Here is a 72,089-nt window from a genome sequence, read left to right as displayed (position 1 = left end):
GTCTAATCATTTGGACATTTTTTTTTCGATAAATGCTAACAATATGGTAGAAATTGCAGCTACTCTTACGCACGCTTTCCTGGGAAGTATGTTCACCACTGTAAAGTAAGTTAAGTGCTAAGTGCCACAGATGGAAAAGTGCGGTTTAATGTATAAATGTATACCTGGGAAGAGATAAACTATGTCAGGTCACTTTTTTGGCCGAAACTGAGTTACCGTGTTTTTCTTTACTTACATTAGTACGAGGGACACAAGGAACGTATTGAGATGTGGACACTTGGAACGCAGTAAGTGAACAATTATTCCGTCCATAAACAATCGATGCAATTCAACAAAATATTGTATGGCAAACACTTTTTCGCTTCTCCTATGATATTACCACTTTATGATTTGTACTACCTTACTTCTCAACCCCAGCGCTCATTGAAAAATGGGCTATCTAGTATTCACTGTGGAAGTAGTTCAAATAATCGCCAGAAGCATGCGGTTTGGTCTATGTTCTACCAGTTCTGAAATAAAATATGAGATTTTTACTCAACATTTTCATTTTGGTATTTAGCAAGAATTTTATAGTCAGTCAACAGCTATGAAAATTGACTTTAAAATATTTACATTTAAGTAAACTCTTTGTAGTTTGATATTAGGTCTTTATGCAATACTAATAATTCTTGCAGCTCGCATTCCAGGTAGGGGCACCGTTAGCCTTTGTGGGGTCTACGTCGAGCGAGCTACGTGGATACAGTGTTTCGTCCAGACTTGTTTTGGGGGGGCACTGCTCCCCGGAGCTCTGAGAGTGCCTCCCCGGAGGAGACCAAAATAATACATCTACAATATAATAAATAGAATAATACCAGCAGTGCCCCCAAGAATACTAAGTGTGTGTGCCCCCCAGACCTTTTTTCCTGAAAGAACGACTGCACGGATATCATTGCCGATTCCATAATACAGTATATAAAAAAAATCTGTCCATTATAAGTGCCCATCAAAATATCTCTAAGTCTTTTCGGTTTCAGCCGTCTTTGTGTGCGTGTTTTTTTTTTAATCGCAATATTATAGGGAGCTGGTCTATACTAGCGAAATTTCGTGTAAATTTTTAAACAAATTTTTCTATTTTATTATTTTTTTTTTACTACCATGAGTATTATAATTCATTAAAGCATTGTCAAAATCGGCATTTAAATTTTCTCTATGACTTCTGAATACCAAGCGGTGGCTCAGTGGTAGAGCGTTCACTTCTGGTGCTTGGGGTCCCGGGTTCAAACCCTCCTCCCGCCAAGTGAACTTTGTGGTGGACAAACACCGTGTGCGTGGGTTTTCTCGGGGTTCTCCCGTTTTCTCCCACTTTCTTCATTCCACCATTTCATTCATTTCTCATCATCACCGTCTCCTCTAGCCTAGCCGGCATAAGCATGGGACGTAAAACTCCAAAAATTTCATTTCATTTCATTTCTGAATACCAAACTGTGTAAAGCTAAAAATTAACAATGGCTAATCATTTCTCTAAAATATATTTCCAGCAGTATTCTTCTACTCCAATTTGAATTTCTAATAAGCAGACGATAGTTGTTGTTTTTTCGAGATCAAACCACTTCAACATACACTCTTGTATATGTGTGTGTATGTGACACTACACGTATCTCCCACATGCATCGTCTCACGTCTTCCTCAATAGAGAAAAAATCCTTTGTCATCAAAGATAAAAATCAACACGTAAAAAGCTGTATCAGATTCTATTGTTTGTTTTGCCATGCTGAAATTCTCGAGTAAGGAAAGTTTACTTAAATGCCGCCCACCTTCAAATAGAGTACCGGAAAACTTTCTACTGTTGATCGATCAGGACCTTTATTTAGTAAACAATTGTATTCCAATCTATATCACTTATCTACACTTGTGATATTGCTGGTTCATCTTTGATATCTCAAATGTTTGATGAAACTTTTATTGGCTGTTAGTATCGTTGATAGAGGAAAAAAGTGTTCACAATATCGAAGATATTAATTTCGTGGAAACCGTGATAGTGTTGTATTGTCTTCCCTTTCCTAAAATCTTCAGGTGATTCCACTTCCAACTCGATTTTCAACGCACTTAAAAAGTTCGTTACTAAATTCTCTATGTCTATGTGTTTATTTGTTACTTATGAATTTTTCAATTTTGAGTCCTCCATACGATAGAGCATCAAAAGTTATGGATTTTTTCGCGCCGACATTACCGTTTCCGAGATATTGGCCCAAAAATTTCCGATTTCGGGAGATTTAAGGAACAATATCTCTGCAACCATAAGTCATAGAGAGATGATATTTTGAGCATTTTTCAATTTTGAGCCCTCCATTTTGAGCACGTGTCTTCGTAAAACATATCGTAGCACGTTTTAACAAAATTCTTAAATAAAACATGTGGAAAAAAATAGTACTCAAGGAAATTATAAATGAATAGATATATTACAAGAATTGTTTAATGAGTATAATAATAAAGTACATAGAAGAATTGGTATAAAGTCTGTAGAAATTAATAAAAAAAATAGTTTTTTAAATTCGTTCTGGCAATGCTCTTGGAGCATTCTCAACTGGTTGCTTTTTAAATATGTCACAGATCAGCGAAGATGAAGTGCAGTTCTTTTCTTCTGTTCCGTTTCCTACGTTTTCTTCTACCTGATTTATATTTGGTACTCAGGAGGCACGGTGGTACAGTGGTAGAGTGCTTACCTATGGTGTGTGGGGTCTCTGGTTCGATCCCTGACCAAGTAAGCTTGTGGTAGACATCACCGTGTCCGTGGCTTTTTACTTTATGGTTCCTGTTTACATGTAAAACTTCAGTTTGGATACTATACCAATCTTTATCAGCTTGGTATGAAAGAAACAAGAAAAATATGAAATTAATTACATTCTACATTTCTACATTTATTTTTACTTGCATATATTTAATATATCATTGCATATTGTACCAGGCCCCCAACCAGAGGGGGGGTAGGAGGGCTGGCCTCCCTAAACTTTTCGTAGCCCCTCCAAACCAAAATGTTATTATTAATACAAAAACACAATTTAGCTGTTGGTAAGAGAATGTTTAATGACTTGCCCTCCCCCAACATATACATGCCCCCCAAACCTCTGTGGCTGGTTGCGGGCCAGTATTGTATATACATTATAACTAGGAGTTTTATTATATCTCTTCCGTAACAGTTCGGAATATTTGGACGTGATAATGATATATTCAAGTGTCGATTTACGCAATAAGTTAAAATCTGTAAAATAGTTACTTCTGCTCCGAAATGTAGTATAATCTATTACGGCATATTTATTACCATGTGATGAGGGGGATTTTAGAATTAATGTAAGTTATACAAACTAGGTACCAGCAATACTCAACCCATCCTCTTCAAATTAATCGTATCGATGCCGATGTTTACAAAATGCTATGCACTCTGTAGGAATTAAGAATAAGAAAATTAAAGTTCTTATAAAGAAAAATATCTACTGAATTAATCGATTTTTCTCCATTGCCCATGAAAGATTATAGGAGGGAATTGTTACTGTAAAAAAAATCTGAAATTATCATTTTTTTTTACTTATAAACATACTTTTCTTTTTATTCGATCATCTTTTCAAATTAATATTATATTTTATCTGCATCAAACAACTCACAGGTTCATTTATTTGCTGCTTCCTTAGCATTTGGAATTCGACTTTTCCCCCCATTCTCAGTTTCGTCTCATCTTATTTATTGAAAACCCTTTATATATATATATATATATATATATATATATATATATATATATATATATATATATATATATCATTATGAGTTGCATTTCTCATCCATCCAGAATTTCTAATGCGTGAGAGAGAGAAATCGCGTCAGAAACGCTGAAAATGGAAAGGGAGTAAGACAGACAAATTTATTAAAGGTGGGTTTTTCGGTGGATTCAGGCTATTTGATCAAGAGTTTTTTTTTTTTTATCATATACTTTTCGCAATATTGGCGGCAGTCAAAAAGAAGCAAAGATGTGCATAAATAATGGATGAGCTTGAGTACAGCCGACGGAGGTCCTCGTCATTGATAAATTCTATCAGCGAGAATGAAGACAGTAGGGGGTTCTTTCAGTTAGTGAGGCCGGGGAGGCAGGAAAAAAAATCTGAAGAGGAAGTTGGAAAATGGTGTGCGGAATGAGGGAAGATTTTTATGCTCCCTAGATGGCGCTGTGATGTAATTTGTGAAGCGAGAGGAATTCTGATTGGAAAAAGAAAAAAAGAAACTTATGGTGAAAAATTGATCTTCAGTTTTCGTTATTTTTATAGCATGCTTTGGATATTTTTTTCTTTTATGAAGTTAATTAATTTGTTAAATTGATTTCATGGAGATAACTGTAACTTATGCCTATAAGTGTAGGATGAGTGAAGTTCTGTGTAATAAATTATGAGCGTTCTTCCATATTACCTTGTAAAGTATATTAGAGACTTGTAATGTTGACAAAAAGTGATTGGAGAGTCAGCCAACTTCTCTTTCCACAGCAAAACCTGTAAGAGTTGTATCTGTTGAAAATAGTTTGTGAGCTGCAACATCTCTAATGTGTCTGGTTGTATGTTAGCTGTTGTGTTATGTTAGGATTTAATATCTGCTTTGAGATCTTATACTTGATAATTTGTAATAGCTCTCCTAATATTCATATGGGGTCTATACTTGTTTAAATAAACACCATCACTGCTCTACACTAAACATACCTTTAGATAGCAACTCATAGCATTTTTATAACTATGGGTAACAGTGGCGTATTTAGGATTTTGTTTCGGGGGAAGCTATGAACATTCTCCTGAGTGTGTGTATATATACTGGGTCTATGAAGTATACACAGTTATTATATATACTATACATAAATTTATCTATTTCGGGGGGTCTTAAGCAGGATAGTCTCCCCCTTAAATATGCCACTGATGGGTAGATTTAGGCTAACTATAAGGAATACAATACATATTTCCTTCACACCTTCATTCCAACATCACACAGAACAGGACCACTAGGGTGGATCGTTTTGCCACTTTTTTTTTCGGAACGAAATGTAATACCTGGCAAAAGTGCCCCCTTCCCCCCCACACACATGGACATTTTTTTTTACCGGCTAGCCAAAGTGGCTAGCAACCTTTAAGGGGGTTACGCCCTCTGTGAGGTGAGTGAGAGAAAGGACTTTAGGTGCAGAGGACAATGGGTGGTCTATGTGCTTTATTGAACTTATTAATATCAAATGTTACCATAAATAACAAAACAACTAAATGAAAATAACTAAATGGGATGTAAGGAACTTTGATCCTTACCATTATGAAAGGAATGAAACATATATTCATATATAGTAAGTGTTAACTATAACAAATCAAATTAATGTAAAAGGTGAGATTAACACACATGGACATTACAGATGTAGGTTTTCTTTTCAATTCGGACAATTTCTTCTGTGAGAACTACTGTCTCAAAGTTTCAAAATTTTACTGAAAATTACAAAAAATACCAAAATTGTTCATTAATTTTTAGTTACGTTAAAGTTAACATATCTTTGGGTTTATACATGCCAGATGCTATGAAAACTGACATTCAAGTCTCAAAATGCTAGTTATATGCCCGTACGGTGGGATATGGGTGCCTCCTCTGGGGCCGGAGAAGGGGGCAAATTCAGTACAATTAAGCATTTCTACAGCTATTTTTGTCCTTGCCTTTTCCTTCGGGACCTGCTGGACCAGTACGAAGCTGAACGTGACAATTTTCTGGATAGCATCATCACTGGAGATGAGACATAGTGTCATAACTACGAGCCAGAATCCAAAAGACAGTCCATCGAATGCCGATTTTTACAAGAGCGGCATGCAAGCTCTGGTTCATCGTTGGCAAAAGTGCATAACGAATGGTGGGAACTATGTGGAAAAATGATAGTCTGTAGCTGAAATATTTCTCTGTTTAGCTGTGCTGTTGTTATTTATGTATCTCCATTAGTTTCCATGAAAAAAAGGAGGCATTACTTTCGGAACGACCCTCGTAAATTTCACTGAAACTATGATTTCTTAGAGATACAATGTAAGCGATTGTGCTTCGGCACATATAACATCAACTGTGTTTCAGGCAGCTTTAAAGGCTGGAATTATAGCTTCTTAACAATCTAGCGACATAACATCTCTTTTATTGTGGACAGGAGCCAATCTAACCAATCTCGGCCCATTATAGGTACAGCCATATCTTGCTGAATAATAACCAACGACAGATTATAGTTTTGATTCTGAAACGTAACCCTGATATCAATACATCCTATAGTAGAAATGTAGGATGTATCAGCATTTCTTAATGTAAACGGAAACTCTCTTACTGGTTTTAATGGTAACCATTTCTCTTTCTGCGTACTACTTATCGCAGAAACCACTGCTCCGGTGTCTAGAATAAATTTAATATCATGGTTTTCACATCGTAAGAGAATTGTTACCGGTTTAGATAAGACCATTATGCTGCGTAAAATTTTCTAGTTTGTTATAATAATATCCTACCGACTGCGCCAATATGCAAAAGCAAAAAGGTTTATTACAAATGTTTATACTCCACTTAACTGGCTTACATTTTCTCTGTACGCGACATATCACAGAACTTGGACTCCTCCTATAATTATTGCATATCTTTCTTTGTCCCTAGTCATTCTTAAACAACACAAATCATATTCGTAATTCCACAACTAAATCTCAAGTTTACTATACTGCAATTCTTAGTATCATTCGTATCCAAACTTAACTTGAAACTCACGACATAATCATCTATATTATTTACACATGAAACTTCCCTGACAACGTACCGGTCACTCACGTATTAGCTAACACTTTTCACCCAACAGGTGGCTTTGATGAATTTGAGATTCTTAGGTGTTATGGAACGAAAATTAACACTGTTTGGAATGGAGGTATTCTTCGAAAATTAGAGGAACTAACTGGAAAACCTATGCAATGGGCTATTTGTCTCTTGCATTTTAATGAACTGCTGTTCCGAGCTTTCTTTACGCATATTCACGGCGCTTATTGAAGTCCCTATTCTTACACAGGTCCCATACGTTCAAAACTATCTGACTATGAAAAGCTTCCAGTGGTGCCCTTCAAACCAATAAAATGTGACGTACCTCATCATAGTCCAGAAGAGTTCAAAAAATTCAGTAAAGACCTGAGATACTTGTTCCAGATATCTCAAGCCATTGACTCCGGAGCATGCCCGGGAGAGCTTGCTTCTATGATCCCTGGTAAACTAAACAAAGTTCGCTGGTTGACTATTGCAAATTGAATTTTAACATTGTATATTGCAACAAAGAAACCTACTTACAGTCTATGTGGTTATGCAATACCGTGTCAGAACACAGTCTTCCATTGCTGATGGTCCTTGTCACGTCTTTTGACACTATTCATAGGTCTAGATCAGTGGCGTAACTACAGGCTTGGGGGCCCTCCCGCAGACAGCGTGGAGGGGGCCCCTTTTCTACGTCTCACTTCCCTATTTGGCCCCTCCGCAATGCGGGGTCTGCGGGGCCCTTATTTGCGCCCCTGATCTAGATACTTACCAAGGGAATACCAAGCTGTAATCCGTTCACCCATTCGGACGAATGCATTATTTGCACTCCCATAAAATGTTCTTCTCGCCAAGATGACTAATGGTGGACTTGCTGTCCAACAAGATGCATTACATAAGATTCTTAGTGCTCGAGAACACGAAGCAGGGAATATTCATAGTTCCATTAGATATAACTATCCATGTAATGGAGGGTATACACGGGTGTATGATCAGCTTTCAGAAGATAAGGACAGAGCATGTGACATCTTGAGGAAAAACCACTGCAGGTAGAGAGTAATGTTTTCCATTATAGAAAGAAATATCAAAAAAACTCAATTCCCAGACCACGAAAACGCAAATAATTTTAAAAATTTTGACATCATTCGCGACAACAGCCTGACGACCAGCTGTTTAGTGACTTTTTTTGTTTTGAAATACAATACATAAAAAGTAGTTTTTTTTTTCAATTAAGTCAGTATACTATGAATCGAATGTAGCTTATACCCACGTATACTCACCTCTAAGTTTTGGAAACTATCGTATAACCACCTAAAATTTAGGAAGTACGTGGACATACGCTACATTCGATTGATAGTATACTGACTTAGTTAAAAAAAGCAACAACTACTTTTCATGTACTGTATTTCAAAACAAACATAATCACTAAACAGCTGGTCGTCAGGCTGCTGTCGCGAATGATGTCTAAATGTTTAAAATTGTTTGCGTTTTCGGGGTCTGGGAATTGAGTTTTTTGTTAATTCCTTCTATAATGGAACATAACTCTGAATCTGCAGTGGTTTTTCCTCAAGATGTCACATGCTCTGTCCTTATCTTCTGAAAGCTGACCTCTGGTATTATAATAAAATAAATCTAAGCTGTTTCTAAATGTTTTTCTTGGAAACTCTTAGAAACTCTTTTGTTTCTAAAGATAACAGAGTGATAGAGTTGAGTGGCGAGGAGGGTAAGGAGTAGAGCGTATGTCCAAGTATAACATTGAAGTTGTTCTGTCCTGACATAGCAATGACCCCAGTTTTCACGCCCTCTTCGATCCAAATTCAGTCTAGCTATTGGATACAATTTGAGCAAGCCAAAATGGGATGAAACCACATCCTTTCCAGTCATGGAAGGAGGTTCCGAAAAAATGAGTCTTTACTTTAGTTGAAGGGTTTGAGGAAATTAAATGAGTATATTTGCGCCAAGAATTCGTTGGCCCCACAAAAACAACAAACAGCGTGACCTATCCTCGATCTAGTTGAAATTTTCACCGTAGTTTCCAATACCATCAAATAAAACAGCGAACTTCGGATTAGTACTGCTCATTTGTAGCCGCCATTGACATAAAAGAAAGTGGCGATTGATTTTCATAAATACTCAGGAGCTAGTACTGGTAGTAGTTGTTCCGCAACGTAGTGGGCAAAACAACAACAAAAGGATAGGGTAAAAATAAACATTTTTCTTTGTTTCGTTTTCGTTCAGATAAAAAAAATATTTGAAGAAAATTTGTTAATAGGAGGAGGTAGAAAACAAAAGTCCGGACAGACCTAGCGTATAAGAATGTCAGCAATCTGAGCATTTTCGTATAGCCCTCACTTGTAGTAGGCAAACTTCACTTTCAGAACAGCCGCAGCAGAAAATCCCTCTGTAAAGGTATCGAGAAATAGGGAAGAAAAATCCAAACAACAAGTGAATTTGCCATCTTCAGAAAAAGACGTAAGTACAGTTATTCATTAATTTATTGATTTCCCATTATAAAGGTTATAATGGCAACTCCGATTTGATGACGAAGATGTCAGAGGGATAAGGTCCTTCGTTAAAAACATTGCAAAGGAGACTAATTGGGATCTGTAAGTTAGGCACTATTCCGATATTTGCGTGGTGCGAATGAAAAAAAAACTGTCAAGATAGCTGATCTGCAAAGAGGTTTTTACACCTTCATCGATTTATTATTATTATTATTATTATTATTATTATTATTATTATTATTATTATTATTATTATTATTATTATTATTATTATTATTATAGAAATGTACACGTCTGTGAACGGCTCCAAGTTTAAATTTAGCTGGAAACAGCTGTGCGAGTAATTCTATTTTAAAAAAATTGATAGCCGGCCATCCTCACTATTCTTTCCAAGCTTTCCTTAGACACATTAAGTGAATACTGGAATAGTACATTAGCTTGTAAGTTCGGGCAGCGTCCTCTTCAAATCCTTTTGTCTGACAGTGTGCTCAAGGTTTAATAATTTAATAAACAGTGATAGAACACCTTTCAATATCTGAGAAAATGTCTGATCAAGGAAATTGTAATCTACGTAGAAGAGCTGGACTTCTAGGTTTTCTTATTTGCTTCCTCGATTTTAATTTTAAACAAAAACTTAAAAATTCAAATTTGAATTTAAAAAGTGGAAAAGCTCCAATTTTTAGTTTACAACTTTATTTCTTTCAGGAGGAGAGCCTTTTTTTATCTTTATCTATTTTTCGTTTTTTTCAGGGTGTGTATTTATTTTTTTATTTTATTCCATTTATTTAACAATCACCAGATACAGCTAAGAGGCTATTTTATACTATATACCTAAGAACGATAATAACAATGGAAAGGATTTGGGAAGGTATTGGCCAGGACCTGTTAGTAGCTACTATCTAACGATTGAGCTACTTCGCTCGCTAAGATTGTCGTTTGTGATTTTTTTCTTTTTGAATTTCTGCAGGAAACTTAAACCTCGACCCGAAAGAAATTATTGGACTAAAGTTTTAGATGGGTATATCGATACTATCCGACTCTAACTTCAGAGCTGGCGTCAAGGCTTAATTCATAAATTGGCCTTGAATTGGAAGTACAACCATTTCTACAGCCTGATTTACTTAACGCAGAGAGTTAAATAAGGTCTTAAATTAACCTATGATACTGTAAGTAATCTTTTTCTTACTCTCTGGTTGATATTAAATGGTTCGATAACTATTCTGCAAAATGTAGCTCTCCACCCTGGTTTTTATTTTATGTTACTTCATATACATATCCTACTTGTTCGAACCTTAATGGCCCAAAGACTAATAAGTGTTAGAGGAAGGGTTGTGGTGAGTTTCAGAGGAAACCACACCTATATTATTAGGAAGTTCAAGAGTATGGAGAAAGTAGATACAGAATTTCACAAATTAAGTAAAGGTCTCATAGACGATTGTGGATTAAATGGAGCAAATTTTATTAACATTTTGCGTAATTTCCTGAAATCCTGAATGTAGCAATTTTCGAAAATACAAGTATGGTTTCGTCTGAATTTCACCATACCGTTTCTTCTAACGGTATTAGTCTTTGATCTATTAATGCTCAAAGTTGAATTTTCTGCACTTTCCCGCGCTCGTAACTCGAATAGAACACCGTTTTCTACTTAGGTGTCATATTTTTTTTTGGCTTGCGTGTGTGTGTGTGTGTAACAAAGGATGGACCGTATATCCACCTAAAATATTAGCATTACATCACTGGATATAACATTATTCCCAGGCTGAATTTTGAAGCAAAATATTACACTGAAATGATCTTTTGGAAACGCACTGATGTTTCAGTAACTGTACAATTCGAAGCATAGAAAAAGTTATTTTACAAAAAGTTTAAGTCCAACTTAGGAACAAACTCTTGTGCCATGCAAACTCTTATGCATTCCAGGATAAGCAAAATGGTCTGAAAGAATTCCAATATTACATACCATCAGCAAACAATTTTCTAGTAATAAAGTAGGCCTGCTCATCAGAACACAGTTTATTCATATTAATCCCTTACTGTAAATCGTTAATTATGGCACCCTAGCTGTTGATAAATATTTTCCGCCGGGGCACTGCAGACACTTTACTTTTAAATTCTGTCCACCATATCCTCAGCTCTGAAGGAAAAATGTATTCTTTCAAATGTTCGAACGGTAAAATATGTTCGTTCACCATCTTTATAAAAGCAACACCAATCAAAGTAAAATAGACTACCGGTATCATTGCACTCCTAGTTCACTCGCTGAATGTATTGATTTGGAGCTGTCAAAATCTACGACCAAATCTTCCAGGTGCTTGCAATCAGTACACGTGAACGAAATGTAGTAGTAGTGACTAAAACAAAAGTGGGAAGGGAAATTTTATAGTTATATTTTGTAATTGGAAATAGTAATAGAGCAAATAACTAATGTTCAATAAGTTTTATTTGTTCTTTCTAGGTGGTGAAGCAAATAGAAACTGTTATACTCAATAGAAACACTGGACAATAAAACTTATTTCCATGAATTGTTCACTGTTGAAATATACCGGTGTTTCAACGTGTGATTTATTAGTGAAAAGGAGTTATTGATCGGCTTTACAACATGGATTCACTGAAGCCTTTGGATCTTAGTACAAGAGGTGAAAGTGATCTCACAGAGTCGTCATGTCTGCAGGTTAGAGAGTTTTTACCATGGTCGAAAGTGAGCCCGCAATTTCCGCCGCTGGAACCGAAAGTTACCCCGTCATTTAATGTATTGTTCGCGGATCACGAAATAGAAGAACGTCCCCGTACACCTTCACCAACAGTCAAGCAATCATGTTTTAACTGTCCACCTTTCGTAGTCCGCAGGCAGCACAAATACATATCGTCTGATTTCCAGTATATTATACATTCTTTTATACAATCCAATAATGTCCGTTCTACAGTACCTTCACGTTGTAACTTCAAAAAATGCTTTCAACTTCCAATTCTGCCCCAGAGAATTACTCACTGTTGGTGAAGTTATACGGAGATATTCTTCTATTTTATGATCAGCGCAAAATACATTTAGAACCTGTCTTACTAACAATACAAAATTTAACCTTCTTCCTTTGTTTTTCATAAGTGAAAGGAGATAATGAAATGCAACTTACGACAATCATAGATAATGTTATTCTACAACAGAAAATATGAACCTGATGAATGTTCAGTGTTGCCGTCCATAGAAATTACTGTGTTGCAGAATAAAATTTCCCCTAAAATCTAAGTTAAGAGAGTTTTTAAATAATAGTTCTATTTAGTTTGCAATAAACAAAATAGTTTTAACGTACAATTATTAAAACTAAGTAGTAATTTATTTAAAATGCAGTTCACAGGAAACCAAAACAATATGATACGTACCAAATGCAGTTGAGAATTTTCCTCTAGTCGCTGCGTTAACTTAGATTTTAGGGGCGTTGTGATTCTGGTAACACCAGTTTCTATGGATGGCAACACTGAACATTCTTCAAGTTCATATTTTCTGTTGTAGAATAACATTATCTAAGATTGTGGTAAGTTGAATTTCATTATCTCCTTTCACTTATGAATAAACAAGCATAAGAAAAATCGTAAATTTTGTATTATTTTTAGTAAGGCAGACTCTTAAGTGACGTGCTAACGTTTGGTTCCAGCAGCGGAAATTGCGGGCTCACTTCCGACAATCATAAAAACTCTGTAACCTACACACATGACGACTCTGTGAGACCACTTTCACCTCTTGTACTAAGATCCAAAGGTTTCAGTGAATCCATGTTTTAAAACCAATCTATAAGTCCTTTTCACTAATGGATCATACGCTAAAAGCACCGGTATATTTCAACAGCGAACAATTCATGGAAATAAGTTTTATTCTCCAGTGTTTCTATTGATTATAACAGTTTCTCTTTGCTTTACCACCTAGAAAGAACAATAAAACTTATTGAAAATTAGTTATTTGCTGTATTATTATTTCCAATCACAAAATATAACTATAAAGTTACTCTTCCCACTTTCGTTTTAATCACTACTACTACATTTCGTTCTGGGCAAAATGCTCAAACAATCTTGGCTTTGGATTAATGCATTAGCTTTCGGCAAGGAAAGAACACAGTGCGTACCACAACTCTCTCTCCAATATAAGTTTGTTCTTGAACTATAAAGTTTATACCATTTTATACTTGTATATGAGTAACAAATCCGAAGTGCGAGCATAAAAGGGATTAGCATACGGGCTAATCCATATGAAGTGGTCCAAAAATGGTGAAAGTGGTTGCTCGACCATCTCCGAAAATTATAAAATGTGGAGTGTGATGAACCTTGTGTATGAGAAGGTCAATAACACGAGTCACGTTTTCAGAGGTAGAATTGTTCCTGAATGGCGGCCATTTTTGTTGTCGGCGGAGTGCAATTTTCTGCAGTTGCAAGCGTTTACGAAAACCACATTTGCTTAGGACTTACTAATCAGAGGAACATGAAACAAAAACTAATGTATACAGGAGAGACCAAGGTACACGGAGAATATATAATCCAAATGGAGATTCAGGGTTGCAAACTAATACATGAAATCACCAAAAAAAGTACGGAAAAGTGCACGTTTCAAGGGGCTGTATTTTAGAATGGCATAAAGGTAGTGTTGCAGAATTTATGGTGTGAATACTAGGGCATATGCAGATTCTTCAGAAATATTCATAGCTATGATACGACTGTTGCCACAGAGTTATGTGGGTTCGAAAGTTGGAGTATGTCATTTTTATGGCATTTTGGGGGCTTAATATCACAGGATGGCAAACTGCTAAAAATTGCTGCTGCAGCCAGAAAGCAGTTCTGTATGTTAATAAACTATTACAAAAAAATCATGACTGATATTACATGAAGAACAAAGTTAGGACAATGTTAAGAAAGCACGTGCGTGACAGTGCCAAGTCGGTGCATGTATCACCTTTTACTTTATGATCGGATGATATTCATTCTACTTTATCAGTTTGAGGAAACAGGCAGTAGGTGGCAGTGAAATCGTGGTCTAAATCGTTCACGTTGGAGTTACCCATATGTATTTTGTTACCCATCTGTTTTTTGTTATCTGTGCATTTGCCCTCCAAATGTCAGTCAGCCGCTTGGAGTATCCGTCTGTCGTTTTGCTACAGCCACAGTGGAAGGTTGTTGTGTTGTGCGCTGAAAATGACCTCTCAGTGTTCTGTGGGAAATGCAACTAATGGGGAATGCTATAAATCTACGAATGGTGTTTGTGCAAAGGAACTAAAGTATATTTCGGACTTGCAAACCGAAAGTCAGGAGCTGCTTCATCTGCGAATTGGCTGCGAACCTGTTACAGTGTGCAAGTATCATGAAATAAGATATTTAGAGCAATATAAGCATCTTTTCGGTCGTGTGTGTTGTGACACAATGAACATTCATAAGAAATCTATTAAAAATGGTCTTCAAAAAATTCTCGTTGAACACATGCTACAAGGAAAGAAGACTGTTGTTCAGTTAATACCAGGAAAAGCACTTTGTCCCAATTGTTACTCCGCAATGTTTGCATCCACTGCAAGTAACCTGGAAGATCAAAACAGAAACAGCGATGTTGAATTTGTTCCGTCAACATCCGCCTTAGAAACTTTAGATTCAGCATGTTGTACGTTACGATTATCGCCACCGTCAAAAATACGAAATGTCAGTGCCGAGAAAAGAAAACGTAGGCTTAACGCAAAATGGACCAAGTGTCACAAGCGCTAAGAAGACAATTAGAACTTGCCTTCGAGGAAACTATTGAAGATGAAGACGACAGCGTACAAGTGTCCTCGGATTATGAAATCCTGATACGTCAATTAAAAGAGAAATGTACCATTGCTACCAAGGAAGAAAAAGTAAAAATCTTAAGTTTGCTCCCAACAACATGGCCTCTTAAGAAGATTGTAACTGAATTTAATGTGTCAGAATGCCTTGTCAAAATTACTAGGAAACTGGTGAGTGAGCAGGGAATTTTACCAGATCTTGGGCACAAGCAGGGAGTATCAGTGTCACCAGAGACAACAGAAAAGGTTCTCCATTTTTATGAAGACGATGAATACAGCCGTTTGTATCCAGGCAAGAAAGATTGTAGACCAGTACGTGCAGGAAGTGTGAGAGTTCAAAAACAGAAACGACTGTTGTTATGTAATCTGAACGAGCTTTACCTGGCATTTAAACGGAACCATCCAGAATGCACAGATATTCATAGGGCTAAGTTTTGTCCCATGAGACCTAAATGGTGCATTCTTGGCGGTGCTGCGGGTACTCATAGTGTCTGTGTATGTATGTACCACCAAAATATAAAGTTAATGATTGATGGGGCAAAACTAAACGTTGAATACAAGGATATCCTCGAGTTACTCGTATGTGATATTAACAGCAATGCCTGCATGATGCAAACATGCTAACACTGTCCAGGAAAAGCTGCCCTTCTGTCGGTGTTTGATGAAGCCATGGAAAGTGAAGTTTTCCCTGACATTATTCAATACAATCAATGGGTTACAGTTGATAGGACTGAACTGATTACGGTAGTCAAACATGCGGACGAATTTTTGGTAACATTATGTGAGAAACTCGAGGATCTCAAAAAGCATCACAATATTTCCAAGGTTCAAGCACAATACCTAAAATACAAGAAAGACAATCTCAGTAATTCTGAGTGTATAGTTTTGACTGATTTTGCTGAAAACTATACATTCATCACCCAAGATGCCATACAGTCCTATCATTGGGTAAATCAGCAAGCCACGCTGCATCCTTTTGTCTACCACTACAAAAAAGTGGAGAACAGAAGCACTCTTGTCTCTGCGTAATAAGTGATCATTTAGCGCATAATACTGTGGCAGTTCACGTGTTTCAGCAACATTTTATCAGTCACATTCGATAACATTTACCACTCGTAGCAAAGATTACACACTTTTCTGATGGTGCGTCAGCCAGTACAAGAACAAGAAGAACTTTGTTAATCTGTGTCACCATCAAGCAGACTTTAGGCTCGAAGCCGAATGGCATTTCTTTCCTACGTCACACGGTAAAACTGCATGTGATGGCGTTGGTGGGGTGACGAAGAGAGAAGTTGCAAGGGCTAGTTTGCAGAGGCCAGTTATTGATCAGATCCTTATACCTTACGATATGTTTCAGTTTTGTTCAGAACACATCAAGGGGATCACGTATGTCTTTGTTTCCACTGAAGTCGTGTCTCAACATGAAGATGAACTAAAAGAGCGATTTGCGAGCTGTCAGTCCATTCCAGGCACAAGAAGCTTCCATCGTTTTAACCCCATTTCTGAACACATCAACAAGTGACGAATTTCAGGACTTTCCTGTTGTCAAATGTGTGTTCGTAACACAATGAGAACTAATTCTGTTTTTTGTACTGCTTTGTTGCTCGGTCAGTACTAATACACTGAATACCATCGTCATACACGTGCTTTCTTAACATTGTCCTAACTTTGTTCTCCATTTAATATTAGTCATGATTTTTTGTAATAGTTTATTAACATACAGAACTGCTTTGTGGCTGCAACAGCAATTTTTTTTAGCAGTTTCCCATCTTGAGATATTAAGCCCCAAAATGCCATAAAAATGACATACTCCAACTTTCGAACTCCCATAACTCTGTGGCAACAGTCGTATCATAGCTATGAATGTTTGTGAAGAATCTGTACATGCCGTAGTATTCACGCCACAAATTCTGCAACACTACCTTTATGCCATTCTAAAATACAGCCCCTTGAAACGTGCACTTTTCTGTACTTTTTTGGTGATTTCATGTATTAGTTTGCAACTTTGTATCTCCACTTGGGTGCACAATTATATATTTTCCGTGTACCTTGGTCTCTCCTGTACACATTAGTTTTTGTTTCATGCTCCTCTGATTAGTAAGTCCTAAGCAAATGTGGTTTTCGTAAACGCTTGCAACTGCAAAAAAATGGTACTCCGCCGACAACAAAAATGGCCGCCATTCAGGAACAATTCTACCTCCGAAAACGTGACTCGTGTTATTGACCTTTTCATACACAAGGTTCATCACACTCTACTTTTTATAATTTTCGGAGATGGTCGAGCAACCTGCTCTGGACCACTTCATATGGATTAGCCCATACGGTTTTCCACGTGAAGCATTACTACTTCGATTCCCGGTAGTGTGATGGCTCCCTGTCCAATATAACTTTTTTCTTAACATACACTTTATAAATACACGTTATAGACCTTATACAAATTATAGCTACATATAAGTAACAAAGTCTGCTAAGCAAAATGTTTAGAGCACAACATTTCTAGGTAAGAGTCTCCCGGTCAGTCTGCTGACTTCCTGTTCAATAAGATTGTTCTAAGACAGTAAAGTTTATAACATTTATAGTTACATAGAAGTAAAAAGTTTACACTGCAAGCGAAAGGTTTAGCGTACGGTTTTCCACGTAGGAGAACCTTGTTTCGATTCCTAGTGAGTCTGTTGACTCCATGTTCAATGTAAGTTTGTTCTTATACAGTAAAGTTTATATCATTTATAGTGACATAGAAGCGAAAAGTGCACCAAACGAAAAAGAATTAGCGTACGATTTTCCACATAGGAAAGCCCTGTTTCGAATGCTGGTGCAACCAACAATCTTTATTCTCTGTAGCCTCCGTATTACATTACACTATACGTTAGTTAATTTATAATTACGCCGGGGCTGCGGTGGCTCAGTGGTAATGTTCACCTCTGGTGCACTGGGTCCCGGGTTCAAACCCTGCTCTCGCCAAGTGAACTTTGTGGTAGACAGACACCGTATGCGTGGGTTTCCTCGGGGTTCTCCCATTACTTCTCACTTTCTTCATTCCACCATTTCATTCATTCCTCATCATCACAGTCTCCTTTAGCCTAGCCGGTATAACCGTGGGATGTAAAACTAAAAACTCTATTTCATTTTTTATAATTACATATAAGTACACCGAATAATATGGTTTTCAATGTCGGAAAATCCGCAGTTAATTCTCGGTAAAAAAAATCACTTCCTTCCACCTTATACTCCCGATAAAAGAATGTTTTACATGTATCTCGTTTACAATGTCACTTTCCATGTGTCGATTTTCTTGTTGCAGCACTATACTTGCACTTGATAACTTCTTGTTCGTAAATGTGTACAGGCCATGCAATTAATATGGTATTTAAATAACTCTAATAACCATTAGAGCAAGTTCGAAAAGTCCAGAATCTTCTTTCAACTTAGTTTCTCCTTCCAAGCACCAACATCCGATCACATACTGAGAACCCCACGATGCAAATGTCATGAATATATGTTAAACAAATATATATATTAATTTCCTTACTTATATGTGAGGTGTCTATATATTTCATTTCCTAAAGGTAACTTATATTATGTTTACCAAATCAGCATTTCTGAAGAGGAACAGCGGAAATCTTTCGTTATACGTCAAATTCTCTTCTCATAATAACGTCAGTACGCTTCGTAATTCATAGCTGCATATACTATCATGTTTTCTCTTATGTGTGTGTAATTTAACTATCATATTTATTTAATTGGAAAGTGTGTCATTGATATGTGCATCAATTATCCAAACTGTCATACTATAAAAGACCGTCCGTAAGTGTACACTCATGTCCAAAATTATTGTCACATGTCTATAAATATGTTGTTGTAGGAATATAATTTGATAACGAGTTCGGCGGTATTTCTTACAATGTTAGTATGTGTATAATTGGTGAAGACATTTATGTGGTAAATTTCATGTCCAAAGATCAGTAAACAAGAATAATGAAACGAAAATAAAACTTTCTTGTCCATTTAGCAACATTTCGTTTTATTCATTCTAATTTTTGTATTTATAATTCTTTTCCTATGAAATTTACCACAAATATCATTTCCCGATTATACACATAGTGTCAGTATTAAAAGTACCCTGCAAAATCATTATCAAATTATATTCTTACAAGAAAACAGTTATAGATATGCGACAATAATTTTGGACATGAGTGTACCTTAAATATATCAAAAAATGTAACAACATATATCATTAAGAACTGTCAAGTGTAGAGGATCTTCACATAATATATAATTAGGAACTATCAAATTTAGAGAATATTGACACCATGAATATTCATGATTGTGGAGAATGTTTCCCACCACTAATGTACTGTACCTAGTATTTTCAAGACTGTCACACAGGGTCTAACTGAAGGGCTAAACTACTTATCCTGTGAATTTCAGTCTCCAACTCTTATAGTTATGTTTGCTATTGTCTTATGATTAAAAACAGTGGCATCTTCTCCCCACCCACTCTATGCGACGAGAAATTTGCAAAGGTTGGGCTAACCAGTGATTGGCACTTGTTTCCTAAATTGAAAGAACATTTGTCCGGAGCGCGCTAATAATAATAATAATAATAATAATAATAATAATAATAATAATAATAATAATAATAATAATAATAATAATAATAATAATAATAATAACTTTATTGAGGGCGAGGTTCAGCCAAGGCTGCTCTACCACATGACCCATTTCATAATCAGGTGAAATATGAGGTTCAATGCTTCCTCAAAGACATGGCGGCGAGCTGGTATAACATACGAATAAAGAAATTACTAGTGCGCTTACATAAATGCAATGACCGAAATGGCGGTTATGTAAAAAAAAAAAAAAAAAAAAAATAGATCAATGTACAAGCTTTAAAATGATGTAAAAATTATTGAAAATAAATGTTTGTGTGCATTTGTAAAATAAAAAAGAAGACTTTACCTTTAGGATTAGCCTCATACATAGAGATTACGAAAACTTACCGAAATACTTTTTAAGTAATGAGTATAAAATGCAAATATGTTATGAATAGATCAATATATGTAATACTGTAATATTGATGATGTTAATTACGTATTTAAACTTTCGGGAACAGTGTGTTTATTTTTCATAATAATCTCATTGTTTCCTAGCTAAAACTACAAATTCAGTTTCCTCGTTAGAAAATAGTGCAAACTGTTATTATAACTCATGTAGACGATTACTTTAAGCATTATTCTACGTTAACAATAATGTCTGAGCTTCAAACCATATTTAACTCATCTTGGCTTAATAGTATTAGGGAGAGCAATATGGTTGCGAGTACTTGTCTCTCGTTACAATGCAATTCAAGCGACGACACAGTTAAGGGTGCTGAATAAACTCTTGCCAACTCATCTTGATCCCATTATCCTTCTCTACCCATTCCACAATCTCTTCCTCCTTTCGCTGGTTATTCTTCCCACTTTGACTGGCAGATTAGTCAGCGATGTCTAATGTCATCTTATTCCGTCACGAACAGAATGAAACCTCTGCACCTTTTCCCCATTCGCAATTCTCTGCCCTCATTTTTTCATGTTGCTATTTTTTTCCTTTCTCGTTTCTGTAACTGCGCTATTTCTCCCGGTTTTAAGCGTTGCGACCCATTAGAAGTGCAATGAAGCATTTACGGAAGTCCCCACACGTAGTGTGATAGTCTCAGCCAGCTCAAAAAAGGGGGGAGGACGAAAAGCTGTGCGTAATCCTTGCTGGGTACAATGAAGGGCTGTAATCCTTGCCACTAGATGTCTCCAAGTGGTGATCCGATGAGTTTCTCTCGATTGCGTATGCGATTCTTTATATATATATATATATATATATATATATATATATATATATATATATATATATATATATATATATATATATATATATATATATATAAGCAACCGCCACAAATGATCAGTGTTGCCAGCTGCAACGTATTACATCAGATATACAGAATATGACTATGTTATGATCAAAGAAAGCAACACAATCTCTTGTTCAATAATGATTAAATTGGGGAATATTTCAATAACAACCTTTTTTCTCTTTAGCATACGTCTATACTAATATCAGTATTTAACTAATGATAATTTTCATTTCGTCAATTTTCATGCATTAGATGCTATTGTAATGATTGCCGCCAGGAGGGTTGGGTTAGGGGTGAAAGCAATTTCTCACCCCAGGATTTTCGAAGTTGGAAGTATATGTAAAAATATATTCGTTTTGTTGGTTCATATACTATAGTATTTGGTATATTCATGGATAAAAGTGATGGGGAACGTGGGGAACAGCGTCCCTCCCTAGGCCCGTAGCCAGCCCAAAATTGTAAAGTGCCCCAATCCAACCATATTATAGTTCATTTGCAAACCTACCGTGAAAATTTCTGGGGCTCGTGTCCACCGTGGAAATGGTACTGGTTCCCACACTTCCAACATAACTATGGCTTCTCTCCACTTCCTAACAAAATACAATGGACAAAGATAGGCACGGCGGATGGCGTGACGTCACACGTCCCCCTACCTTTACAGATCCACTTTTACCCCTGGGTATATTGGTGTATTAAATATTAAACTACTATGATATACTTGCTATGGAGTGTACGTAAATGATTGACTGGCTCGGAAAACATAATAGAGAGCTATGTCACATTTTCTAACTTTCGAGTATATTGGGAAAGAAGATTCAACATTCCCATGCAATTCAATGGAATGGCACATACCAAACAAGATTCCCCTGCCATCTACAGGTACATTTCCGAAATTATACTACTTACATACTGTTCTATGGTTCAATCCCAACCCATTCCACCTTATAACTCAATTTCTCCAGAAGTCAGTGTTGGCAACAACGTTAACAATAATGTCACTAACCGTACTGCGAAAAGTCACTATAAACCTTTATTGTAATGGAAATAATGCTAGTTTGTTCGCTATACGACATTTCGAAGGTCACTAAATCCCTAGTTTACCAATAGTAAAGGAAACAAATCTTGTCTCTAAAATATATTATCAAATCACTAGGTTTAGCGACAAAATCCCTGAGTTGGCAACACTATCGGAAGTCGCGCTTTCACGTATGCTTCCTCGAGCCACTGAATTATTATTTTACATGCATCGAGGTGTGTGTGTGTGTATTCGCAACTGCACTTGTGTGTTAGTCTTTTGCTCATCCCCCTTGGAAAAAATCCTGCAGGAACCTCTGCAGGGAGTCCCTGATTGCATTCCTGAGGCTAATTTGAAAGGAAAAAAAAGCAGGTTTTCGGAAAGATTTTTTGAAACTACCTGTAGGTACTTTTATTTTTTTCTAAAAAACAGAAATATAAATTGCAAAAATAGCAAGTTTGGGCTTTTAGTTGTGAAGAGGATTGGTAGGCCAGCCCCTAAAAATAGCTCGTACTTAGTTGGCTACATTGCATTGCTAACAGTATTTATAATAAGATTTTTGGACAGCCTCTATGCACCGAAATTTCTGCACCGTATATATGTTACCGAAATTTCTTATTGATTACATAAATATATTTGAAGTAATGTGAATTTATTTTAAAATTTTAAAATTGTTTGGATATACGTTCGTTAAATCTTTAACATGTAATAGTTTCATTATTTATGCCCATTACCAGCTCCAACTTTAAAAAATTATATTGAACATTTATATAGTATGCTAGTAATTGGATTAATTTAAAAAAAAAGAAATAGAAAGTTAAATGAAAGTCCTTAAATGGACACTATTATTTCACAGAATTAATATAATAATACAGAATTCATAGCAGATCTCCATATATTTAATTCCAATTTCCATGATACGTCATTAGTTCAGTTATTAAATAATGACCATTTTGAGAAAATACATCAATTGAATGACGAAAACTAATAAAATGGCCTGATTTAATTCCAAGATTCGTCCCTCACCGCCATGCTTCAGTCTATTGTTCAAAGAGTTTGGTATTCCTTAGATTCTTAATATCTTATATTTACTCTATCTGTAGGGATGCGCACGAGACAAGATTTGAGGCTGTCTCGTCTCGAAAATGAGCTGTAAAAGTGATGTCTCGACTCGAAAAATGTATGCTTTTCTATTGGAAGTGCTGTGTCTCGACTCGAATTTTGTACACGAAAATTCCGTCTCGACTCGTCTCGTGCGCATCCCTATCTATCTGTTCGTGTCTCTAGTCCAGTAGTTCACAACCGATGTGTCGCGACATTGGTGTGTCACTTAGTCCCCTAAGGCGTGTTGTGAAATTTTAGAGTTTAAAAATAATGAAGAATTTAATAATAATAGTTAAAATACATTGAGACAGACTATACTGGTCAACACCTCCAGCGGTACCAATAATGTTCAGTGCTATATAGCCACTGTAAAAACTAATAGATTTCACTATTATAATAGATATTATTATTATTATTATTATTACTATTATTATTATTTATAATAAAAATATCAAACAACTCTATCACTTTGTCCTGGACGTTTAGTAGTGTGCCATTAGTCAAAAAAGGTTGAGAACCACTGGTCTAGTAAAAAAAAAATAGGTGACCCCGCGTAGCGTAGTTGCTAACGCTGTCGTCTTCGATTTCCGGTGAGGACACTTGATCGAAAAAGTATAAAAGCTTTTTTTCAGAATAGCCATCCTGACAGGTTTTTTCTCGGTTTTCCTCATTCACATGAGGCAAATGACGGAATGGTACCTAACATATAGATCCCAGGCCGCTTCCTTCCTTCACTCTCCTCGGATAGTGTGATCACCGAGGGACGCCATCCCTCATACGTGACGGGCTAATATGTCCATAGATGCCGAAAGCCCAGAAATCAAATTTTTAAATCCTAAAAGAAATCTTAAGAAATAGCCCTACTTGATTTATCACTAATTTTCACCAGCATGTAAAGGGATAAAAGTTTGGAACTAAGTTCATTGGGATTGAGGTGATCGATCCACTGGAATTGATAGATATCTAATACTTCCGGTTTTAATTTTGGTTACTATAGAGAAGAAACAGCAATATATAGCCAGAAGTAGTTTCCTGGAATCGATTAAGCGTCCTAAGAATGCATTTCGTCTCCATCCCTAACCCTCTACTTAAAAAAAAAAGAAGTAGTAGAAAACCACTAGAGATTCTAGTTTCAATATTGATCTATAGACAGCAAAAACGGTCAGAGATAGCGAGAAGCGAATTGTTTTTTTTTTTTTGGGGGGGGGGGATATATTTAGCGTTCTAAGGATCGATAGGCTACCAACTCTCTTAATCCTCTAGTCCAGCCTTTCTCAACATTTTCCACGCTGCCGCCCCCTTTAGAGTCCACAATATATGTGAAGGACCCCTTGCAATATATATGTTTAGTATTTATACTTCTTCCCCATGTTATGTATTTATATATAAATGGCTGTGAGTTTTTTGTTCTTCTTTGCAGTGGTATAATGATATTAGAGGCTGGACACCTTGACTAAGATGTTTCAAATATAGGAACCCAGATAGCACAGAAAAATTTTTAAAAAATGTTTAAAAATTTGCAAAGGCAAACTAAAAAGTTTGCAAAAAACTTGAATTTACAAATGAGAAAATTTGCCAAAAGTTGAATGCAAATAACGAGGTTGACGCTGGCTGAGTTTGCAGCAAAGTTGCCTCAGAAAATGAAAACATCTGCCAATACAAACGAAATGTTTGCGATTGCACAGCAAGAAAGTTTGCCAGGACTTTGCTGCAAATATTTTGCGCAAATTTTCTTTAACAAAATTTCCGAAAATGAGCTGATAAATTTGGTGAAAATATTAAAAAGTTTGCAGCAACATTGCAGAAAGTGTTTTCACGATCGCAAGATCATGTTTGCTGCAAATGTGTCAGGTAATGTTTGCTGCTAACTTTATGAAACATCAAAATTTTATAATGTGGATCCGTCTTTTCTTAGTGGCAAGCATTAAACATCTTTAGCTACTTGCCAAACATAAGAAACTTACGAACGATAAACGCACAGACAAAGGATATCGCAATTTATCTACTTACTCAACGATCATGTCTCTCACACACATTCACAAAATAACGTCAGGCTGCCTGGGTCAATAAAAACATCTGATAAGAGACCAGTGAGTTTATTCTGGAGTCCTCTGGTGCATTGGTTTTTCTCGATTCTCACTTCCCGCTTGTTTTGTCACAGTTGATGTAGGCAGTGAATTCTGGGTACGATGCGCGTGCACTCGGTAATATCATCACATATTTGCTTTCAGCAAATTTTTCGAAACAAGTTTTTTTTACAGAGTTGCAAACTGTTTACGACGGCAAACTTTCAACGCTATATTTTCAAAAAAAGATGCAAGTTAATTTGCGAAATCAGCGAAAATTTGCAGATCATATTGAAAGCTTTTAATAAATATTAAGAAATTTTGCCTTCGCAAACTTTCAGATTGTTTGCTCCACTAAACGAAGCAAAAATTTGCCGTAAGTATTCGTGCTATCTGGGAAATAAATCCAATACGTAAACAAAACTAAAGCACAATAGCCAAATTCTTGTAGGTCGAATATCACTTCTCACGCAAATTGATTTGTCATTACTAATTCGGGCCTTTAACTTGAAAAAATGGTGTTATTTCTCAACTCTGTGTGTGTATTTCTCAAATTGGCTTCCAGACCCCCTGAGATCATCTTCCGGACCCCAGGTTGGGAAAGGCTACTCTGGTCAATCGGATGTCACAAAAATCAAGCACTTTAGGTTTCAATGTTGATAAGTATAGAGTTAAAACTGTAATAGATAACGAGAAGCGGTACAAACCAAACTTCTTCACGTGGTGTACACGTGACATTCTTACTTGTAGCTATGATGAAATAGAAGTCCTAGAAAATAATTTTCCTCCATAAACGATTTTAACGAAAGAACTAAGATAAGACATTTTTAATATTAAATTATTTAATAAAAATTATTAATGCATAAAAGCCTTTATGATTTAATAATAAATGCATAAATTCTTTTATTTTTCACGGTTGTTTCATTTCTGTAGACATTTATATGGGTGGCGACAAAGCAATGTTGCAAGTAAAACTTGGTAGGAGGAGGAGGCTTAGATTAGACGATGTGAAGGAATACTCGTCCTTCTCCTTACCCTTTTGAGTTTGAGTTTGAGTTTTTGTAGGTAGGTAAGGCGAGAGAGAGAGAGAGAGAGAGAGAGAGAGAGAGAGAGAGAGGAAGGATGCAGTTTGAGTGGGGAAATGGTGCCACTTGCAAACGTGTCACGCTTTCCTCTCCACGGTCGTCGCTCGGGAAGCTCTGAAGAAAACTGCCAGCACCTTTCTCTAGACTCTTCAGCACTTCCAGAAATTTCCACTTGACGGCAAGAAGAGACGCTCCAAGTGGTGGTTGTAATTTCTAAAGTGAAGACGCGGCCCACTCCGTTCCCTTGTCACCTATGGACCCTTTTTCTCCTTCACACATTCACATGCTCTTACTTCTATATATATTTATACACACTTAGTCCATACAAGTATCCATATACGTGCAGTAGTAAACAACAAGTAGCAGTGTCGCATGTATACCGCGTGAAAGAGTTTGGTTTGTATGGCGTGATATTTTCTCAATTATTATTTGAACCGGAAGTGGTATTAAATTGGCATCACTTCTAATTTTAGTAGAGAGATTAGAGGGAATATATCCTTGGGACGGTTAGTTGATAGTGAAAAATTGCTAATTGATATCTGTTACCGGTTTTATTCTATATTAATCAACGATAAAACTGGAACTAATTGTGTTCTGTCACTTCCGGTTTGAATAGATAACATACTATATATTCTTAGAACTCTAAATCTCTTTTTCAATAAGATTTGGTTTTAAGTTTAGCGTCCCTTTCAGTAGCGAGGCTATATGAGACATGGAACTACAGCTGAACGTGGGATCCGAACAACATAAGCTCCTGTCGGGAATCGAACCAGAATCACCCAAGCTAAAAACGTGTACGATAACCCCTGAGCAATAAGGAAGATTTATTTTTAAAAATAACTCCATTTCGTTATCTTTTACCATTTTCGCTTCATATAGATCAATATCGAAACCATAAGTAGTAACTGGATTTATATCACTTCCGGTTTTCAGTGGGGAGTAAAGGATGGAGGGGGCACTTAATTGATTGTAGGCTACCTCTTCTCGATAACTTTATTTATTACCGCTTTTACAATATAACGATCAACTTTAAAATTGGAAATGGTTGATTTCTACCGTTTCCAATGGGTCTGAATACTACATCCACGTCCATTAACCAACCCAATTCATATCTCTTGACCCTCTATTTTTTTTTCTCCCGGACACACTTATGAGCGGTCAGGGTAAATATAAAAATGAGTTTCGGTAACTCCCAATATTTTCTTCTAATTTTCAGTCCATCAATTAGTCGTGCTCTTCTTCTTCCTACTCCTCGCTTCTCTTCCATCCTTCCTTCATGATGGTATTAAGAAGACAATTTCTTCGCAAGATGTGTCCAATCCAATTGGGGTTCCTATAAAGGATACTGGTTTGAAGTGTCCTCTAGCCGTTTTGAAACATCTTCGTTTGTTACTCTCCCCTTCCATTTCATCTTCTCCATTTTCCTCTAAAACCACATTCAAAAATCTGTAAATATTTCTTCTCTTACTTCGGTAATGTCCAAGTCTCTGAGCCATAAAGTCCAATACTCCATATATATATTACTTGTATATCTTCTACTTTTGTCTAATATTAAGCTTGTCAGTTAAGGGTGATCATTTCTTGTTGAATGATTTTTCTGGGGTGGGGGGGTATAGCAATTTTTTGTCCTGATATCTTTGATGCAGTGTCTCTCATCAAAATATTTCTCAGATATTTGAAATCATCGACCTCTTTAAATTCTACTTGTTCTACTCTGACATGTAAGGGATGGATTCTCGAGACATTCGAATGATTTTCGATTTCTCGATACTAATTTCCATTAAACATTCACTGTAAATATTGAATAATTGGGATGCTGGCTCCTCTCCCAATCTTCACACTATTAGGACTTCATTGAAGTGCAACTTTACTCGCTGACTTATAAACAGGTTGCGGATAAGTCGTCGGTCCCTATACAGTTGACCCTGATTTCTTTAAGTACTCTCATAAGTTTGATCCAATTGACTCGACCGAAAGCTTTTTGCCAGTCAATGAAGCACAAACATAACTTTTCCTTTACGTCGAAAATTTGTAATGATATAATTCTCATCAACTCAATAGCATCTCTGATCCCCATTCATTTCCGGAATCCAAACTGATCTTCCCCCAACACCTCTTCTATCTTACTTTCCAGCCGCCTGCTCAATATGTGTACAATCATCTTTCAAATGCGGGAAATAAGGCTAATGTTCCTAGATACTGTAATTCTGTGCTTGATATATATATATATATATATATATATATATATATATATATATATATATATATATATATATATATATATATATATATATATATAATGGAACCATGGTGGCATCAAGAAAATCCTTTTGGTATTCTCCATTAAGGCAATAACTGAAGTCAGTACTTTCATTGCATTATCTCCTAATTCTTTGAGCAAATCTGCTGGTGTGTCGTCGTCTTCAGAGACCTTCTTCCTCTACGTGTCTTTGATTGCTTGTACTAGTTCATTTGTCAATATACTGGATCCTTTTTCTTCATCATCTGCCTCTTCCTCTGCTTTGATCGCAATATCTTTGGGGCGGTTCTTCTGTTCATACAAATTCTTTTCACATTCTTCTCAGATTCTAAAGGTTATTTGATGGCCAGTGACTACATGAGCTTGTTGCTCTTGAATTCCAAACATGCGTATACTTTTGTTAGCTTTCTCTCGTAATCTTTGCGCTTTATAATAAGTCAGATCATACCTGCCGCGCCATATATATATAGGCCTATCGAACTTTGCTTAATCAGTTCTATACATTTACTATAAATATTATCCATCTCTTCAAATTCATTACGAGTATTAAACAAAATCACAGTCATTATCCTTAAATGAGCTGTCCAAAGCAGATATCACATCACGACCATGAAAATGAACGTTCTCAAAACTACCTTTAAAAAAATTAGGGAACAGTTTATAGTCAGAGGAAGCTTAATCTGGAGATACAATTCATATCCCAATACATAAAGTTTCTGCAGCATTATCCTTGACCTTTAGCATAGAGCAGTCACACACACACAAACGAAGCAAATACCGTAGACTTTCAACATTAAAGTCTATGTTCTCGAAAAGAGTGCTTGGGGTATATTGGTCTTAGATAAGTGAAGTGTAACTAAGATATAAGAAGATCAAATATATTGTGGAGCAAACATTTAGTCTGGCCTCTAAAATAAAGAAAATTAATTTCTAGCAATTTTATTTACTCTTTCAACACACGATCAGAATGACAACTAAGGAAGGCTGCAGATCAAGACAGTTTCTAACATAATTTATGACGGAATATCATTTATATTATCTGACATGTTTGGAAACTGGTCAACTTTGTGTGACAAAGTAAGTGAAAAATTAAAATGAAATGAAATTAAAGCTATAAGTTTTACATCCCACGGTTATGCCGACTAGGCTAAAGAGAGATGGTGATGATGATGAGAAATGAATGAAATGATGGAATGAAGAAAATGGGGGACTCCGAGTAAACCATCGCACATGGTGTTTGTCCATCAGAAAATTCATTTGGTGCGAAACTGGGATCGAACCAAGAACCCCATGCACCAGAAGTGAACGCTCTACCACCGAGCTATTGCGACCCCGTACAAAAAAATTAAAGATTAATATATGTATAATTTAGTTGACTTGTTATAGAATCATTCTTAAAGGGGAGAATGTCCGTGTTTTGGCCCCTTATGAGAAACTTGCTAACCCACGCTTTGGTGTTGATTGTAGAAGTGCAATGTTTGGTCGGTAGATGTATAGAACTTCAGCATCTCTGTGTTAATTTTTGCCCCTCTATCTTGCCTTTTACGTATTTGGCATGGGCTTAAATTTTTAGCACAGCTTTAAATGTATTTATACCTTTTTCTTGGGAACTACTGAAGGGATTCTGTAAATTTTTATACCACGCACTCCACAATAGCTGTTAACGCTACCGAACTAGGGTTATTTTTCTAGGTTACATACAAAGACAGTAATTATCATTTTAAATCTTCCAAGAATTTTAATAATGCGATTTTTTATATTCACCAAAGTGTAATTGAGAGAAATGAAGGATCAATGTCATAATTCTAGTGCAGTAAATAGAGGTTCATATAAGTAAGATTTGTGCAAAATTTGGCAATTTTGGCAATTTTGGTATATGTATGTCCAAGAATGCAACTTTGAGAAATTAAAAATTTAAAACTTAAAATGGATTTTCATCAATAATGTATCACAACATTCAGAAAGCACAATAACTATATTTTTCGTGTTCGGTTGTGTCTTCTTCATCCTTCCTACACCTTTTCTTCAACCTTGATTCCTTGGTAAGCTTCAGTATTACCAACTCAGATGTTGTTATTCGCTTACTGTCCAAGTATCCTAGTAGTTTCGAGGTGTATTCACCGCTTGAAATTCTCATCTTTTCTAGAACACTAGTATTTGCTTCATGGCCATTATAAAAACACAGAACAGCGTCATACACTGAAATTTGTACGATTTTAAAACACTGGGGTCCTGTGTTTTCAAATATAAACATTTTTGCAAAAGAACTGGAGCCACAAGAGCTCTGTAGATAGGTCTGATAGCATCCATCATTGCAGAAGGCAATGAACGTTTATACTCATAATGTTCTTCAGTTGCTTGAGACCTGTTATACCTACACTAGGAATTTTCTCCTTTGGGACAAAGCATATGAGTTTGTTTCTCGGCAGTTGAATATTTATGGAAAACAGTTACCTACACTGCTTTCTTCATCTCCTGAAGGTTTCCAACGTTTTCCCAGATTTCTTTCCCATAATGTACCTGTAAGCTATCAATTTCTGTGGCACTTGGTTTACTAACACAGACTAATAAATAAACAAAGAACTGTGGACGCAGAATAGTGAACAACAGTAGGCAAAATGATGAGTGTATTATTTTCAGAACGACAAAGCAAAATATATTCACATCATTACAGAAGAGTGGGGTGATCAAACCGTAGATCAAACAATCTGGAATGAACGTCAAAACTGAAAACAGATATATTTAAGCCTGAAAATAAAACGGAAGTACACAATAATTTGCATTTCTAGAAGGGAACTTGATGTACGAACATGAAACTTCCCATAATGAAACTTCAAAGACCCTAGTTCTGGAAATGATAATTTTTAAAAATCGGAAATTTTGACCCCAAACACGGACATCCCCCCTTAAATCGGTCCACCCTACGTTTTCAATTATTATTATTTCTTTTCATCTAGTTTCCTCTTTATAACCACGAAACTCCCTTATCTTTCTTAGTACAGTAACTTATTTATAAAGTCTTTAGCGCTGTAAACGCATCTATTTCAATTCGATTTTTATTATCCCATCTAGAAATATATCTTGTATTTTTTGAAGTTTTACTGAGTTACGGATTACAATACTTTTTACTGCTTTGAGAACAGAATCTGTTTCAGCGTATAATCCAAGCGAGGAAGATTTGAACCCTGTAACTCTATAAGCACACAGAAAGTGTGATCATCTGTGAGATTACTAAACTTCTATCATTTAGCTGGAAGTTCTGAAGACAGTTAAGGTCGAGTTGAGCTGAATAGCAGATATTACGGAAGACTGTATGCTCAACTTTTGTAAACGTACCCACGTAAATGCACACGGTCAATATTTTGGATCCTCTTTCACCCTATTTCCTTCCTTTTTATCGATTAGATTGAATTCGAGCAAGTAAACAACTAATTCGTATTGTTTGAAAAAAAGAATGTCCCGAACTTCTTGCCTTCTAATTGAAAAAAACAAAAAACAAACTTAACTTGTAACTATAATAAAACTTTCTCTATTTCCCTGAAGTATTGTTGTAGATTTTCTAAAATTCACAAAAAATAAATATAATTAATGATTTGTGTCTATATGTAAATTCAATGCACCATATTTTGTCTGCCTCAATATTACCCTCATGAGATTTCTTCTACAAGACACCTAAAAATACATCGGTGTAACGTCCGACAAGCATCTCACCTAAACGGCCATTTTAAGAGTTTCGAAACAAACATCCGTCGTCGCTCCAACTTTCTCCTATTTCTTAGAGGCACAACATGAGAACCCAAAATCAAATTAAATCGGAAATGAAATGAAATCTTTTGAGTTTTACGTCCCACGGTTATGCCAGTTAGGCTAAAGGAGACGGTGATGATGAGTAATGAATGAAATGAAGAAAGTGGGAGGAAACGGGAGAACCCCGAGAAAACCCACGCACAAGGTGTTTGTCCTCCACAAACTTTACATGGCGGGGGCTGGGATCGAACCCGGGACCCCAAGGACTAGAGGTGAACGCTCTACCACTGAGCCACCGCGGTTTTTTTATGTTTCTGGGAGCACATATACATTTAATCTTCCATGTTCATTTTTATTTTAGTGAGATGCATTTGCAATTTAGCGATTTTCAGCTACCTGTTTGACCACGTTACATTTCGATTGTGCAAAAACGTGACGTCCAGGAAGAAACGGGGGTCATTTTCGACTTCGATGCACCCAGAAGCGTAAAAATCGGCTAAACTTATGCAAACAGCTTTCTGGTTGCAGACCTGTGTAATCAATCAGAGACAACAACTAGTCATTACAGCAAGTGTTCTAGCAGGTCTTAGGAAGGGATGATGAATACGATTGCAAAGATTAATGATATATCATGGAATGGAGACATCAATATCGAAGTTGGTGAGGTTTGAGGAAGGGTCAGAGGTCGACGCTACGCAGTAAGGGCATGGGAGATAAGTAGGTCGACAAGGCCACAGGCAGTAAGGGCATGGGAGATAAGTAGGTCGACAAGGTCACAAGCAGTAAGGGTATGGGAGATAAGTAGGTCGACAAGGCCACAAGCAGTAAGGGTATGGGAGATAAGTAGGTCGACAAGGTCACAAGCAGTAAGGGTATGGGAGATAAGTAGGTCGACAAGGCCACAAGCAGTAAGGGTATGGGAGATAAGTAGGTCGACAAGGCCACAAGCAGTAAGGGCATGGGAGATAAATAGGTCGAAAAGAAGGTCAATAAGATCTAAGTACACAGGAAGGTCATCATGAAGGACGGATTGGAGAGTTAGAAGTCGATAGTGGCCAAACAGGTCGACCTCGACAGGGAATCGTCGGGAAATATATTAGCTGAGGAAGTTTACAATGATTCCATGGACGATCTCTAGTGGCTGAAGATCTCGATCGAAGGTCCGAAATGACCTAAGAAATCGATGATGAGGTCTATGGTGACCGAAGAGATCGACAAGGAAGCTGACAGAGATGAAGAGATCGACGAAGGAGTCATCTCGTAAGACTGAAGCAGTTCAATTGAGTATTATAGGGAAAGGATGTGTAACGTTAATTATTTTTCGTTACGTTACTTTCCCTGGTTACTAATGTATATTCATGCGGATTACGAAATCATTCTGGATTGCACAACACAGTTATTCACTTTTATTCACTTTTGGATATATATTTACTTTCAAAGTATATCGTATTGTTACATTACCATATCATACAAGCAATCTACACAATATGGCACTTCGTTCTATTCTGTCCTCCTGCATTACCATGACAACATCAAAAAGATAAACAAGTCGTTATAACAACCAAATTAACAAATATTTTAATAAGATACATACATTTAAATTATATCTTTATATCTTTCTTCTTCTTCTTCTTCTTAGGTGCTTCTGCCTTCAAAATAACACTTTTGCCCATAATCATAAACAATACTCAGAAAGTATTTACAAAGATGGACAATAGAGTTGTATAATGGTTCCCAAACTATGGGACTCCTTTGAACTGATCACAATTAAAGGAAGAATCCTGGACGGTTAGACATTTCATATAAACAGTTGCCTTACTTTTTGAATAGTCTTCGTATATATAAAAATTACAATTCATAAAATAATATATTATTTTCATTTTATCTCATTATCATTTTTATATTTATTTAGTAATCAATTTTATTTTAATCCTATAAAATTACTGACGAGAAGGACATAATCAAAATATGACAAATTTGTTGATCACTTTTAGGTCCTAATTAGTTCTTTAACTCAATGCCATTTATACACATTAACAATAAGTTGGTATAAGCTGAAATCCAACATAACCTATTTCATTTATTCGCAAAGTTAGCATAAATTTGATAGACAATATTTTGTATCAATTCATAGATGTAATTGCATAGAATGTGAACGAAGTAAAAATTGCAATGAAATCATAACAATATTCAAAGTGAAACAAAACGAAAACTAATTGAATATGTTTTGTCGGACGCCATAACTTTAGCTCAAGTTACATTATCAAAAGATTCGATTAGGTTGTATTGAATAGCACAATCTTGAGTACAGTCCGGTATGTTATTTACTTCACTAAATCATCTGTTCCTATTTTGAAAATTTCTGCCACCTATGTAATTACTACAAAATCTGGGAGTAAGTGGACAATTAGATCGTTTTTTTTATATTATTCCTGAAAGCGGTACGATTATTATTTCTGATTCTTCTAAAATTAGGTTCGTTCGTATTGCTATTATGAGAAAATCCAACTTACCTCTCGTATTACGACTACAATCCTCTCTAACATTGATATTTTGTACAGAAATATGGTTAGCTTGGTTTCTGTTAGTATTACCTTGCAATCTAGACTGACTCTCATAATTTTCAACTATCATTATTAAATGATTAAAATCAATACATTGCGAAGAAATCAATACTTGCTGTAACCTAAACGGTAATAATATTCTTATTGATGCGATAATACGTGATTCCAGCTGATATGGATGGATTTGTTTCAATTCATTATACGCAGAGATTACAAAATCTCTAAGGATTTTGTCTATTTTAGAGTCAAAACCCCGGTTTCTAATTTGAGCATCCCGGTCTGCTAACATAAAATCGTTTTCGAAATTAGCTAACAGCGCATTTATAAAATCAGAATAATTATGCAGACTACCTTTTATTGCTTTGTGCCATTCCGAATAAGGTGGTAACAAAATATGTGGTAAGATTTTGAGAAAGTTAGCTTTATCTATTCCAATTAATTCACACTCTTCCTCAAATTTCTTAAAAATGTACTCGCTGGGATGTCTTCAGATCTGCCGCTGATTTTAGTTAATGATCTTATTTCACTGAATTTCACACGACTATTATTATTACTAAAATACTTTAGATGTTGGGATTTTACGTGTGTACGGTACCTGCAATGTGGTCTTCTTTCTTCGTCTTCAGAATTTAAGATGGTATCTCCCCTTTCAGAGTAGACTTCTGACGAGTTGACTTCTTCACAGGTTCTTGACACATTTCTCCTATGTTCTTCATACACAACATTGAGGGCAGGATCAGGATTACACTGGGCCGTACTGATTTTCTCTTTGATGGTGTGAATCTCTTCTTGCAGTCTTCGAATTTGGTTTGTATGTTCGTTTACTTGCGTTTCGACTACATCAACAGTACTTCTCACTACTGCAAAGCTATGAATAATTATTTGCATCCTGTTGTCGGTTCAGGGCCGGCTTTAGGTCGTGCGGGTCCCGATTGGGAACATATTGCGGGGCCCCCGGTTTACAACTAATTGCGCCATGGTCTGTAGAAACAATTATATATTGCGCTCTCCCTCCTGGTCTAGTGCGTCTGTGGTTAACATAGTCTCGAGTCCTATTCCCGGTGGGAGAACTCACAAAATTTAATTTCATAATCACTCCCTTTCATTAATCATCCATCTCCTAAGAACTAATCCTGGGACGTCGAATAAAAAAATCATTTCTATTTCATTTTAAACGTTCAATAGAGATTTTGCAGTCAAAATTGATGGCAATCAAAATGTGCACTTGAATAGTGCGTGAAAGTTTATAGACTAAACATATGTAAGGTACATTTCAATATAAAATTATATCATATCTGAAAACGACATAGTCATAATACTACTTGTTTTAGTGACTGTGCAATGATTTATTTAAACAATTAATTTAGTTTAGTTCAGAAAAGACAAGACAAGACGTGTTGGTTCTTGTCCGCGAAGTGGAGCCAAAAGGTCTAGCTCTTAGACTACTTTTGTCCAGAGAGAAAATTATTGAATGGTCAATGGGCCCTTATCATGGACGAGTCCCATTTCCCCTTATACCGTTTTTCCATATGCAAAATGTTCTGGTGAAAACGCTCACAGTATTCATTCCTTATAGGCTAGTAGCTAATTTTTCAGAGAAATAACTCAAATGGGAAGCAGACAGTGAATGAATTTTAGAATACGAATTTCACCCTTGTGCCTCGCAATTTTTAAAGAAGGTTCTGTACCAGTATTTCATAGTTTTCTTTTCTTACAAGTAAACCTAACGATGTTGAAATCTATTTTCTTGATAAAACTTAGTAGAGAAATGTGGAATATGAAGAAACGAGCGTACAAAATACGATTTTGTATTTTTAATATAGCTATAATAAGAGAAAGGATATGCAAAGAAGTCGCACTGAGGCTGATTTATTTGATACCATCTCGGTATTCACGGTAGTATAACATGACACAATCAGTAAGAAACCCAGGAACTTTTACTAAGGGGGGTGTGCACCCAGAATAATGATATACACTTTACACAAACTCAAAGAAAACAATATTTTTACGCCCAGGGGTGTGTGTAAGGAAATTTTGGTGAGTATTAGGGGTGTGCAGAATACTCCCTGGTCATAATATCTATTTCTACAACAGAAGTTGTGAACGTAAAAAAAATAAATAAATAAGTAAAGGAACTACTGCAGCATTAAATTCAGAAAATATTTGCTTATGCCCGGAACCTTAATACAAACTATTCACTTACGTGTTAGGTAGATACCCTCCCTTGTGGAGTCCATAGATGTATCTGTATTGCAATATGTTGTTATGTGTACTTGATAACCGAGAGTAGCAGAGCCATCTTAACGGTACCACAGTCACTTGGCCGGGGGCCCTGCTTTACAATGGCATGTATTAATTACATGCATTAGGAGCAAAATTTAGTCATAGGATCCACAATACACTTGTTTGCTCTGGGGCCTAATATGCTGTTAAAACGGCACTGGAGAGTAGAGTAAACCGCACTAGCGCGGGGCCCCCTTAGACACAGGCTCGATTGGGAGCAATGGGTCCAATCGGCTTAAGGCCGGCCCTGTGACGGTTATTTCCAATTTGGTATTTATCTGCTGCGTTACTTATTCTAATCTGGAATCCACCTTCTGTCCTATTTGCTGTTCCACCTGTTGTGCCACTTGTTCCAATCTGATATCCATTTGCTGTCCTATTTGCTGTGTCACTTGTTAGAATATACGAATCTATCCGCTGTGTCATGGAATTCATCTGCTGTCCAAGCTGTCGTAAAAGTTCAACCACATTCGTTGAAGTCTCCATTGCTGGGATATTAACATCTTCAACTTCTGTAATGGTACTCATTTTTTGTTTTTCTTTTGTTACGCAGTAGAATGTAATCCGTGATGAGATAGTTTACTAAACTTCTGACTAATCTCAAGGTTCCATGGTTTCGGCACCATAAAAATATGTAACGTTAATTACGTTACGTTACGTTACTTTCCCTGGCTACTAATGTATTGTCCGTTCACTCTAGGATGGACGATTGTTTACAAACAACAATTGTAGTGCGAGCGTCAAAACCTTGCTTCTCACCCCTACATGGTTAATTCATGGTTGCCAGGCACATGAATCGCCGAACCGAATGAACCTTCTTCTGCACAGTCATGGACCAAGTGCTATTACTACATAAATTGCTGCTTTTGAGATGACTGAGATATTAACGTTATGGCAAATCGAGTTAGTTATTATGTAATAAAATCTTACATATAATGCACACTCAATTTTGTATAAGTGTTCTTGTTCGAAAGTGTGCGAAAACCTTGTTCGCCTGGCAATATTGGAAGATGGCAGTTTGTGTTGTAAACAATAAACAGAGGTGGCGAAGACCGTTAGGTTCGCTGGACAGCATTGTTTTCATGATAAGGCGACAGAAACATATTGTACTGATTGTAAACAAGGACTAGGAATTTCGATGCGAGTATAGGTGGAAATATTCTTGCGACATATTGCCTGTTGGTGAAGGTTTACAATGTTGCAAACTGCTAAGTGTAGAATTTCATACTAATTGAACGAGCTTTGAGCAGGATTAGTATGATGTAATAATTATAAATACTAACAACCATAGACTTAAAGTATTAGGAAATAAACCATGCTGCTGTAAGAAGAATATAATACACATTGAATTACGTGTTCAAAGTACAGTATAGAGCGAATTTTAACATTTAAACATTTTAAAGCTGTACACATTTGCCCTGTTTGGGTGCCCTTACCAGACACTGTGCAACACAAATAAAGGCATTAAAATAGGTAGATCGAACTTGGGTATGAACCCGGCTCTGGCCGGTATTCCTTATTAAGTTTTTCCTCAGTCCCACGAGATGAATGCCTAGATGGTAGCTTCTGTAAGGCAGGGGCGGATCCAGAACGGACTTCTTGGGGGCGGTGGGTTTTAATACTGCTACTTAGAGCTACTTTTAAGAGCTCCAAACTCCGGGATTGAGTTTTATTTAAATATATAAAATGAGAAAGTTTCCTTTCCTGGGGGGGACAATCGCTACGATCGCCCCCTGGATCTGCCATTGTTGTAAGGCCAGAATTGGGCCAAACACCGAGACCCCAGAATTGGCGGGAAATATATTCCGGCAGAATATTATGTTGCCAACACTTCCACAAATATTATGGTGGTGGGTTCCGACATCCCTTTTTCGTTTATATGTGCTTAAATTCATTATGAAGTAAATGTAGAAGTGTTTCTTTCATTCTCTCTCTTTCTTCCTTCTGATCTTTCTCATCCTCGCTCTCCTTTCCCCACCTTCTTAAAATATGAATACTATCCTCCTGTAAGATTGTTTTTCTTCACGACCCAAGGTTTAAAGAGACCAACCTGAAATAGTTAACTATTAGCAGAGCAGTACCAATAAATTCACATTAGAGACAGCGCCGTAACTAAGATTTTTTCTGGGGGGGGGGGGGGGGCAAGCATTAATACGTGTATTTGGGCCTCCTAGAAAAAGTTGTTTTTCTCATTCTTGGGACCCCCTCTTTCTATCTTTTTCTTACTATTTATGCCCCCCGGAGCCTGTGGGCCCTCCCTCACAGCAAGGTCTGCGGGGCCGTTACTTACGCCCCTGGGTCCGTTCCATACATGACAAATTAATTAAGGGGACCATATTGACAAATCTCAAAGCCATACGAATAAATGTTATTTCTAGGGCCCCTAATAATAGACGTTTCTTACTGAAGTGGGCCCACGGCTCACTTTTGTTTTATTTACCTTTTTGCCCTGCTTTATGTAATGTAGTGAAACTGTTTGATGCTTCATTTATAATTTCATATTCGTATTGTATATGGATTAAGAAAATTTTGTCTCCAAATGGGCCCCTTCAAACGGCGGGGAACCTCCCTGGGGGCAGTTGCCCCTCCCCTGCCCCACACAAGTTACGGTCCTTTTTAGAGAAGAAGTAAACTCTTTCGAAATTTACGCAACTTGCAAATACCAAACCCTACTAGTGCTAAAATTGATGAGTTAGTGCCACTGCTACCACTGCTATAAGGGGAAAGTAGGGGAAGGACTGCTAAGATTCGCTGGCCAGGTTTTGTGTCAAAACATAGCGCCAAGCTACATTAAACGGACAATATATTTATACGGATTATGAAATTATTCTGGATTGCACAACACAGTTATTCACTTTTGAATATGTATTTACTTTCAAAATATATCGTATTGTTACATTACCATATCATACAATCAATCTAAACTACGGCATTTCGTTCTATTCTGTCTTTCTACATTGCCATAACAACGACATCAAAAAGATAAACAAGTTGCCATAACAACCAAATTAACAAATATTTTAATAAGATAAAAACATTTAAATTATATCTTTATATTTTCCTTCTTCTTCTTCTTAAGTGCTTGTGTCTTCAAAATAACACTTTTGCCCGTAACTATAAACCATACTCAGAAAGTATTTACAAAGATAGACAATATCGTTGTAGATGTTCATTTTTGAACGTCTCTGGAACAATGCTAATAAGTAAAAGTGAGAGGAATGATCAGACATGTTGTTTGAGTCTTGATGGTTATTCTGTTGCTATCTTTTAGACAGAAATTACGTTTGTTTGTTTGTTGGAGTTTAGCGTTTCTTTTCATCACCGAGACTATATGAGAAGTGGATCCACGATTTAAGATGGAAACCGGACCACTGTAATGTATTCGAATTCTATGGTTCTCCTACCGCAAATCAAACCCAGGCCCCATGCACTAAAGATGTGCTCTCGTTAACGACCAGACCAGCGGAGAGAGCTACACAGAAATGAAGTTTACTGTTTTGACCATTCTTACGTGATGCAGCTTACAGAAGTATTATTACTATTATGTATATTTTGTCTATACTTCAGATGCTAGTATGAAAGAACCACATTCAATATTCTCATTAATGTAATATGTAGATTTGTGAATATGGCGCAATAAGGGGAAAAGAGAATTAAGACCGAATAGTTTCGTACATAATTAAATTAACAGACTGAAGAAAATTAAGAGTTGTTAACATGATAATGATATCACTTTGAAAAAATGCAAGCTAATATTCACCATGAGTATGATTATATCGCAGAGGAGGAAACATTGTTTTACATTGACACTGTGCTCAGGTCCATAGGGGAAATAAAATGTACGGAATTTCCGTAGAATTTAACGCAAAAGAGAGCTCGTTGTGCCTTTCTATGCTACCCTCCAGGAAAAGGGTGGAATGAGAAATTGAACTCGGAAAGCGTTACTGGGATATATATATTTTCTATCTTTCTTTAATTCCATATACTGAAATAAGGAAAATACAGGTTTATAATTCACATGTGCATTGCATGTGGTTTAAAGGGAAATATGAAGGGGGATTTAAGTTGAAACTAGAGGAACAAAGGGGAAGGGACCAACTGAGGTTTTAGAGAGAGAGAAAGACTATAGTACTGTAGCGTTCCTCCCTCTTTTCTAATGAATCGTCTCCGTTTAATTAAACCAGCTCTCTAACGAACGGTCGGTCGTAGCTTAGCTCTGCCACGGGATATCTCTCGTAATTTTAGTAGTCATGCTGGGTGATGGATTACATGAGTTTTTACTGCTTTCGAAAGAGAAGTTTCAGAGGGAAAACACTCTGATCAAAGGTGTTAAAAGTTAAGATGTATGAGAGAACGGGGAGGTGGAATTCACAGATTGTTCTGTTTCACCGAATTTTATTAACTAAAAATGCTTGAAACGTTGGAAACGTAAAATTTCATAACCAAGAAATAGATCATATATATATATATATATATATATATATATATATATATATATATATATATATATATATATATATATATATATATATTGAAGTCATATTTTGAAATAAAGGTATTTGATAGGTAAATACATAAAAAGTAGCATTATTTTTTAACTTTTGAAGAAAACCTGCATTTGTTACAATAATAGATCCTATTTAAGTTTATAATCTTCATCAGGCCTTAATTAACTTTCCATTATCCATGGACATCGTAAGTTTTGGTAACTTTTCTTTGTTAGACTTATCTTTCCCTATGCCATCCGTGTTGCTACATCGTCATGTTTTTACCGGACCCGAAACAAGGCCCCGAAAGTCAAAGGGCATGTTATGTTTTCTATTTCGGTTTACATCTTGCATCACCTCCCGTTCAACCTGGGCCTGGGTGTAAGGTTTTAGACCATCCAATACATATTGCCAAAGAAGAAAAAAAAGCAGACTTAAAAGCTATTTTCAGAATAATTATCTATATAGTACCTGTAAAATCTTTATTAGAAAAGGAAAACGTCCCAGTTTGTAGTTTGTGTTTAACGCTAATTCCTAATACTTAACAGTAACAGTACGAAATGTCGCTACTTGCAATGTCTGTCTGACTCCCTGACGCCAATAGATGCAGCTAGCACGCAGACAATTTGCAGCTTTGAAACTAATGTGATGACGTATATGCAACCTATAAAAAGTCCATTGTCTCAATATAATTATCTCAAAATAGGACAAAGGGCGTAACCATATTTAAATTGCAGAATCAACATTTGTGTATTTTTGCAGTGATATATTGTGACGATTTAATTTCGCAATCTAAAGTGCGTTGTTTTAATTTCATTATTTCAAAATGGATAGTGGCGGTATTGAACTTAAGCGTGCTTTGTTGTTTATTAAGAAAAAGCCCATAACCACATTTAGATTACAGTACTAGCATTTGTGTAATCATTAGTTAGTTGATGGGCAAGCTACAAACAGTTATGTGTAAACAATTAGCATTTTTAACTAAGCACAAATTTAACTTATAGTGGACAGCGAGTGTAACTACCTTTGGAAGAGAACTAGTATAATGGAAAAGATTTTATTGTCAATATTCTTGTGACCCTACATATTGCAAGAATACGTCTTCAAATCAATTAAGATGTCACAGACTTTGATGGCAAACTGGTCAAGAATGAAGGCCATTCCAAAAGCATTAGTTAACCTAACAAAGAATACGTCTCAGAAACATTAGAATAAAAATGAAGACAATCTCAGAAACATTGGTTAGAGTCTGAGTAAAGAACATCTTAGAAACATTGGTTAGTCTAGAAACGAAAACTATCTTAGAAACATTGGTTAACCTAAGAATAAGGACCATCTCAGAAACATTGGTTAGCCTCAGAAAGACTATCTTAGAACATTGGTTAGCCTAAGAATAAAGGCCATCTCAAAAACATTGTTAACCCAAGAATAAAGACCATTCCAAAAATATTAGTTTGCCTAAGAAGTTGTTCTGTATTTTGCGCTATCTAGAAAACTGCGTAGTCAAACTTTAATATTAGTTTGTCTAAAATGTATGGGGACTATTACGCATGAGGTAGTGTTAATGTCCCAAATCGTAGGGTATATTTGTTGCAGCGGGTGCAGCCTAAAGTCATTTAGTAGCTGATAGTTGAAGCTAATAGGTGTGCAAAAAGTGGTGGAATTCTTATAATCAGACATAAGATATTACACCAAGTAAATGTGCAAACAAGTGGTGGAATTCTTATAATCAGACATAAGATATTGCGCCGTGTAGTGAGCTTTGCGCAAAAACTGCGCTTCATTAAACAATTGCATTTCAATGAAGGTGCAAATACTTATGTAAAGAACCGTGAACGAAGGATCACGTACAATTCTTATGGAAATTCGATTTCAATAAAATTGCTTGAAACCACGATATGTTGTAGATATTGTGATCTTGGGAATACGTCTCAATCGGCAACCACCAAACACTGGTCGTTTGGCCACTAGAGGGCCACTTTTTTGAGAACAGCTGAAGATACCGATATTCTGGATTTCGAGGAAAATGACTGAAACCGTGATATGTTGTAGATATTGTGATACTGAAAAAAAGCCTTAATGGGCACAATCATCAATCGCTAACCGTTTGGCCAATGCATTGCTATATTTTTGAAAACAGAAGAAAGTAACGATATTCTGGGATTTTGGTGGAATTGTATCAAACCCTGAAAAGTTTTAGACCTTCCCATCCTATCCCACAACCCGGAAGATGGATGGGAAGAGTAGTGGCCAACACTATTTACGCATAAATAACATCGTGATGTTCATCTTGCGGGACAAATGAAACCCTGGAAAACCCTAAACAGGATGACCGCCCCGGTCCGAGCCTCCCGAATGTGAACAAAATTTCTCTACTAACTGACCTACAGTTGCTCGGTAGCCACAAATTAACAATTAATCTCAGGATCACAACATCCACAACATATCACAGTTTCATTCATTTTCATCGAAATCTAAAATATCGTTATATCTGGCTGTTTTGAAAAATCTGGACCTGTAGTGGCCAAACGGTCAATAATTAAAATTTTCACCACTAAGATTTTTCTCACGATGAGATTATCTACAGCATATTACAGTTTTATTAATTTTCATCGAAATTCAGAACATCAAAATACTCGGCTGGTTTCAAAAACGTGGCTCTGTAGTGGTCAAATGGTCAGTGATTGGTAATTGTGCCCATTGAGACTTTTTCTCAGGATCACAATGTCTACAACATATCACAGTTTCAAGCAATTCCACCGAAATTCAATTTCCATAAGGATTGTGCGGGGTCCTTTGTGCTGTTTAGGAGCAAGATATGTTGTCAAAAGTGGTTAAGCCTCTTTCGTTCTAGAATTTCAATGCCCAAGGTATTGCTTCTAATGAGTGACCAATCATAGCAAAAGTAGATGAAATTGTAACAAAAGACGAGGAAGAGAGGAAAGTAGTGAGATTGTAAGCGCATCTTGCATCACGAGCTACTTCTGCCTGGCAAAACGATTAACCCAGACCTGTACGGTCAATAATTAACGCTAATGCACATAGCAATTCAGAAGAAACGTCCAGCACTGATCAACAGAAAGGAAATTGTGTACCACGTCGGAAACGCTAGAGCGCGCCTTTAACGACCCGTCAAAAATTAAGAGAACTTGACAGGGAAGTTTTAATGCATACATCGTATAGTCCGAACCTTGCACTGTCAGATTATCATTTATTTTTCCCTCTGCATAGCTGCTTGAAATGCTGAGTTATATAGTGACGGGATCAGAGTGTTATCTGAAAATTGCATATTATCGTGAATATATATCATAAAATCGCATATTATTGCATATAGGGTTCATATTATTTTCAACTAACAATAAAAGTCTATCATAAGGCTGAATACATTTTAGACAATTTGATATTAGATCTATTATTTGACTACTGCGATATTTCAAAAAAAAAAAAAAAAAGCAAAGCAATATCTACCTATGTGGAGACTGCTAGTGAATGGGATTAATAAATACCTTTATAGTACTCCGTCCGTAATAATAGGACGTATATACGAATTCCACAGACAACCATAGTAACAAAATAAGATAATAGAAGGCTCATATAATACTCAGTTTCTCTACTCTCCGTTTTGATCTTCTGCGGATTTCAATCTTGCTTAAATTCTATATATTTAGGTTCCTTTGTTATGTTTGTTGTTCCAATTCCTGTTTCTTTCTTTTTCTTTTTCTTTTTTTTAATTATATTTCATGTTTGATGTTTCAGTAATTTGATTTCAAACATATTTGCTCATTATAGTACTGTCAATATTCTGTCCTACCATGATGACCCGTTTCAACATAATGAGGGCACGGTGGCTCAGTGGTAGGGTAATTACCTCTGGTGCGTAGAGTTACTGGTTCGATCCTGTGGCCAAGTAAGTTTGTGGTGGACAACCTCGTGATCGTTTTGCTTTTCTCAGTTACTCCCGTTTCTTCCTATTTTCTCATTCCACCAATTTTTCCATCGTCATTCATTTGCTTTAATCAGCGTCTCCCTTAGCCTAAGAGACATAATTGTGGGACGTTGAAGTCAAAGATTTCATTTAACCGTTTCATTACAATGTTGAATTACTGGCAAATCCTTACGAATTTTGAAATAAAAAGGAGAATGTCTTGATTCTGTGATACAAAACAAAAATTGTATGATATAACTAGTGTTCAACGGCAAAAGATGTCCAAAGGTAAAACAGTATACAAATAGATAAACCTTATTGAACTAGACAGAAAGATAGGTACATGAGTGAGAGCTCATGGTTAGTTTTCGAGGAAATGAAGAAAAAACATTTAATTTATAAACATAAAAATTGACACTGTACGAGAATTGTGGTACTTACTGACGAGAAACTAATAATGAAATATGCCTTCATCACGCTCTTCATTATGGTATTAGGCAGATGACACCACATGGTAGGATTAATGAGGTTTAAGCTAACATTATCATGAATTCTTATGTTTTAATTTCTGTTCAACTATCCAAATATTTTCCAAATGTAAGACATGTAGATATGTATCAGCAGTGATGGATCTAGAAGTTAAAAAACTTGGGGGCAACTATGATAGGGATATCATGAGTTTACACAAATCATTTTAATTTGAAAATTCGTTTGCGCACTTCGTTAACAGGAACTAGGAGTATAAAATGAATAATTCCTTTCAACAGTTAAGTTAAACATGAAGAACAAATAAGCAAATAATAAATTGTAGGCAGGTACAGGTACGCTAGCTAAACAGATTAGTCACAAACCATTGAGCCTTATATGGCAAAAATGTGTAATTAACATTCAAGTTAAAAACTGTCGTAGAGAATACATAGCACGTCCAGAAAGTAAGTTCCGTTTCAATTTATCTCCGCTGCAGCGCTGTGATCGCAGTTTCGCACATGCGCGGTAGACGCTCTGTATCAAGGAGAAGAAACATGCGCCATTTGGAGATCGCTGTCAGTCACGTACGCTTTGTTGTGCTTGTTTACAATGTCGGTGTTCATTGAAAATCCCGCCGCTTATGATTCGTTTTTTGAATGCGAGGAAAGTGAAACCAAGTTAAATTTATCGGCAAATTTGCGATGTTTACGGACAAAATGCGATGAGTGATTCAATGGTGAGAAGATGGGTCCGACAATTCAATGAAGGACGTAGTGACGTGCACAATGAAGAACGAAGTGGGCGTCCATCTTTGGTTACAGAAGAACTGGTTCACGCGATTGATGACAAGATCCAGGAAAACCGCAGGGTTACTTTCATCTGTTCTTACATCTCACGTCTTTCCGTGGCGGTCAACACTTCAACAATGACGGCGAGCTGAAAGTAACTGTACACATTTTTGCCTGGTTGAAGACACAGGCGGCAAACTTCTATGAAGAAGGTATACAAAACCTTGTGCCACACTATGACAAATGCCTGCAAAATTTCGGCAGTTATGTGGAAAAGTAGTTTAAGAGTTGTAAAATTTGTGCAATAAACAATTTTTCTGTATCTGTACACAATTTAATTTTATTACCAAACGGAACTTACTTTCTGGACGTGCCTCGTAAATATTGAATATAAATATACAACTCACCACTATTAATGTTATGCTAGAAGTGTTCAATAAAGAATACAAGGCAAAGCTTACTATATACTTACAAAAAATGGATAAATAATGGCAATAATTTTTTTTTCACTCAAAGAACTGGGAGGGGGCTCGGACTCGTGGGCTTGGCCTAGATCAGCTACTATGTATCAGTCAATAGGTCACATCAAGCTGAGAAAGAGCATGCTTGAGATTTTCAGTTTCATTATGTATAGCTTTCGAGAAAATACGATAAAAATAAAGGAGCTTTTTTAGCGCTAAAATGTACGTTGTCGACAGTTTCTATTTTACTGAAAGAAACTGGTATTTATTTATATGATGTATGTGCAACAACATACACTGTTAAGTAGAAGTTTGTATTTGTGGTTGTTGTTTGTCTTTTGCTAATAGTGACATATATACTCTTTACCCCAATACTACTTGTAATGAACTTCGCGAAAAATAACAGTTTTTAAGTTTTAAATCAATTTAAAAATTTAACCAGTAAGAAGGAAAGAAGCTTCTACTAACAGCATGACATAATGGAATTTAACGACTTCAAGAGCAACTGTTGTAAGTAGTTCGGATATAACCTAGGACATACTTTATGAAATCAAATTAATAGATTGCAACTTTTTTGTGGGTATTGTGCTTGTGTTTTGGTAAAGAATACCAAAACCATGCAGCATTTAGTAAATGCATTATTCTTAAGGACTGAATCTCATCACAACTAATATGGTTTCATTGCGTTGTTAGTAAATAAATCAAAACTATAGATTATATCATCAGTAGGTTTTAATTCTTGGAGATCGCTACTAAATAACAGATTAGTATTTGTAGTACAATTTGGTCCGGAAGTAGGCGTTCTCTCCCTTTAGTCTCAACATTATAGTGTCAGTTATGGTAGAATGTCTGTACACAGTTACCTTAAAGTCTTAAGAGTCATAAACATCGGAATGATCACCATCCATGTCGTAACACAGCTGAATTCTGCATCAAATTCTCGTAGATGCTTTGCTGAGGTACTCCGGAGTCATAGGGTGAAGCCGTGTTCCACAGCTTCTCGTAATTCCTGCGTTGTTTGATATCGAGTGTTTCTTAGTTGTTGCTCTATGAAGCCCAGATATCATTGTCTGGTGTCTTCAGATCGGGTCTTCTTGGAGCCGGTGAAGATGCACATTGGCACAACATCTTTCAATCCAGCGGCTAGAAAACGTCTGATTCAGGAACTGCGCACGTGAATCGCAAACTGCACTGGTACTCTATCCTGCTGTATCACAACTGTGTATCACAGCAATGTTACCAGATAATGCCCAGCAATGTTACCAAACAAATGTGAGTAAAACCTAAAACCTCACAAAACACCAATTGGAGGTAGACCCACTTCTGGACCACGCTGTACAAGTCAAATTAGTACACAACGACAATTAACTCATAACATTATAAGATCAAACTGTTTATTCACAAGCGTAAAAGGTCATCCATATATACAGCAATTTATTGATGGTTAATAAAGACGCCATTAGTAATATTTTATGAAGTAATTTTATTGTATAAATATCATAAAATTATAACGAAATATGTTGTTAGTTGTATCGAATAAATGTTAAATGCTAGAAATACTATTTACATTGTAGAAGAAGAATTTAAAGACATTATCGTAGATTTATTAACGGATATGTTAACTAATGTAAAACAAGGGTTAAGGAAATGTTAATGTAAGAGAAATAAAGGTAATTATTAGCTGCGAGGTATCTCAATTATTTTCAAACAAAATAACATATTAAGTTATAACAGAATAGGTTAGTGAACATCTTGAGGACTATAAGCTTTAGGAATTGAACCTCAACTATACGACTATTTCGTTTTTGAATATAAAGAAATGATACCCTTCTTAACCTTTTCGGATGTAGAGATCCGTATTTTAATTACAAATAAACAATGGTGAAAGAATTGATGAAACAGAATATATTAAGAAATGTAAGAAAAACACAGAAACTGATGTTCCGAACTACAAACTACAAACTAATACGAACTACAAACTAATAGAAGAGATCTAATTTAAAACCTTCCTTTTCATAGGTTAACGCTCTTTAGTCACAATGCCTCATAAACATGAACAAGAAAGTGACTGATATTAGATTGCAAATTATTTGGTTGGTTAGTTTCCAGTTCAGCGTCTTTTCAGTATTGAGGCTATATGTGACATGAAGCTAAAAGCTAATGTGAAATTCGAATTACGTGCTTCCACCGGGAACCGAACTCAGGTCTTCCATGCCGAAGAAGCTTACGCTACCATATAGCCACGAGGTTGCTCTAGATTCAAAATATGAAATAATATATTTTGGTTTCGTCCAGTAGGTAAATCAGAATACCATTCCTTTACTTGCTTTTCGTGCTTATTCAGGAGCGATAAAGGAGACAAAATAGAGACTAGATACAGCGGAAATAGAGAGAAAGAGAGAATATGTGAGAAACTGCAAATTGGAACCTAGGGTTCAAAATCGTCGCCAGTATTCCAGACACGCCGGACTAAGGGAGGATTCTCAGTGGACAGGAAGATTTTTGGCATAGCACCGGATGTCTGCAATATGCGAGGAGCGGAGGTAGCTAGCTAGCTGACGTGGTCGATAGTCACTGCTACTTCAACTACGCCGTGAATTCCAATCACACGAACGATGAGAGGTCATCCCTTGCATTTTTCCTCAAGTGTCAAAAACCTCGAACGGCGCGGCGCGTCTTATCACGAAAACCGTCACTCAATCGTTGCCTGTCAGGATGAAGTTATTGAACACTAAACAGGAATGGAGAGATTATAGAAACTTGAGGCACTCCATTTAGGAAGGAAAAAAGAAAATAAAAAAATCATACGAGGAAAGAATTCAATTTGAGAGTATATTACTAAAGACAAACAGCAGTATATTCTAAACTTGGATGTGAATAAGTGAATTTTATTTAACTTAAGGTATTGTGTCTTGTCTTGCTCCTTGTTTCTATGTGGTAATGTGCATTGAATTCCAACCACAAATCGATTTGATTTAATTTGAGTTTTAGTTTAGCGTCCCTTTTCAGCAGCGAGGCTATATGAGACGTGAACCTAGAGTTTAACTTGGAATCCGAACCACATGAGCTCCCGCCGGGAATCGAACCCGGATTTTCCACGACAAAGGAGCGTACGCTAACCGCTTAGCTACAAGGATCTCTCAACCAGAAATCGAATACTCGACTCAGATAATATTGGTATCTATAAATTACAAGGTATAATTCTGTAACGTGGATTAAGTTTTGCTATATTTGTTGTTAATTTCTATTCCATTAATGCAATTTGCATGGTTAATATTTATACAGGGTGTTTCAAAATAACACCGACAACGTTTGGAATTTGATTACTGACACCAAGATAAGACGAAAAGTATAGACGAACCTGAGTGCACAAATGTTTCCTTTCGGAGTTATAGGCTTCCGAAAACATGAAAAAAAAATAAAGTTTAAAGGTCCATAGCTCCAACACTATATGATCTAACGTAGTCAGGTGAAGACTTTACTTAGGAACTAGTATGTGCCCTATCCAAATATCCATGTTTCAGAATCCTGTGGTACTTTCGCAACATTTTTTTATGTAGGTAGTTGGTGAGTACTTCAAATTATATGCCTGTAGAAAACTCCCTCCGTAAAAATTGCTGTGTGAGTACCTTAGAATTCTGAAAATGGATTTTTGGATAGTGCACATATTAGTTTCTGATTGAAGTCTTGACCCGACTACGGTATGTGCCATAGTTTTGGAGCTATGGACCCTTAAATTTCATTTTCTCATATTTTCCGTGGCCTATAGCTCCGAAAGGAAGCATTTGTGCGCTCGGGTTCATCTATACTTTTTGTCTTATGTTGGTGTCAGGAATTACCTCCCAAATTTTGTCAATGTTTTATTGAAACACCCTATATAAAGAGCCATTATGGAATAGTTAGTAAAGTGTCTGCTTACCCAACCGGGCGCTCCGGGTTCATTCTGGTGTGAAATATTACTTTGATTCATCTACATTCCAATGTCAATGGGCTCCCCAGACTCTCTATGATGGGTACGTCTACCTTGGAAAAGGTGGCCGAAAAGTTGTGCTGATTCACATCGCCTTCTTAAATGCCTCCTTTTCTTTCCAGATTTTCGATATATTGATCGATCGATCAATTTTTCATATATTAAAGTATCAATATTGAAAATAGTTAATGATATATATCGATATTTTTCTATCACAATATTTCAGTATTTCCGTTATTTAAATATTTTTCGATATTTCAATATTTCCCAGCATTTCGATATTTCGATATTTTCAATATTTCGATATTTTCGATATTTCAATACTTTTTGATATTTCGGTATTTTTGAATATTTTGATATTTTCCATATAGTGATATTTCGATTTTTCAATGTTTTTCGATAAATCGATAACGATTTTTGATATCGAAATCCAGATATTGTACTACCCTACGCTTGCCTATACTTATCTTTTAATGCATATTTATACAATAATTTCAATATTCTGCATCAAGCAAAACAATATGGGATAATTGTTCTAAGTTTATAATTTTTAATTTACTTTTAGCAAAAAGAGAAAATGTTGATGATTATAATTTGGGATCACATAATAATAATAATAATAATAATAATAATAATAATAATAATAATAATAATAATAATATAGAAAATATTAATACAAGAACGTATAGTCAGTATTACGTATATCATTCTAACTTACAACACACTCTCCAAACGATATGTAAAATAAGTTCCATTAGTTAAAAAATAATAAATACATCCGGAATAAGTATGTATAGTAGAGTATAACGTAAATGGTAGAAGTTAAATGCGTAAAGAAAGAAAGTATTAACAAAATATAATTAATAATAGTGCTCATTAGAGCTACCTTACATTCTTAACCTTTCAAATCTTCATTATACGTCAATATAACGTATCGTCTAGCAGAAGTAACTAAGGCTAATGTATTACTGTTGGTATTACTTATGCCACAACGACGACTAAATGGGGACTTCAAACTAACTTATTCCTTTTTATAAAACAAACAAATATAAAGTGTGGGAAATCTGGATTACTGCCGATTTCTTTGTAAGGGTTTGTTCCGGTACATAGTGTAGGAAACATGGACTGCCAGCTTCCTTTTGATATTTTTTCTTTCTTTCTTTCTTTCTTTCTTAGGTTTTTTTTTGTATTTTTTAACTTAAATTTTAGACTCGTATTGCAAATATGTTATATTGACAGTACCCATGGATTGGCACCGGGCGTTGAATGAACATGTACTTAAATAATTATATAATTGGAAATCTAGTGCGCTAATGTACTTTATTGTATTTTCTTTTTCTTTAATAAACTCTCAATTTACTAAGTTAAAATCGACAAATAATGAGTACAAGAGAATGAGTATGGAGTAATTAATCGAATGGGAAAGTGGAAGAAATTATAACTCTGAGACAACATAAGGACTGATATTGTTCACCATAAACATACATGGTGGTCGCGGTGGCTCAGTTGTAGGGCTTTAACCTCTGGTGCATGGGGGTCCCTGGTTCGATCCCAGCTCGCGTCAAGTGAACTTTGTAGTGAACAAACACGGTGTGCGTGAGTTTCCTCGGGGTTCTCCTGTTTTCTTCCACTTTCGTCATTCCACCATTTCATTCATTTCTCATCATCACCGTCTCCTTTAGCCTAACTGGCATAACCGTGGGATGTAAAACTCAAAGATTTCATAAATATACATGATCAGATATCATACCAATGACCCATGACATCAGAAGTGAGAGGTTTATTACTAAGTGATCCTTCTCTCAGTACTCAGAACCTTCTGGCAATAGATTAATTTAAAACCATTTTAAATAAAAGGCAATTCTTAACAAGGAGCAAAGTCAGTTGTATACCACGTGAAGGAGTTTGATTTGTGTGGCGTGATTTTTCTCAATTAATATTGAAACCGGAAGTAGGAGTAGATTTCTGCCACTTCCGGTTTTAGTCTATGAGAGATTATGGTGGAGACGATATATATATTCTATATATATATATATTCTTAGAACGCTTAATTGATTTCAGAAAACCACTTGTGTGGATCACTTTTACCGTTCTCACTTTATAACGATCAACGCTGTATTGTAAGTGGTTGATTTCTAGCACTTCCGGTTTGAATAGCAGGTTAAGAGAGAGAAGATGGTACCTATTCTTCTATTTCAGAAAAGCAGTGTTGGGTAAGTTACTTGTAAATATGGAACGCGTTACAAGTTACTTTACTTTCTCTTAAAATGTAACGCGTTAGTAACGCGTTACTTGCCCCCCAAAAGTAACTGTTACTTTACTTCGAAAGTAACGCGTTACTAACACGTTACTTTTAGGTCCGAAACTAAAAATGTGAAAAAAATTATGACTTCAATTTTCCGTACTACTATTACTACTGCTATTATTATTATTATTATTATTATTATTATTATTATTATTATTATTATTATTATTATTATTATTATTATTATTATTATTATTATTATTATTATTATTATTGCACTTTCTGAATCGCTTTATGTAAATGCAAGGACAAATTTTTACTTGATATATGAACATTTTCATATAATGTAACATTGATAAAATGCCATACTGCGTTACTCGTTCGTAGGGATGGACACGAGCGAGTTCGAGAGAGTTTTCTTTGACACTCGATTCGACTACAAACAGACATCTTTGAGCTCGATCCGAGAACTCGACTCGAAAAATTTACTCCAACTCGACTCGAATTGGAGCCGAGTTTCGAGTCGACTAGAGCCAAATCCGGTGTGTAGTTTCGAGTACATTCTTCAAGTATATTACATAAACAGTATAATTATTATCAATGACACTACTACAACTTATTATTATTATTATTATTATTATTATTATTATTATTATTATTATTATTATTATTATTATTATTATTATTATTATTATTTATAACAACACTGTATATAAAAAGAAAGATAGGCGGTTTGTATTTGAATACTGAAAAGCTAGTTCATTGCCAACCTCGGTAGTCGTGAAGTCTAGAAGTCATGGACATAGTTCACGAGCTTCTGAATTTAGGTTGAGGGTCTAGGTTGAGTATTCGGGCCCAAGCCGAACACTGTTAAAAGTTATAGGGCACTGGCCAAATATCTTCAAAACTGCTCGGCCCGGGTTTAGAATTGTCAACGACTCGAGCAGCTCGGCTCACAGCTCATTCACTATCGACCAGAACCGAGAAGTGAGCCGAGCCAACAGCTCACCCAACCGACTCGTCTAGAGCCCTCGGCTCAGTTGAACCGAACCGAGCAAATGGCTCATCCCTACCAAGCCAGCTCGAGCCGATGGTTCACCCCAAGTGAGCCAGCTCGAACCATCTTCTCAGTTGAGCCGAGCCGAGCTGAGCTTGTTATAAAAAATCTCTTGTGGTCTCGCTATCGAGACGAGACGAGATGCAAGCAGTGTCCCTTCTCGTGAGCAACACTAAAGAGTATTCCATATTACTGTTTAGCTTACATTTATCATGGCTTTCGTTTTCCAGTGTAATCAGGCCGTGATTTCAAGACGACTTAAAACGAACGAGCCATTTATCAAACTCGACTGGACTCGAAACTCGACGCGAAAAACTGAATCGGCTCGGAACTCGACTCGAGGATATTACCCTTGACTTGACTCGAAACTCGACTTGAATTCGATACGAGTCGAATTTTAACTTGACTCGTGCTCATCCCTATGCGTTAGAAAAAATGGTTGCTTATAATTATTCTGCTAAATTAATTATATAATAATAACAATATTGTTATGTAAAATTAAAAATAAAGAATATAGAGAAACATTACACTACTCTATAATCAACGGGACTCTAGGATAGCAAACTGATCTGAAAGAACTCCAATATTACATACCATCAGCAAACTATTGTCTAGTAATAAAGTAGGCATGCTCATCAAAACAGTTTATTCATATTAACCCCTTACTGTAAATCGTTAATTATGGCACCCTAGTTGTTGATAAATATTTTCCGCCGGGGCACTTCAGACACTTTACTTTTAAATTCTGTCCACCATCATTCTCAGCTCTTAAGAAAAAGTATTCTTTCAAATGTTCGAACAGTAAAATATTTTCGTTCTCCATCTTTATAAAAACAACACCAATCAAAGTAAAATAGACTACTGGTATCATTGCACTCCTAGTTCACTCACTGAATGTATTAATTTGGAGCTGTCAAAATCTACGACAAAATCTTCCAGGTGATTGCAATCAGTACACGTGATTTCCCAAAGGCTGTCCTCATCTTCAAAAAACAGCAAGTGGCACTACGAACTTATCTTTTTCTCTGTGTGTCTGTGACTGTCGGTCACTGACATACGTAGTTCATGCTCGACTGTTTCATTCTGAGAAATTCACTTACAGGAAAGAAATATTTGTTTCCGAAAAAAATATACATATATTGTAGTTACTCATCCGAAATGTAACGCAAAAAAAGTAACGCAAACTAGGTACGTTACTTAAAAATTTGTAACGCGTTACCGTTACAGTTACTTTGGAAAAATGTAACGCGTTTCTAGGAAACGTTACTTAAAAAGTAACGCGTTACAAGTAACGCGTTACTTGCGTTACGTTACTTCCCAACACTGCAGAAAAGTCAACTCTTTCTATTTCCTATCAGTTTTGCTCTTAGTCGTCAATATTGGAACCGGAAGTCGTAGTGGATTTCTATCCTTCTTTTCTTTTTCTTTTTTTTTTTTTTGAATAGTTAAGAATGGAGAGGAAATGTACTCTTTGGGCACTTAATAGTCTGGAAACCGCTTCTATCTAATCTTTGTTTCACCCTAGGAAGAATATAAAACGGAAATACGTCAAACGCGTCAAACTAGTGTAGCCAGTAGCAAAAAGTGCACTTTTCTGTCAGAAAGGATGAAAGACTATTGTCCCTTTATACATGTGCATATAGTCTCATACAACAAGGTTACAGACCTTACGGTTGCCTCTATTCGTAGAACAAGTGGGAAGTGAACAACACAAGTCACTTTATGTAGTTATTTATATCTTTACTTAAAATAACTTAATAGCGTGTGTAATCCAATTTTATGTATGGCCAAACGGCAAAGCAGAATGAAAAGATTTTCGGTTTATATTAGACCCCAATCCCAATTAAGATGTTATCATATCACATTAATTATAATAGCATACCAAGGAGGAGTGGGGAGGAGTCCGAATTTTTGCAAAAAAAAAAAATTAAGTATCTCACTAGCCGCTCAACTTAGAAAGCTGAAATTTGACATTTTTTAAAAATAAGCAGACAGCCCAGGAATTTTAGCGTTTTTGAGAATTCCCTTCAGATTCTAAACCCTTCTAACATTCAATTTTTTTTACACACCCCCCTGGATAGAAAAGGAATCCAATTCTTTCTTCAAATCCAATTCCATCAATCAGTGTTGTATGTTTATTGCATCAATTAAAAAAAAAAGGTTTGCTAATTTCTTTCCTTTCAAAATATGAAGTAAACACATGCTCATGTCTGGTTTTGTAAAGCACATGATTTCATTGTTTCGGAGTTTCGATCAAGACAATCAACAAAATAGACATGCTTAATCCTTCTCTTTTGGGCGCCGCAGTTCCTTCCGAGAAATAATTAAGCTTTTTTTTTTTTTTTTTTTTTTAAAGGAAAATTGATACGTATAAATGAAGGTTGAAAGGGAAGAGACATTTAAACCAGTTATCACTAATAGTTGAGTTACAGAATATATTGCTTTGTGAATACACCCCCTTTTATTTTGAACATCCCTGTAAGAAAAAGTTCCTGGCGTACGTATTGACTCCCTTTTTAGTGGGAGGTCGCGCTTTTAGTATATTACGAGTTGGTAGTGGGTTGATATATAAAAATAATCGGAAACGATTGATATTAGTGTCGAATTCATAGTTTAGGGGTCACTGAGATAAATAGTAACTCTCCCGAAGCTGTTCAAGTCTAAGCTTAGCCCCATCCACATGGTGGGGATGAAAATTAAAATGTCCAAACTCATTAAGATTAGTGTAGAACTCATAGTTTTCGTGGTCGCTAGATGAATAGTGACAATCTCCAATTTGTGCAAATAGTGTTGCTCACGAGACGAGAAATTAGGTTTTCTCGTCTCGTCTCGATCATGGAAGACTTACTTCTCGTGTCAATTATCGAAGGATTAGTTCTCGTCTTATCTCAAAATTTATTCGGATTGTTTTGTAAATTTATTTATGCCCTGAGTTTTCTTAATTTCATCCACAAATTATGAGATTCCCTCCTCATCACGAAAGGTTTACGAAAGGTAACAAAAATTTAAACTATGTTAACTTTTGTAGCAGTAGTGTGGCCAGGGAGGACGATCCGGGGCTATACACCCCTAAAAGTTTTTTTTTTATTACTCCTGCATTATTATTTTTGTCAAAGTTATAGGTAGTCAATTTTAAAACTGTCAAAGTTAATAGCCTATGCTATTCTTATTTTCAGTGCACTGTGTTTTTTATGTATTTTATTGTTATTTACGATGTAGAACCTGTTTAAATGCGCTTGCCCTTTCTCTATTGAAAGTATTTAAGCAAAACTAAATTCGCTTGAACAAGTCATTGAAGCGGTGGGGGAATATAAATTTGTAAAAAATGAAGCCTAAAACAACTTTTGCGGGGGAGGGTTCCGGACCACCCACTATCCTGTGTGGTATTCCATACTACTGGTGCGTAAAGAAATAACGGTTTTTAAAAGAACCGACAGATTTTTTCAAAAACTGGGAAGATTATGAAAATTCCGATTTTCAGAGAAAATTATTTCGAATTTAAAAACTGTTGCGTTTGTAACTGATGCCGATTTTAATAGAAAACCGAACCGTTTTTTAGTAGAAAAACGAGCCGGTTTAAGACCAAAAACAGTTTTGGTGAATTCGGTTAGTGACAGAATTTAAAATGTTTTTGAAGATTGTGGTAAAAACAAATTAAACTTCAGAGTTGACTTGCGCGGCAGTTTATAATTGTTCGTGTGTCCAGCGTAGCTGGTAAGTTCATCTAACATATTAATATAAGTGCTTGCAACCCTAACGGTAGCCGACAACAACAGCAGAAGCATGACACAAGTAAGATTGTCAGATTTACTCTCACTCAGATATTAGTGTATCGAAAAACTTTTTTAAAATGGAGCTACTTTTGCAGTAGATACACGAAGAAAGTAAGACTGACTGTTAGAATAATAATAGAGGTATGCAAACTCATTCTTTATCAGTTAAACTTCTTACGATAAGGTAAGTTTGGCAACATGAGCTCAGTTGTTGCCACGTCGGCGGAAGCGGGATGACAGTTTTGATTCATTGTGTTCTGTGCTAGTTCAGTGAATTTTGTTATGTAAATTTCTTCTGTTTTGTTTTATTTTGTTATTTTCTTGTTATAGTTATTCCGTGGTATCTGTGTTATTATTAGTGCTCCTAGTAGTTAATTTTGTGTTTAACTGCTATAGTGGTATTTTTGGAGACAGTGGCTAAAAATTCCCACATTGTTATAAGAAGCAAAGAAAGAAGGGAAACCTCTTTCTACTGGTGAAAAAATCATGTTATTAAACGTTTATTCATATTTTCGAAACCAGGCAGTGAAGCTGGAGAGAGGGTTTGTCCTTAGGCGTCAAGGCATCTCTGAAAAAAAGGGGGGGGAGTAATAGTGTGATTCATACCATGACTGAGAGTGGGTAAATTCCTGGAGCTGACCTCGTTTTTCGCGGCACAAAAACAGCTGATTATCACAAAGAATTTGAGCAGCAGAATATGAATATTTCCAAGAAATACTCTTTCCGAATGTACCACCAAATTCCGTGATTGTTATAGATAATGACCGCACATACTCAATAAAAGACGAAAAAATCCTTACGAAATCATGTTCCAAAAAAGAAATTGTAGAGTGGTTAAAAAGAAAAGTGTTGAATGGGATTCAAGCTGCAACAAATTTGAAGTAATACAAATGTTAAATAAAGTTGCTTCTAACACAGAAGTCTCCTACAGAATAGAAGGCATTAAGTTCTTCGTCTCCCCCTTATCATTGCGAACTCCCTCCCACTGAACTTGTGTGGAGTAAAGATTTGGGTGCTTCTTGCCTCCAGGAATAGATTACGTGAGGTAAGTAATTACAATTCTTCTTCTTCTATTATTATTATTATTATTATTATTATTATTATTATTATTATTATTATTATTATTATTATTATTATTATTATTATTATTATTATTATTATTGAGTCGCTTACCGCTGCGCAGTTTGGTTTGTGTTCTTTTTTATTTTCTCAAATCGGCTTCTTCCTACTCATAATAAGTGGCAACATCGCGCTAGTTGAACGTCATTTCCGTTTTATAATCTTCCTAGGGTGGGACAGAGAGTATCTATTATCGTGTTTACTCTATATTGAGCAACGTTAAAACCGAAAATGGTTGGATTTCCACCACTTCCGGTAAAATTTAATTCCTTTTTTAAGTTTTCCGTCCCATGGTTATGTCAGTTAAGCTAAAGGAGACGGTGATGATGAGAAATGAGTAAAATGTTGGAATGAAGAAAGTGGGAGGAAACGGGAGAACTACGAGGAAACCCACGCACACGGTGTTTGTCCACCACAAAGTTTACTTGGCGCGAGCTGGGATCGAACCAGGGACCCCAAGCACCAGAGATGCTCCGGTAAATGAATCACCACTGCCAACGAAGTGGGAACGAACGAGATTTGTAGCTTTTCATCCTCTACATCCTGTTCAATATTAATAATCCATCAAGTAGTTCTTGAGATGGTTTGTCTCGCGGATAGATCGGATGGACACACGGAAAGACTAGATAAATGTATAAAGGAATTTTCGTGAACAAACAAACAAACAAAAAACTTCTTAAACAAATAAAATTAGCAATAATAGAAACGTTGAAATGTATCTCAACCTTCACAACTCTATTGTTATTAAACATATCAAAACTAATATATATCAACATTCATAAAGCGGTATCGCATCGCAGTTTGCGATGCAAAAACATGGAAATGCGATACAAATTGAGAAATGTATCGGAAATGGCGATGCATCTTTACATTTTTCATTGTTACTACGGAAGCTAAAATAAAGAGCAAATTGAAAAAAAAATATTACTACTATTTCAAGAAACCTTTCTTTGAAGGGTGAGTTGCTGCAAGAAAAATGTCTCTACTTTGGGTTGCAAAACAATTTTCCAGTCTATCTTTCCTTCCATTTGTCGGTTTGTCGCTAATACGTTATCTTACAGGCCTTCTCAGGTTTCGGGTCACCCATTTCTGAGTGTGTAATAAGAAAATGTTCCTTAAAGAAAAGGTGCATTGGCTGCAGAGAAGACATGTTCAAACTATATTGCACCTATGGTGTAGTATGAACGGGGCTTGGACATGGTTAGTAAAACTCAGGAGTGCTTACAATAGATCACTGAAACAATAATGGCATCCTTCAGAGCTGAACATTTAGAAAAATACACTCGTCTTTCACTCTTTTTTTTTTCTTTGCTTTTCATTTGAAGTACTGATATAACAGATGCTCATTCACGCCCGTTGTTAAAACCAAAATTAGTGTTTACAAGATTTCTCCTATCGAGAAGACACGATTCTAACTCAAAATGCATCCTGACCAAAGGGACTCTCACTCTCTCTATAATTATTCTATAATTATTCATTATAATCAGAAAATGCGATACAAAATTTACAAATTGCAATACAAATTGAAATTTGTATCGCAATTTGTTACATAAAATGTGAATTTAAAAAAAAAAGCTGATATATATCGCCAGCTCTTCTATAGCAATTAAAGGTTTTATATCTACCTGACTTAAAAATCATGTTAATAGCCAAAATATTAAATCACAGTAAATTTATCTTTAAATCAATATTTTCAACTTCTATATTTTTCATTATAAATTTCAATAGTACTCGTAAATCTAAACGTATCAAAGAACTAACTATATATTTATAACCCTAATATTACATTGTATAAACTGTTACACAAGGGTTATTAATATTTAAGCAGTTTTGTTTTATTAATACTGTCAAATATTTTCAATATATTAAAAATAAGAGTCCATATCCTCCTAATTTTAGTGAAATTCCAACCAAAACTATTGAACTATTGTAAAAATATACACAACTTGACCTATTTCATACGAATTATTAAGAAACGAGATGGTGTTACAGCTCTCAGGACTTCCTAACACCTTTAGAGCAGAAAGAAATACGAAGAAGAACGACCACTACGTAAGATTTCTTCTGGCACTCAAGACGCAGTAGACTATGTCATATCTGAAGACTTTACAATGAAATTTGTGTAGAACCATTCATAGTCGGCTTCATCGTAGTCAAACGACGTTCTCGGCTTCTGGTAGAGAAAATTGATTTGATTCTAGGTGAGATTGTTAATTGGATCCCGATTTAATGTCAATCGTACTACACATAATCAGCATAGCTCTGACAAGGGAAGAGAGGGAAATTATATATCAAAGCGGAAGAAGGTTTATACACAAATCGAAAGCACCTTTGACGCCGATTACGGAAATGTAATAAACATTTTTCCGAATGCATGCACTGTGTGAGTTATATGAATATACATAGTGTCCAGAAAGTCCGTTTCCACCCCCTAGAAATCGGAAACGGAAAGACAGATGCCAAAACAGGGAAACACGTGTTTGATCATTTTAAAAGTACAACGTATCAAAGCAAAAATTGTTGTTCTAAGGCCACCCACAGGGTCCCGGACTGGGTCCAACTCAAAAATTGCAAATGGTGACGTAATAAAGTAGCATTTCGTTGGAAAGCTGTTGAGAAATGAACGAAGACGAAAAAGTCTCGGCTCTCTAAATTTACCATGTTCAAAATGGTGGCCGGTCAAAATATCAACAAAAACATTATTTTTAAGTCTATGGCCACCCTCATAAATCTGAAATGGTACGACAAATGTTAAAACAGGAAAACACATGAGTCATCATTTCGATAGTAGAATGATTGAAAGTAAAAATATTTGTTTCAAGGTCCTCCGCAGGATCCCAGATGGGGAACTACTCAATATTTTCAAATTTCAAGGGGTCAAGTAGCATATTGTTTGAAAGCTATTGTTCAATGAAAATAGATAGAACAAGTCTGGACGCTCTACGATAACACTGCGCAAACATCTTGCGTTTTAGTTATTTTTTCTGTAGTCGGGTGTACGTTTGTTTTCACTTTAATTCGTGTACGCAACGTAAAGAAAGGAAATGCGCCTACTGTGAGATTCTGCTCTTCGGGTCCCATTAGTATGTAAAGAAAGAAAGAACGAAAGAAAAAAGAAAAACGACTAGAACAGAAAAACGACAAGGGACGGAAATTATATATCGAAGTGGAAGATGGTTATACACTAATCAAAAGCACTAACTATGCTCATTAAGAAACTGCAATATTATTGGTTCGAATGCATGCTCGGTGCGAGTCATGTGCATGTTCAATTGTAAGTTTTCCCATTTTCATCGAATATCGCAACAGATTGCATCGGCAATCGTTTGGATATAGTCTGAAACTGATTTCCTAGAGATTTGTGTTTGACAAAAGTGCTAAATGTACAGTGAATGACTACTTCCACACGCATGTAGTTGGTTCATTTAACAACAGCTTTCAAACAATATTATATTTGACAAGCCTTGAAATTTGAAATTTTTGAGTAGGTCCCCGTCTGGGACCCTGCGGAGGATCTTGAGACAAATATATTTACTTTCAATCATTCTATTATCGAAATGATGACTCATGTGCTTTCCTGTTTTGACATTTGTTGCACCATTTCAGATTTATGAGGGTGGCCATAGATTTTACAATGACGTTTCTGGTGACGTTTTGACCAGCCGCCATTTCTCACATGGTAAATTTAGAGAGTCGAGACTTTTTTCGTCTTCGTTTATTTTCCAACAGCTTTCCAACAATATGCTACTTGATTACATTACCATTTGCAATTTATGAGTTGGGCCCCACCTGGGATCCTGCGGGTGGCCCTGGGACAACAATTTTTGCTTTGTTACGATGTATTTTTAAAATGATCAAACACGTGTTTTCCTGTTTTCGCATCTGTCTTACCGTTTGCGATTTCTAGGGGTGGAAACGGACTTTCTGGATACCCTGTATATTCATATAAGTTACACAGTGCATGCATTCGGAAATTTTTTATTACGGTTTCGTAACAGGCATCATTAGTGCTTTCGATAGGTGTATAAACCATCTTCCACTTCGATATATAATCTCCCTCTCTACCCTTGTGAGTTATGTAATCTCGGTGCTGAGAAACGTTGAACAACTCCAAGGAACCAGGGTTCATTAGAGAGACATTTGTTTGAAATTGAGAAGCAATTAAACGTTTCAATCTGTAGTGAGTCTATTCGTTTCTACATATCGGTTATCTGTTTTATACCGTCAAAGAATATCCGTTCGTGAACCTATCTTTTTCTTAAATCCTTCTCTTACTTTTACCTTCTACCAAATCTTCTATCACGCCCCTCGAAACAATTTCTTCTCATACAATGACCTAACCACATAATATTACTATTTTCTGCCTGCAGTTGGTAAAAACAGAAGTCAATGGATAGTTTTTGTGAATGCGGTATTAAACGTTTGGTTCCATAAGCCATAGAGTTAATTATGCTTAGAGACAACGTTTATGACGTTCAAAAGAGGCGCTCTGAGTTCCCTTTAAATGCTGTTAGTAAGTGACAGGGGTGCGGTGTTGCAACGTCGTTGTACACATCACATCAGTATTTGTTACTTCCTTATCTGCTCGCACTGTAGTGTCTGTGCATAGCCACACGGCAACGTTGTGTCACAGACTTGATTTCATTCGCTTAGTCCACACATCATCGGTTGTGTCCTACATTTTAATTAGTTTAAATTAATGAGGCATATTTTAGCAAACTATACATAAAAACACTTCGTACCAAAACTTTTCCAAAATAATATTAAATATTTACGCAACTTTTGGAACAAGACATTTCGTTTCATGGGTTTAAATGTACCGTATTATTAAGTGTACGCACCTGAAAAGTTCCAAAATTTCATCAAAAATGTTAAGGATGTGGCTTGTGCCAGGCGCGCACCCAGAAAGATTTGTTGAGAGGAGCCATCCAAAGATATTTTGTGAGGGGGTGGGGAGTGCAAATCTACAAGACACTGTGTCTATGTAATATTGATCCAGTGTTACTCTATACCCGAGAAGACGATAAATAATTGTGAAGAATACTATATTATCAGAAAAAATTATATAACTAGATTACTTTTTTAAGAAGAGTACAGATAAAATGTAAGATCAAATCTTGAGGCTACATCAATCAATTCTCAACTAAACAAGTAAAGTTTTATGAAGAAAGTGTACAAGTATACCGAGATATGAATTTAGGGGGAAGGTGCACCATCACGTGGGTGAGCCCCAGACTTGTACAAGCAAATGATCATAAATGTTTAGATCTGGTAACACAAGTACCACTTGTTGAATACGTGTGTACTTGAGATATAGATGTAAGATTATCGAGTCAATTAAATGGGAGTAGTTAGTTCGGTTGTTATTTTTTTTTTTCAGGAAGAAATTTCTAAAATAATGTTCTGCGCAACAGTGCAAGTACTTTTCTTTAGTATTCTCAAATTGTAAGCAAAAATAAAAAAAAGAATAGCAAGAATATGGTAAATTAAAATTATATTTAATGTTTGAAAAGTATTCTGACCTATTTAGTTAATAGGGCAGTTATTTTCTGAACTTGAAAAATAAACTTCCTTTATATAATGAGATTTTAAAAAATTGTTCATATGACAGATTTTCCTTTCAATACTGTATAACCTTGAAACTTACTAACAATCATGACTTAGATCTTGTTATGTTCAAAGGCTATTCTTGTATTCACCATTATGCCTTGTATAACAACAATGTGACAGATGAAGAAAGGAACTGTCAGAATATCAATCAATATAAAAGAACTAAAATTTTTACTTTCAATGTTGAAGTGAAACTTTATACAAGTCATTTTTTTCATTAATGTAATCTTTAGCGAGAGCCAATGCCATTTCAAGGAGACACGCCATTTTTGTGCTGTCTGTCTGTTTTTCCGTAAAATTTATTCCATTCGAATGAAACTGGCGTATGCTTAGTGTTACCATGCTACCCTTTTTAACTTTATACGTACCACCCGTTTCAAACACGCTTTAGCTCCTTCCTGAATCTTTGTTCTATTCTATTCTAGTCTTTGTTCTATACAAGGAGGAGCTGAAAAGTTCCTGGCTTATTACCCTGTAAATTGAAGTAGATATAAATAAATTGTTGTCATATAATAGTCTCATATCTAGGCTATCACAGAATCCTGGTGCGAAGGCTACCCTAGTCTAACACTTGCTTGAGTGAATATGCGGTCGCCTCGACCAGTGTTGGTACAGTCCTAGCTCTGGAGTGGGCTGAAAAATAGTACTAAATTGAAACAAAAAGGGCTGAATTCATTATTTTATACCAGTAGAATGCATGTACACAAAACTAGAAGAGGAAAAGTTCTAGACCACTTCCCCTCTCCCCTCTCTCCCAAGAGTCCAAATCAAGAAAGTGCTCTTTCTAAAAAGTACTTTTTAAAAACATCCAAACAGGAGGACCCCGAACCACCATCGAAGTAGATGAAATGAAACATTTCTCGCACTTAGAATGTATAACAGAGGCCGCAAGTTAAAAGGAAAAACAGTTATCATCTTCGGTATGTATTGCAAGGAAACCAAACTCGGCTCTATTTCAAAGTGACCAATAAACCAAGAAGGTATTATAGCTATATATGAAAACATATACAACGAGGAACAAATCGATCATCTCCAAGTTTGTGTGTAAACAGTAAGTTATAATAAAATATTAAAATGTAGATTTTTGCAGCTTATTCTCACTTATTTCACGGCCGAAGAAGAATAATACTGTAAGAAGAATATAAGGTAAGTAAACTGACATTTATAAGAAATGTAAAAAAGGTCGTGGGTCCTAGAACCTTCTCTGAAAGACATCACAACATATTATTAATAATTTTAAGTCAAAATGGTATCCATTATTATGATGCACACATACACTTTTGAAAATGTACAGGTGTTTGTTAAATGATGCTGAATTGGGTAGAATTGTACCAACTCTTTCACAAAAGGGGCTGAAAATGTCAGCGTGGTACCAACGGGCGGATGAATGACAAAAAAGGCTGAATTTGGTACAATTGTACCAAGTGTGACAACACTGACCTCGACTGTCATGTTCTCTGGACAATATACGGCCAACGTTACCGTCACATCGCCAACTATTGCCAACTTGCTTGTCGAGTTAGAGATTAATCTTGAAACAAACGTGTTATGCATGCATATATACGTACTTGCAGTAATACTATGCTTTAAAATAAGATACTATTTTAGGAGATAAAATAATCCTTTTCCTGGGAAAGGCAACAGCGTTTTGCCCTATTTTCCTTTTACAAAATAAACGTAACTTTTACAGTGCCGTCTAATGTCGTAACATCCTATAGCGGAAGAAGAAAGATAATATTTTTCATAATAATGCATCTCGAATTTTTTTTTTTTAAAGGAATGTAAGAGTCCATTTTAAGGAAAGTTACTAATCCAGCTTTTAAGAAGCAGAAATTTCCAAATTTCTTTCATTAAATAGTCTCTTAAGTTCAAAAATCATGCTTTATTATAATTTAACAATATATTTACATAATGCTCTTACCAAGGACTTTATTCTCATTTTCTTGTAAATGATAGGTGATGGAAGGTACTTGGCGCGTACAACTTTTGTGGTCGCGTTAATGCCTATGGTTTCAAATCGAGAGTTTGCACGAATTAGCATAATACGGCAATTACCTGTGTTAATTCCATTAGGAGGAGTCCCCTGAAAAAGTAAGATCACCTCCTCCCTTCACCCCTACATACACACTTCTCTCGGTAGCTTAATGGCACAGGAAAGTCTACGCTCGGGGATTGCAAATAAAACAGCGAAATGTCCAACATATACTGGGCTATTTTGTTCATCAGAACAGGTCCGTTCGGTTACAGTTAATTACCGAGCTAAGAGCTCCCTGTGGATGCATGTAACTAAAGGAACAAATAGCTATTCCCCTTCCCTCCTCTTCTGAACAAGGGTTCTAGCCTCGAGAACACTTAGTAAAGTGTTAGAAGAGTCATTTGAATGTGGATACATGTACTTTGCATTTCTTTCTTCTGTACCTACAAAGAAAAAAGAATGGCAAGAGATGCAAACATTCTCATAATTACTCGACCGTTATTACGTTAATGTGACTAATGAGTAACGATTCCATGTTGCTTTGCTTTATTCCAGGTTTCTTACATGCAAACACTCGTTAACTCGACACTCACGGTTATTAGATTTTAGTATAAACGGATATCTTGAACACAACTGAAATCATAACAACAGAAATATTAAGATAATATCTGCGCCGTCTAACTGAAAAAACATGTCAAAGACATTTTTTTATGATTCCTGTAAATTTAATGATGATTTTCATTTCAACGGTAGTTAGGTGTTCGTACTTTTGTGAATTAATTAAAGCAAACGAAAACGTGTCAAAGTTGTAGCACCGGAGGCTGGCTGTGTAGTTTTCTGCTTTTGTTGTTGCAAACGATGAGCATAACAAAAGTATTCAACTTCGCATCAAAAGCTTTAACCCTTTATTTGGTAGTGTTGCACTCAAGCAACATCGCATTCTATTGCGTTATACGCACAAATTATAACTTCAATCAACATTTAATTGGCATTATTGCTTTCATACAATATTCATATACATGATTTGCGGGTCGCTTCTTTAGATATTTCTAGTCTTCGTCAACAGGGGACAGGCAATCTTACAAGGGAACATCTTATATTGATAGTAGTGTTGCCCAATCAAAAAATGTGCAATCGATAGAGGAGTGAAGAAAAGTGAGAAATCCAAAGTTTTACGGGCCAACACCCAGAAACACAGGAGATACAGATGAAAGAATCTAGGCTCATGTGAAGATAGCAATGCAAAAGATACACTGACACAGAAAGAACTTCAAAATGATTAAAGTAATCAAAATGACATTTACACAACAGTATAGCAAGAAAAGATTGTACCCACAGACATACTCAATAACATCATATGTAATGCAGTGTTGCCAACTGAGCACAAAATGAAGTTTTGTTAAATGGCACGGAACACAAATTGTAACATGTAGAAAATCTAATTATGAGTAGAACCATGACGTACAGTGAAATCATGACGTACAGTGTTGCCAACGTTTGAAGATAGGCCTATATGAATTCCTATATGAATCTCGGATGTAGAGAACATACAGTACATGATTCAAACTAGTTAAAACAAAAATATGAGACCACAAACAAGAATATGATCACTGAAGTACGAAAATAAGGGTGGAAGCACAGTGTCGAAGCAGATTTGCCCAAGTGGAAAATCAAGTATCAAACACAAGACACGAAACTGAAATGATGCATGTTCTTGGATTGACAATTGATTAGCAGGATCACTTTTCAGATGCACGTAATATTGTATCACCTCACACATTATTGGTAGTCAATTTTTCAGTGTTGCTTTAATAAAGCGCTCCGCAGTGTGTTGGTAATGTATGTACTCTCCTACATCCGAGATTCATGTAAGAATTCATATAGGCCTATCTTCACAGGTATGGTTGTAATAATCATTAGATTTTCTACATGTTATAGTTTGTGTTCCGTGCCATTTAATAAAATTTCATTTTGTGCTCAGTTGGCAATACTGCATTACATATGATGTTATTGAGCATGTCTGTGGGTACAATATTTCCTTACAATACTGTTGTATAAATGCCATTTTGATTACTTTAATCATTTTGACGTTCCTTCTGTGTCAGTGTATCTTTTGCATTGCTATCTTCACATGATTCTAGATTCTTCTTTCCTCTGTATCTCCTGTGTTTCTGGGCGTCGGTCCGTAAAATTTTGGATTTCTCACTTTTCTTCACTCCTCTATCGATTGCACATTTTTTGATTGAGCAACATTACTATCAATATAAGATGTTCCCTTGTTAGTATTGTAGAAGCTTTATCTCCTACGTTCCGCGAAAGTTTTCTTTTATTTGTGGTTTCTTGCTCTGTAGAAAGATATTTCAACGAAACTGCTGCTAATTACTGAAAGTACTCTTATGATATTTGACCATATTAGGGCAATGCTGCACAGTAGCAATACATAAGACCTATTTTATGGCAGAGTTGCTTTGAATTAAATATCCTGTATTTTGTAACCAAAGTTCAAAAACACTTTAAAAAATACGGAATTATGATAAGGAAGACATGATTCAACGGGTCTAGGTCAAAACCCCCACAGCCAAAACCCCCACACTCAAGAAGTGTCAAAACGCCCACATGATCGGTCATAGCCCCCACACAAATGGACAAATCTCCCAAACGCACTAACGGTCAAAACCCCCACACTCAAGAAATGTCAAAACGCCCACACAATCGGTCATAACCCCCACACAAATGGACAAAACAGCCACACATAGCAACGGTCATAATCCCCACACAAATGGACAAAACCCCCACAAAATCGGACAAATCCCCCACACTCTGAAATGATCGTCATTCCACGTCTTTGTTGTGGCTCTTTATGACGCCCAAGAAGAATAGTTGCAACATCAGTTTAATTGGAATAAAAAATGTTATTAAAAAGTACAAGGGCAATACATGCAACCAGGATCATTTCAGAGTGTGGGAGATTTGTCCGATTGTGTGGGGGTTTTGTCCATTTGTGTGGCAGTTGTTACTATTTCTGCATGTGGGAGTTTTGTCCATTTGTGTGGGGGTTTTGTCCGTTTATGTGGGGATTGTGACCGTTGCTATGTGTGTCTGTTTTGTCCATTTGTGTGGGCGTTATGACCGTTGGAGGTTATGACCGACTACCAGTGTGGGGGTTTTGGCTGTGGGGGTTATGACCGTTCGTGTATTTGGGAGATTTGTCCATTTGTGTGGGGGTTATGACCGATCGTGTGGGCGTTTTGACATTTCTTGAGTGTGGGAGTTTTGGCTGTGGGGGTTTTGACCGTTCGTGCGTTTGGGAGATTTGTCCATTTGTGTGGGGGTTATGACCGTTTGTGTGGGCGTCTTGACATTTCTTGAGTGTGGGGGTTTTGGCTGTGGGGATTTTGACCGGTTCCCGATTCAACCATAAAAGCAAACTAAATATTTTAATGGTAATGCTATGAATGCTTGCCAATTAAAGGGTTAAGAAAGAATGTACTACATTTTAAATGAAAATGACACAAATGTGTCAACATTCGTGATGTGGAAATTCACAATTAACTGTCTCAATCTCATTCAATGAGGATAGAAGGAGAGGGTTATTGAGGCCTGAAAGAAGGTGTAAGTTGTATTCCATATGTAGCGGTGTAGTCACCAAGACTTTCTAAATGGGCTCATGACTGTTTTGGGGCTGAGGGAGGCTGCACTTTTACTATCTAAATACAAAAATCTTCTTCCAGAATATGAAAGTATTAATAACTTATTATACATAGTATACATATCACACACATATTTACATATTATATCTATGAGTGACAATTTGCACCAATACGAATCTCCTTCTATAAAATTAAATATAAACCCCCTGGGTACTTACTTATATGAACTATTGGAAAGATAGCTTCAGGTGTATCGAACTCTTCCTCACATGCTTCTGTCAAGAAAATTTATCCGAAGAGCTTATGATCACGAATAGGTCTTTTCCCTCTGTTCTCTAATTCAGTTTTACTGTCTTCTTTACGTGAAGAAAATGTGTAATTTAAGGTGTTGGAATAAAATGAATTATAAAGTCCTACGACGACTATGCAGCGAGGCCAAGGGAGATTACATGATACTTCATGAAATGGTAGAATGGAGAAAGTAGGAAAGAACGGAAGAACCCAAAGAAATAACACACTCACGGTGTTTGTTCGCAGCAAAGCCCACCTATACTATAAATGCGTATAGTAACCAAACAACAGTATAGTGTTGGACTCAGTGTTGCCACAACCCTCACTCTGGAGTGGGCTGAAAAATAGTACCAAATTGAAACAAAAAGGACTGAATTCATTATTTTATACAAGTTTAATACATGGCTCTATAGCACGATACTAAAAGAGGTAAAGTTTTAGAACATTCTCCCCCCTCTTCCAAGAGTCCAAATCAAGAAAGTGCTCTTTTTAAAAATTATTTTTTAAAAACATCCAAATAGGAGGATCCAGTGGCGTAACAATGGCCTTTGGCGCCCCTAAGCAAAATACCTAGTGGCGCTCCCCTCACCCATTTAATAGACCAATGTATGACCATCTGTAACTTACGCGTATGCGCCACATCCCACATTTGACTAGCTTTGGGCAGTGTTCCCAACATGAGATTTTTCTTTCCGCTAAAACAGGGCTAAAGATTCGCTAACTGAAAAAAAATATCACGTCTACAAAAATACTATAAGTAATATTGCAATCGGTATTTAAGAAGATCAGCTAATTATTACTCTCCAATAATGTTGATATTAGAGCCTAAATAGGTCAGTATCATTCTCATTGCGTCATCTCAGTCAACATCAGGAGCGGACGAAGGCAAAATTTTCACCCTGCCAATGATTCTTTGCCTCCTCCCCCACCTACTCCTAGCCAATATTTTACATTGTATTACAGTGATGTTAGAAAATATGTTAGAAAATTTAATTTTGGGGTGCTCGTTTGGGCGCCCCTGACGTTAGCGTCCTGGGAAGTTGCCCGGCAAATGTAATAAGCTGCGAGAGAGGGGGGAAGGAATTTTTATTTTTGCCATGTTTGAAAATGAAGACCACGAAAACTTGGGTCTCCATTTATATAATTTGTTTCTTTTTTTTTAATTAAA

The sequence above is a fragment of the Thermobia domestica genome, chromosome 12 (genome assembly GCF_964235325.1).
Source record: "Thermobia domestica chromosome 12, izTheDome1.hap1.1, whole genome shotgun sequence".
In the NCBI taxonomy this organism is placed as follows: domain Eukaryota; kingdom Metazoa; phylum Arthropoda; class Insecta; order Zygentoma; family Lepismatidae; genus Thermobia; species Thermobia domestica.
This window is presented reverse-complemented; position numbering follows the sequence as displayed.